This window comes from Dipodomys spectabilis, unplaced genomic scaffold, assembly GCF_019054845.1.
Source record: "Dipodomys spectabilis isolate Male_0828 unplaced genomic scaffold, ASM1905484v1 ptg000197l, whole genome shotgun sequence".
In the NCBI taxonomy this organism is placed as follows: domain Eukaryota; kingdom Metazoa; phylum Chordata; class Mammalia; order Rodentia; family Heteromyidae; genus Dipodomys; species Dipodomys spectabilis.
The window spans coordinates 7,420,914-7,493,002 of NW_024870874.1; the positions used below are offsets into that span (position 1 = coordinate 7,420,914).

General features: G+C 39.7%; 1 protein-coding gene across 1 annotated transcript; it reads right to left on the minus strand.

Annotated features, from left to right (window-relative positions):
- Positions 1–15,285: 15,285 nt before the first annotated feature.
- On the minus strand, positions 15,286–59,622 carry Wnt2 (Wnt family member 2). The gene is made up of 5 exons (XM_042696008.1): positions 59,467–59,622; positions 57,106–57,332; positions 51,592–51,869; positions 34,862–35,126; positions 15,286–16,045 (listed from the first exon to the last, which is right to left on the minus strand). The coding sequence occupies exons 1-5, from the start codon at positions 59,547–59,549 to the stop codon at positions 15,816–15,818; spliced, it is 1,083 nt and encodes a 360-aa protein (XP_042551942.1). The 5' UTR covers positions 59,550–59,622; the 3' UTR covers positions 15,286–15,815.
- Between the last annotated feature and the right edge of the window lie 12,467 nt (positions 59,623–72,089).

Here is a 72,089-nt window from a genome sequence, read left to right on the forward strand (position 1 = left end):
TATGGGATTTGAGGGAAAGTAGTGTTTCTTTGATAAATTTGGGTGCTCCATTGTTTGGCGAATAGATATTTAGAATTGTAATATCCTCCTGAAGGAGAGATCCTTTAATTAGTATGTAGCGACCTTCTTTATCTCTTCTCACGAATTTTAATTTGAAGTCTATTTTATCTGATATTAAGATTGCAACTCCCGCCTGTTTATGGGGGCCGTTTGCTTGGTAGATTTTGTTCCAGCCTTTAACATTGAAAATGTGTTTGTTTTTACGGGCAAGATGTAACTCCTGCAGGCAGCAGATAGAAGGGTCTTGTTTTTTAATCCAACTAGACAGTCTATGTCGCTTAATTGGAGAGTTCAGTCCGTTAACGTTAAGAGATAGGACTGAGAGGTATTTGGGAGTTCCTGCCATGTTATCCACCTTCTTGGGGGCTGCGAAAACTGGGTTCTTCCTATGGTTCTTGGATTCTCAGTTTGGGTGCAGTTTCTTGGCCTTTGTTGCGGTCTTGTTGGTTTTCTATGTGTAGGACATCTTTAAGAATCTTTTGTAGGGCTGGTTTGGTGGAGATGTATTGTTTCAATTTTTCTTTGCTATGGAAGGTTTTTATTTGGCCTTCAGTTATGAAGGAGAGTTTAGCTGGGTACAGTATTCTTGGTTGATAGTTGTTTGTTTTTAGGGCATGGCATACATCATTCCAGGCTCTTCTTGCTTTGATTGTCTCTGCTGAGAAATCTGAGGTGATTCTAATTGGTTTCCCTTTATAGGTGATTAACCTTTTCTCCTTGACAGCTTTAAGGATCTTTTCCTTGGTCTGAGTTGATCCTGTGTGGATTATAATATGACGGTGGGATGTCCTATTCTGGTCTGGTCTATTTGGGGTTCTAAAAGCTTCTTGTATCTGAATAGGCCTATCTTTTTGTATGTTTGGGAAGTTCTCTGCTAGGATCCTGTTAAACAAATTTCCTAGACCATTAACTTCTGTTTCTAGGTGCTCCTCTACACCCATTATCCTTAGATTAGGCCTTCTGATGGTGTCTTCCAGGTGTTGGATAGATCTATCATACTTCTTGGACTTGTCTTGGATGGTTGTATGTTCTTTCTCTATAATATCTAGGCTGTCTTCAATCCCTCAGATTCGATCTTCTGCATGGTCTAACCTGCTGTCAAGACTCTCTACTTTGTTTTTTATCTCTTTTCCTTCTAATTGGTCAGCTTTGATGGCTTCAAGTTCTTTGTTGAAGCTCTCTTTTAGGTCTTGTATGAATTTCTTTACTTCCTTAATTTGGTGTTCAGTGTTTGTTCTCAAATCACTTAATTGATTGGTTATGGTTTCTTTGGACTCCCATTCCTTCTGTTGGGTTCCATTCAGCATTCCCTTTGTGGTCTCCCTGACTTCCTTCAGCTCTTTGTTAATGGATTCCATGAATGCCTTTAGTGATCTTTGTGTGTTCTCTACCTGGTCTCTCAATTCCTGAATTACTCTTTGATTAGCTTCCTCCCGTTCGTGGGATTCCTGTAGTTCTCTTTCCTCCCGTTCGTGGGATTCCTGCAGTTCTCTTTGAGTGTTCTCAGCCTGCTCACGCCATTCCTCCCTTTCTCTTTGAGTATTCTCAAGTTGTTCACGCAAATCCTGTATCAGTTTTTGAGTAGCTTCCTCACGCTTATGATATTCCTGTATAAACTTTTGGGATGCCTCCTCTCTCTCCCTATCACGCTCATACAGAGTCCTTTATAAGTTGTCAAACTTCTCATTTATCATGTTTGCCACCAGTGTTTGTAGAGCTATTTGGGAACTCTCCTCTGGATTGTTCATTATCTGATCTGACCCCTGATTATCAAGATTGGGAATTGAGATACCCAGATTTGCCATTTTTCTTGTGTTTTTTCGGCTTACTCTGCCCATTTGAGATGAAAATAGTACCAGTTTTGTGCTAGAACACTATCTTAAGGCAACCATCAACCAATGTTTGCATTTATACAGTCAATAGTCTACAGATACAATCTAGTTCAACAGATACATCTATTCAACATCAAACAACTATATGTTAATGGGCTTTGAACCGCAGAGAAGAATTTGGAAAACCAGAAATTTTTAGGGTTAGGGAGAGATGTGGGTAAAAATTAGGAATAGATTGGTGTGGGGAGGCACAGGGAGAGTTAACTATGTCCTAATCTCAATGCAGGAAATAGGTTGGGTAGGATGCATGTAGAGATGGAGAAAAAAAGAAGAAAGGGAAAGGGAAATGAAAAGAGACCAGAAAAAAAATTAGAAACGTAAAAATTAATATAGTTATGGAGATTGAAAGACCATCTATTTAGAGAGGAATGTGAATATAATGAGAAAACAGGAGGGAGATAGAGGAGATGTGAAAAACTTAAAAAATGCTTAAAATATTATATAGGTATAAAGATGTAGTACTGCTATTAAGGAATTTAAGTCTCAGAGGTTTTGGATTGAGTAATAAATTTGTGGATTAAGTGTGTACACAATGGGGGATAGGGTCTACTAGTTAACTATGGGTTTATCTGAGGATATGCAGGACGAGAGTTAAGTCACATACAGAAGAACAAAAGAAAGGAAAAGGTGAAAAGGATAAGAAAGGGAGAAAAAAAAGATCAGAAGTTCAGTAGAGCTAGACAAAAAACAAAATTAAGAAAGAAAGAAAAAGAGAGAGAAGACAAGAAAAGAAAGGAAAACGTACATTCACGTATTCCTAAAATAAAAATTATAAGAGGGAAAAAAAAGTTACTGGAAAACAATTATTTTTTCAAAAAAGGCAAAAATTAAAGATTAATAAAAGTTTTAGAAAAGGAAAAAAATTTTTTTATATATATAAGGTACCAAAAAAAAAAAAAGAAGAAAAAAAAGTTCTTTGATTTTTTTTTTTTGATTTTTTTGGGAGGGGTGGGAAGAATCCTGTATCTCCCTTTTGTCTGTAACCAGCCTCTTGTTGGAGTCTCTGGTCAGCTTGAGGTCCTGTGGCTTGATTGGTTTCTTAAGTCAGTTTGTTCGAACAGGCAGAAAAATGCTCTGCTTTACCCAAGATTTTGAGATCCCCCTCCCAGGTTAGTTTAATGGGAGGGTGATCTGCTTTGAGAATCACAAAAGAGGGGTGATGAGGCTAGGTTCTGGTAGAGTTGAGGCCTTTCAACAAACAGTAGCTTTTCCCTGGGGCTATTTTGTGAAAAATTCACAGCACCCAGCCTGGAGCCATTCTCAGGGTTTCTGTTTTTCAATTGATTGTGGAGGCTGCTAGAGGGAGGGGCAGCCTCTGGCTCTGGTTACCCAGTGAGGAAAGCCACTCCAATGGCTGGTGCCTGGGCTGGGTGACTTTTCCCTGGATGGAGCTGAGTCTGGCAGGTCACTTCGCCGTTAAGTTCTTGTGACCTGTTAAATGACTCGTTTTATTCCAAGGCCTGAGTTGGAGCTAGCAGCTCCTCCGAGCTTTGTCGGTATCCAAGATGGAGATCACCGGTGCTGGGGGGGAGGGGTGGCCTTCCCTCCTCTGCTCCCTGAGAAGGAGTGAGGATGTCGGGCTTCTACTCACGCAGAGTCTTGGATCCTGGGTCGTCTCTGGTCTGCAAAGTGCAGGATGAAGTTGTCCGCTCCTTGTCGGTTCTTTCTGGTGTTGAGTAGAATCCTCTCGCCGGCTGCGTCTGGCTCCTTCGTCCCGGACTCTCTGTGTGAGCGCTCAGGTATGGCTGTGGCTGCGGTCGCCACTGCGACCCTGCCGCCGCCGCCGCGGCTGCTGGCAGGCGCTCAGATGTGTCTCCTTGTCTTGGCTTCCCCTCTCTTGACTAACTCTCTGTCCTGTGATGGCACACTTGGTGTGATTCTCTGGCTTAGGACTGTTCACTGGAACTCTAAAACTGCTTTCTATGCGAGAGCTTGTTCAGATTCCAGCTTCTCCTCCGCCATCTTCCCGGAACTCCCCTAAATAAAAAAAAACTGTTCCAGCATTTTTTGTGTAAATGTTTAGAATTGTCATATCCTCCTGATGGAGAGTTCCCTTTATTAGTATGTAAAGACTTCTTTGTCTCTCTTTTACTAATTATTTATTTATTTATTTATTTATTTATTTTTATTTTTTTTGGGTCTGGTCGTGGGGCCAGAACTCTGGGCCTGGGCGCTGTCCCTCAGCTCTTCAGCTCAAGGCTCCCGCTCTACCACTTGAGCCACAGCGTCACTTCCGGCTTTTTTTCTTTTTGCTTATGTGGTGCTGAGGAATCGAACCCAGGGCCTCATACATGCAAGGCAAGCGCTCTACCACTGATCCACCTTCCCAGCCCTCTTTTACTAATTTTAATTTGAAGTCTATTTTATCTGATAATCGGATTGCTATTCTGGCCTGTTTATTGAGGCCATTGCTTGAGAGATTTTATTCCAACCTCTTACTTTGAGAATGTGGCTGCTTTTGTCAGCAAGATGTGTCTCTTGTAAACAACAGTTGGATGGGTCTTGTTTATCTGATCCACTATTTACTGTCTTTTAATTGGAGACTTAAGTCCATTGATATTGAGGATAGGACTCAGAGGTATCTGGTAATGCCTGTCATGGAATTTATCTTCTTAGGGGCTGTGACTCCTCTATTCTTTCTATATTTATCTGGTTCTCTGGTAAGGAGCATTTTCTCTGCCAATATCATATTCTTGTTGATTTTCTGTATGAAGGACATCTTTAAGTATCTTCTGAAGTGCTGGTTTAGTGAGGATAAATTGTTTCAATTTTTCTTTGTTGTAGGATGATTTAATGTATCCTTCAGTTATGTAGGAGAGCTTTGTTGGGTGCAGTATTCTGAGTTGTTAATTGCTTGATTTTAGAGTTTGGGATACATCTTGCCAGGCTTTCCTTGCTTTTATGGTTTCAGTTGAGAAATATTCGGTTATTCTGACAGATTTTCCTTTATAAGTCAATCTTTTCTCTCTGGCAGCTTTAAGAATCCTTTACTTTGTCTGTTGATCCTCTGTGGATTATAATTTGGCAGTATGATGTTCTTTTCTGGTCTGGTCTGTTGGTTATCCTAAAGGCTTCTTGTATCTGAATGGGCCTTTCTTTTAGGGTATTTGGGAAATTGTCTGCTAGAATGCTGTGGAGTATGTTTCCTCTCCCCTTGGTTGTTTGCTCTTCTCTTTCTTCAATACTATCAGCCCCAATTTATGTCTTTGAATTAAACCTGAAGTTCTTGCATGTTCCTTTCTTGTCTCCTGGATTTGTTGTGTAAAATTATGTTCTCTCACTCAATTATATCAGCTCTTTCTTCTAGTCCCAAGACTGTCTTCCACATCATTTAATCTGCCAAAGAGATTTTCTGCTTTCTGTTTATTTCTGTTTGGTCATTTCTGTGGGCTTCTACCTCTTTTGAAATCTTGTTTTAGGATTTCTAAGAACCTCTTTATATCACTGATTTGTTTGTTTGTATTTTCCTTAATCTCCTTTAACTGGGTGACTGTTTTTCATTGGAGGCCTTTTCCATCTTTTGAAGTTTATTCAGGACATATTTCTTTAATTATTTTACAGCAAACTATATACCACAACATTTTAACTAACAAAGTACCATGTGTGTAACAGTGGTCATATAAGATTATATTAACTACTGACACAATAGCCATGTCAATTTGCATACACTATGTGATATTTGTATAATTACAAAATTGCCAAATGACACTTTTCTCAGGCTATATCTCTACTCTTAAGCTATTTGTTTGCACCTCTTCCTTTGATTCCTTATGCTTATATCAGATGTTTCCTTTTATGAGTCTATGGTCATTTGGAGGCACTGTTTTTAATGGGGAAAGGGATGAGATACTGTATCCTAACTCTAATTCCCAATGTCACAAAATCCACAAGTTATTTTCTACACCAACATTATCTTTAAAATCTACACTTCTGGATAGTAAATTTATCAAGTTATCACTCAGACACTAATACTTGAGTTTTGGCACCCCAGTACATACAAGGCTCTGGGCTCTAATCCTTAACCAGATAAAAGAGAATAAAATTTAATAACATCCAGGAATTCCAAAGGAAGTTTTAGAAGATAAAGTCTTAATATCAGATAGTATTGGTAAGGTGAGAATTTTAGAAACCATTAAAGACAATAAAATGACACAGGGTGAGTTGTTATTCTTCTGGGGTGTCAACACAATCTACCTGCAGGTCTGATTCTGCTTTAGTTGCTATAAGGAAAATTGCTCTGTGTCCAAGAAGTTAAACAAAATTGCTTTTGGACATCATTTCACTTTATATATTGCTCCAAAAGAATGAATCACATTCTAGGCAGGATTAAACTCCCTTGATTCTACTTACTTATTTACTTATTTAAAGGACCACCTTCTTCATGATCTCATATTGCTTAGCAGTATTCTCACAAAGTAAAATGAGTATCTGAAGGCAGGGTTTTTAAAATCATGAATAAACATGAGTATCAATCTGTTCCATATTCTTTGAGATAATTGTAATCAAAATTCTCCACTCTCTCCCTAGATCCCTCAATTAAGATTCCATGTAGATATAGAGTCTCTCTCTGGCTCTCACTAGTCTCCTCAGATATTCATGCAAGAACTGGTCCTTGGTTGTTTTACTTTCAGATGAGATTTTCTCTTTACTAATTTGGCTACCATCAGAAATAATACCAACCACAGGTTAGACTAAGTGAGGAGCCAATTGAAGGGCAATTGGAAGTCAATGCTGACTGTTTCTAGATCAGAACATAGGGGAGGAATTACCTATTGTGCCTAGAAATACTGTCCAATCATCCAAATACACATATCTTCCTAGTTTGACCATCTACATTTCATATCAAACAAGGTGAAATATTATTTCTAATGAAGGTCAGTATCATACTTATATATACTATGTACTTTTATACTATTTTAAAATATATTATTAAATCTGAATACAATTCTGACAAATATTCACTGGGCATTGTTGCTAGGAAAATTTCACCTTTTATTAGTGTAATATTCAATTAAGCAATACTCAAGAACAGTATTTTTAAAAATTACCAACATATTCATTTATGGAGTGAAGCATTAGAAAGGAGTTCAGGAAAAAGACTTAAACTATTATGACCCAGACCATGCTTAAGTTGATAACATGTTTTAGAACCATCTTCCACTGTGGGTCAAATTTCCACATGGCAGAGTAAATAGATTTCTCATATCCGGAAATGTTATATTCTTTTTTAGGAGTGTCTCAAAGCTATTTGAGTTTAAAATATGTAGCTAAAAGTCACTTCCTTATGTCATTGGAAATATAACCGTGGGGACTTGATTTCCCCTGGGCCTCTTCCTGTATTCTTCTTTCTTTGTTCTCTAGATATCATGATGTGAACTGTTATGCTCTATCACATCTTCTGTGCCATGATGGACTGAGACTCTAGCCAAATAAATAAATCTCCTCTTGCAAAGGAAAAAGTGTCACTTCTGGATTGTGCTTTGTTAAACTGCATTAACATATGATTTGCTGTCTGGATTTCCTATAAATCTAGTTTAAAATCATAGAAATCCTTTGGCAGTCACTTTTGGATTCAGTCTGTACCTTTTAGAAACATATGAACACTTTATGATTAGGGAAAATTACTAAACCTCTGAAACTAGTTTTAGGTTAAAAAAAAAAAGGATAATTACATTCATCTACACATAATTCAAAACACTATAATTACGTTCATCTACACATAATTCAAAGCACTAAGTGCAATTATATATGTGAATTTGTACAATAAACAGACAAGTGATAGGTACTAGTTCTCCCAAATGCGCCAGGCAAGGGCATGTCTACCTTGGTCCTGCTGAATCTTTTGGAGGTAGCTCAGTGTGTTGATTCATAGGGGATGCTCAGTACAGACTCTAAATGGATAATAACTGTTCTTCTCCAATGGTGAATCAGTGAGTCTTGCTTACTTCACAGTTCAAATTACAAAGTTTCTTTTGTTTTCTCATGAATAAAGCATGGAGGTTGGAATAAATGATCTTCAAATGGCTTTAAAATGTGACAATCTGTGATTCTAGGAATCCTCATTATCAGAATCCTGGAAAGGCCATGTGACCTCATTGCTCTGAAGTGTCATATCCACATGATAAAACAACATAAGGTCCTATAATAAATAATCTTCCTACACTGCTTAAACAGAGAAACCATATTGACTCAATCACCCCTGTAGTTTATAAAATAAAAGTTTAAAGAAATATGCCAATGAAGCCGGGTGCTGGTGGCTCACACCTGTAATCTTAGCTACTCAGGAGGTTGAGATCTGAGGATCACGGTACAAAGTCAGTCCTGGCAGGCAAGTCCATGAGACTCTTAGCTCCAATTAATCACCAGGAAACTGGAGGCAGTGCTGTGGCTCAAGTGGTAGAGTGCTTGCCTTGAGCTGAAGAGCTGAGGGACAGCACCCAGGCCCAGGGTTCAAGCCCCATAACCAACAAAAAAAAAAGAAAGAAAGAAAGAAAAAAAACAGGAAAAAAAGAAATATGCCAATGAGTGGTTAATAGAGGAAGAATTCAAATTCATTTGTATAGACAGTCTGCTGAGTAATTCTTATTCCAATTACTAAACCCTGTAGAAGAGGAAAATTTCTCATCTGTGAATCATGAGTCTAATAAAATCTCTAAGGGCTGGTGTAAATAGTTTTAAAACACTAGTGCTTATTATTTCATGGGAGTTGTTGAGAAGATAAGGCATTGTTTATAGTTACAGCAATATATAGGAAAATTAAACCTGCACTCCCTTCTCTCTCTCCTCATATTCTTAGTCTGGGAATATTTGTCTTGATTAAGCATGATTCCATCATGACGACTCAGAGTTCAAGGCCTTCATTACTATGGGAGAATAATGATCAAGATGCCAAAGTTTCTATGGGTGGGTGGACTTGAGGAGGCTCCAATTCAGATTTAGCTGTCTGTATTTCCTGATATTGGTTTGGCTGGTGAGCGACCTCCACCTGTAACCTGAAGCCCCTAAACACTTACAGATGGGTTTGTGAAGCTTTCTAGTGTCAGTTATTGTGAGCAATCAGCTGAATGTATACTAGAGACATCTTTGTCATTTAATTATGTGAATTGGGTTTATGGGCAGTAATGTGATTCCTCTCCTCTGTGGAACTTAAGAAAGCCTGGGATGCTATTAAAATCTGAATGGGTGGACTGCCTGGGGAATTCCAGAGCCTGTGACTCAATTATAGGGGTTTTCACAGGCCAGTCACTACTCAGAAATGACAAAATCAGGATGAGTCCAAACATAGTCCAACATATCAAGCTGGTGCACTTTGATTAGATTATAATCATGCTAGCTCTAGGGCACACCATGTTTACAAACCATTTGAGCAAATCTCATGTTATTTATTCACTCACATAGATACTGTCTGCTCTTCACTTCTTTGGGCAGAATAAAATAAAAACATCCCATGAAAATTTGTCAAGTCAAAGAAGAAAGGCTTTTGGATTCCTTTTATAAGTCAGCTGTCATCTGTCCCTAGGTCTTCAGCCATCATGGTGGGGGAGAGATTTTTATGTTATCCATCACACGCGCTACTATTCTGCTCACTCTACCACTGCTTCCCTTTCCCTATTCCTGCTATTCCTTTCCCTTGTCCTGTTGGTCTCGCTGGACTGCACTTGGATTTCTTCACTGGGCTAAAAATCACTGACATGAGGCTAGTGATGCCTGCAATAGATAGGAACAACAGACATTGTGGCCTTCTGGAACTTCTTAATGTCACTAGAAACTCAGGCTTTCTCTGTTTTTCTGTTTTGTCTCTTCTTTATTATTACTATTCTTTGTGTCAATGTTACTCAACTATCTGACACAGAATTATAACAACCTCACTCCTCCACCTTCCAGGCTATGTTTTGGGGATTTTATTGTTGTTAGTGTTTTTTCTTTCCCTCCACTGAGTGTTGTGAAACCCAGGAATTCCTAAGAATTCTGCTCCCAGTTTCTAAAACCACATTATTATTTCTCCTGTTAACATTCAATCTTTCCTTTGATTCTCTACAGTTAATGCCGTCTCAGGAACTCAGAATCTTCCTACTTTACCAGACCCCAGGGACTTACAGGGTAGACTGAGTGAGCAACAACCCTTATACTTTCTCCTCTGCCCCATGATATGGAGGGGTTCTAGAACTACACATTCTCCAAAAGATCCTTCCTAGTTAGTCTAATCAACACTGGGAATAAATCCCATTAAATGTATACACCAGTGAAAGGTTCCTACTTGAAGCTGGCTTGCATTTCAATTGATGACTTAATCCAAAGTTGAGACCTTAGTACTGGTTCTTAATCCCTAGTATTGGTTCCACACTAGAACATTAGGGACCGTTCTATTCTTAACCCATCCCCTTCTTCTCTACTGAGAACACTGGGCTATGTCTAGAGCTATTTGTCATCATTACAACTTGGGGGTTTCAGAGAGTTTCTGTGGCATCTAGTAGACAGAGACCATGTTGGCTTCCTTATTCTCTGCACTGTACAAAAAGGTAGATAATAGGGAAATTTCATGGACATTTTCTGAACAAAAATATTTGAAGGAAATGTTTTTGAAAAAACACAGGCACAGAGCCACCTCTTTTTCAGATTGTTCAAGCAGTCATGGAAGTTTCTGGAAGAGCTAGAAGCTTTCTGGAAGTTTCTGGAGTCCCAAAAAGCAGTGAACAGCCCAAATCATGAAGGCCACATTTGGATGCCCAGCTAATTCATTTCGTCACCCAAAATAAAGTTCACCAAGGAAATGGAAATGGGGTGGGTAGATTTTCTTTCTCAGGGGAGAGTTTGTTCACATTTTCAAATAAGTAGCCCACATACTCAGGATGCACAAATCTAAATAGCGTCAAGGGATCTTGCATGTTTCTAATCAAGTTGAGAAAATGTCATTTAAATCAGAGTAAATACTATAAGGAAACTGATAACTCATAGTGGTTGGCAGGAGTGGCTTAGCTGGTATGGACAGACACTGAATTTATAAACACTACCACAGCATGCTAGCAGCAAGAAGAGCAGCAAGCCTAGAGATCGTACCCACAGGAAAACAGACAGCAAAAAATCTGCCATATTTCCTCAATCCTAAATGTAAGTTTTATAAATTCACTCACAGTTACCAGGAAGGTAAGTCAGTTGGTTTCTCTGGAAATCTTTACAAACTTGAAAGATGCCTCTTGGCCACGTCATTTGAAAGTTGGGCCTGAGAAAAGATGAGAGAATAGTTCCCATAACCTGTAGAGATTTTTTCTCACCAGAGGGTTTGGCAAGATTACCATGAGTTTAAAATAACAAAGTTAACACAGAAAATTCACTTTATTATGTTTTGATTTCACAGAAAATGTAGACTTGTAAATAACAATAGTTCTTCATAATAATCTGTGTGACACTTTTATTACCTTGTAGAAGTGGGAGGTTTGGTTAAACAGGAATCCATGTGAATATCAGGGAGAAAAAAAAGTCAGGGCTGAAACAACTATGATATAGAAAAATAATGATCATGTTGGACTTTGCAAACCACCTGTCACTTTGCTGATCCTCAGAAAAATGTAAAGAGCATACTCATGGATGAGTGAAAATTTCTCGGCTTAGGTAAGAAGGTCAGAGTTAGCGCTCCATAGCTGTCAGCTCACAGCAGTAGATTGCTTTTCAGAAGTTCAGCAGGAGCCTGAGAAAAATTGTTTACCAGCTTTGGAACCGGTGAGGTCTGTTTGTTGAGCACAACTCCTGCTCTTCAAACCAGGAAACTTAGGTTGACGTACAGTAAACAGACACAAAAGAAAGTTCTGGTCCACTGGGTGTTTCTCTGAGCCTTTATTTAGAAGGCGGGCAAAAGGGAGATCAATGTTTTTAGCTGAGTGAGATTACACCAGCCCTAGGTCGGCCTCTAATAACAACATCCAGGCTTAACAATGCCATCAGGCAGAGTGCTTGCACAGTCATGTAGGCCACACTGAGACAGCCCGCAGTAGGTCTCCTTCTACAGTGGATTGTGAGGTTCCTTACTAAATTAACATGACTCAGAATAGTCCATGTCAAATGAGATCTTCTGCGTTCAAAGCATTCTCAGAAGGAGAAATGGGATACTTGACTTTTGTCAAGGTTTTATGATTCTTCAGAGAAAAGATATACTTGTGACAATTTCAAAAGCATATCTGGCTACCTCAACCCGCACTACACAATGGGTATGGAGGATCTGAGTCATGGCCTGGGGCCTGGAGCCTGAGGAAGGAGCTGTTGGGTGGCAGGGAAGCAAAGGCAGGAAGGAGGGTGGGAGTGTACAAGAAGAATGGAAAATGACACTGCCCATGATCATGGATCTTGGCCAGTCACTTGGCAAAAGCTACCTGGCTCTTCCTCTGTTTCCCCTCCCATCATCTGGCCCTACCCAGATCCAGTTGTCATTTGATAGGCCTTTCCTCTCAGGTGTCTAGTAGAACCTGGTGGCACTAGATTAGCAAGTAGTCAGTGTTCAGGGAGCCAGGCAATAAGGGGCCACAGAGCTGGAGCTAAGGGTGATCTATGCTCTGGAGGGTTTTGTGCTTAGACTTAAGCCATTTGAGGAGATAAACTGGCTTCTGAAGATAGAGCATTTACTCCTTCCTACCATAAGGGTCTAAGATGCTGTAAATCAAGATGCTGTAATTCAAGAATACAGACAAATATCATTCTCCACAAACCAAAATAGGGAAGCAAATCAGTTGAAGAAAGCAATTCATATGCTAGATCTCAAGGTCATGGGCAAATTATATCTTTAATAAGGAAAACTCCAGTGAGCTGGTCAAAATATATTATGGAAACTTATTTAGATACTGCAGAAAAGTAATAGACATTATCTTTGGCCTAGGAAACTTTGATTTATAATGACACTTTCATTGGAATGGAATGTGTAAGTGGACTTGATATAAATGGATCTTTCCATTATTTTGTTTTGAGTAATTTGTGCCTCACATCCTCTTGAAACCTCAGGTTAAGTAAGATTTAGAGTATTTGAGAATTCTGGGAATTAATTCTCTACTTACTCATAAAGAAATAGAAATTTCCTCTTTCAGAGGTAAAAGCAGATTAAAAAACAATTTCACTGTCAAGACATACTACACCTCCACAAGGATTGCCACAATATCCCTTATAGATTAAGACAATTTTTGGATCAGCATTGTCTCCTTGCTGCTTATCAGGAGGGATGCATTTCAGAATTAAACAAGAAAAAAAGCAGCTGCGAACACCCAGGAGAGATGAGAGAAACTGCTTTCACTGAGTGGATCACGTGCTGAACTTTCTCACACTTGCTGTGCAGACGTCTTTGTGACAGAGCACTGAGGTTATGGAGGGCATTTATATGGACTCCTTCACTTTTCTCAGTTTCAGTTTTCCAGTTTTCCCAAATGGAGGGGAGCTGAGATGTCCTCTAGAGTTCTTCTCCATTCTAAATTTACATATGTAAGTATATTTATATGCATACATATGCCAACATATATATGAACACATATATGCATATGTATATTTAGGGTGAGGAAGAATATCTATATGTAAATGTACATGTGTATATATATATATATATATATATATATATATGTTTTCTTTATTTTTTGTTGGTTGAGGGCTTAAACTCAGAGACTGAGTGCTGTCCCTGAGCTCTTTTGCTCAAGGCTAGTGCTTTACCACTTTGAGTCACACTGCCACTTCTGGTTTTCTGGTGGTTAACTGGGGATAAGAGTCTCATAGACTTTCTAGCCTAGGCTGGCTTTGAACTCAGCTTCCTGAATAGCTAGGATTATAGGCATGCGCCACCAGCACCTGACACATATATCATGTTATGGCTTCACATTCATGTGGTATCAGAAGAGCCCATGGATTTGGAACCCCCATGAAAGCATCCATACCAAACCCCAGTGTAACTGGAAACTTGGACTTGCTCCCTAGCCTGGCCATCCCCACACTAAGCAATGTTTCTCCAATGTTTCTACCACCTGAATCCCTAGAATAATAAGAGGACTGTGGATGTGGTTCAGTAGCAGAGGTCTTGCTTAGTAAGCGTAAGTCCCTGGGTTCTATCCCCAGCATTGCAGAAAAGGAAGAAAAGACTTAAGATAAAACAGTACAAAAAGATGAAAGAGCAACTTTGGAAAACTGATACAATGAATTTGGGACCTTGAGATCTAGGGAAAAGGAATAAATTCAGTCTATTTTAAGAAGGCTGAAGCCCTCTCAAAATATACAGACAGAGAGAAATTAGGATAAGGTACTCCAGTAGATTATTTTTCCATAAGTCCCAGTCTAAAGGATCCAAATCAAAGATAGAACAAAGTGAAAGTCTGTGTGAAAGTGAGCTAGACTCCATAATATGACACAGGTTGCATATATTGAAATACTTTGTTAGTGAATGTAGCTCTGAGAGCAAGAAAAATGAGAACCAAATTGTACATGGTGATGATAGGAAGTTTCATAGATTTCACCTTACTTTTATCTAATAAAAAAATGTGACAGGCAGTCTCTTTGTTTTCCTTGAATGTCATCTTTTGGCTGATGACAAAAAACAAACCACTATTTGCATATTGATGTTCCCATAATTACAGCTGGGTTGCTTAAACAATGTCTTCAAGTCATGATATATTTGCAATATGATATAGTATGGTTACTAAACATATAGACTAAACATATAAACATATGTGCCAAATGCTTTAGGCAACAGTATTATGCTATCTTAATTTGAAAAGACAGTTTGTAAAGGGTGAGGGTACTTGCTGATGCTCCTTAGCATATGGGACTGACTTCTCTCAAGTGTCTTGGCATGATAAAGCCTGACCCAGGCCTGGAATCCTTTCTGTTAGCATTCCACTGGTCTTGTCATCCTGAAAGTTTTCATCCTCTAAGTCTTTTCAGTTGTAAAATTCCATGAGTCACATACGTAAGCTCAGATTGGAATTGCCCTTCTTTTCCCCCTCTTTATAAGTATGGACATATTTTTCTGATATTCTACTTACTAAATCATTTTTCACCACATTCACTCAATAGTTTCAACATACCACCAGATCATCCATCTTCCTTCCAATTTGATCTCGATGCCCATCGAAGGCAGTCTCGTTTCCTGTGATTCTTTAAATGGAGGGGGCAAAGATGGAAAGCAATGACTTTCTGAAGCTTTGATTATTGGGAAAAATGAAAACACTGGATCAAAGGACACCCTTTGCTACCTTATGATATCAGAGTTCAATATGGCAATCAATGCATACCACAATCTGCATTTAAAACCTGAACTTTATTCACAACCAACCTCTCTAAGCAAGGATGACTTCTCAATAACAGTGAGCATCTCTTGGTCAGACAAAAGCCTTGCTGGGATTATTCAAGAATTAAAAGTTAATTTGGTGACAGGTGGTCTGCTTTCTTTAACTTGCTCTGCTCCCACATCCTCCGAAGGAAGCTTGGGATTTCTTAACTGTGAGCATTTGTTGGAAGACACAGAGAAAGTTGCTTTGAAATGCTTTTCTCACCCCCCGCCAGTTGCTCTAGATAGAGGAAAGCGTAGGTGACAGTGATCTGGGCTCATTGCCCTCCTCCTCAGAACAGCCTGTCTTGCCATTTCCAAAGCAAACTCAGCAGGAAGAGAGGTGACCCCAGACTGCGGAAGATGGATAGAATAGGGTATACATTATGTGCAGCTTGTGGCCTGCAGTCCTGGGCCCCCAGGGAGAGAGAAGGGGCTTCTGCTGAGACCAAGGCCACATGCCTTAGGGAAACGCCCCACCCCTCCCAACCCAACCCCAAGAACCCAGAGGTCCAGTGTCTTTGCAGATCAAAGAATGTCCTTTCGGGAGGGAAGGTGGATGAGGACCTCTGCTGGGGTCATGTAGGAGTTGTCCAGTCGGCACTCTTGGGAGCCTTGCAGGTGTGAACGTCCAGAGCCTCCAGGCAGTCCTGACAGCGCACCGCACAGCACCAGTGGAATTTACACTCACACTTGGTCATCCGGGTCACGCGAGATGTGTCATAACCTCTCCCACAGCACATGACTTCACAGCTGTCCATGCCCCGGGAAGTCAGGTTGCATACACGGCCTGCTGTACCCAAGGAGCCTGGAAAACAAGCCAGAGAAATATCATTTGAATAGTTTGAGCAGTTTATATAAGGCCTCAGGAGAAGAGTTAGGAGGCCTATCCTCCAGAACAAGGCCTGGACCCACCTCAACACAGGCAGGGGCTGTACTTTTCTTTGTGGGTTCCTGTTCTGTGTATAGCTTAGAGGTGACATATGAGCAGGATATAGGAAAGATGGACATGTAACTCTGGATTTGCCTTGGAGATTTGAATGCAAAAAGGGACTTATCCTGGTTTCTTCTTTTCCATCCTCAAACTATCAGTGATTGATCCAGGTTAGTGTTCTCAAAATTTGTAGAGCATGGAAAAGCAAGAGAATTCCCTGACCACATACCTGGCTTATAAGAAAGAGACCAGCCTTCTGGCTTCTGATGGAGAGGGTTGGGGAAGAGTTGGTGTCCTTTCTATGGGACCTGGAGGAGGGAGGAGCAACCCAACCTGGTTCACCACCGTTTAACCCTGCAGTCTCACAGGCCAGAGAGACATGTGGGAGATACTTGGTTAAAGCTAGGATTCCAGATCTTCTGAGAACAAAATTAGCATGAAAAAGTGAGGAATTACTAGTGGAATGTCATCTTAATCAGTGTTCCATTTGTGAAATATATAAATATTCAAATATTTATGCAAGCATATGCAAATGTATACTTGCATATTTTCCTTTTAAGAATTTCAAATATTGAAAGCTTCTTAATCTGCTCTCTTCCAGGAGAAATACCCAGAATTCCTATACATGAATTTCATCAGATAGCAGAACTAAGTATAGTTGACATCTTTGGAGAGTTCACTCAGCTTACAATGATGCTTTTCCAAGGACGTGTGTCCCTTGAAGCTATGTTGTAGAGCGTTACATAGTTCATGTGGCTTGGACCATATGTGAGGATCTGATTCATGTTGGGCTAATCAGGTAGAGTTTCTAGGAGTACGTGAATGTTGAGAGACAGATACTATTTCCTTTTTAACTCAGTAGCCATTGGAACTTTGCTCTGAAATGAAGGGCTATGGATAAATGAAGATCCATATAAAGAACAATGAAGCAAATGTATAGAAACACTGAAGGTCAGACCAAGAAACTGAATGCTACTTAATGCTGGATTACCTTCTGGTTCTGTTTCTACTTCTGTAAGCCAAGCTGCACTCTATCCTTTGAGTTCCTAGACACTCTATCCTTCTAAGTTCCCTCTTTTTCTATTTCTTGCAATCAACAACCCTAAATAATTGGTGGGCCTGAAAAAAAGAAATTTACTTTTTAGAAAGTCAGCACAATTCCTCCATCATATAACTAGGAATGCCTGCTTCCTCCCATCTCCTACAGAGAGGGCCTCGTGACTTTCTGTTTACCACAGTCTGTTCTGTCTTAGAATTATCTATATAAATGTCATGTTGCCCTGCCTGTCCAGAATGACCAGGAAAGCAACAAGGTTCAAGCAAGGCATGAGATCAACAAAAGCAGGGGGAGGGGGGGGTGAGAGGGAGAGAACTTTCTCTGCCTGGTCAGCCTTTAAGAGCAGGAAGACAGATCAGAGGAATTTCATGAGGACAGGAAGGATGGTAGAGGACTAGGGTCAGGGTGGAGGATGGGTCAGCCAGGGGTGGTTCAAAGCCCACACCATACTGAAGAAGCTTCAGCAGCTGGTCCTGGATTCAGAGCAACCATGAGGACAGTACTCAAAAGCTCTGATTGTGCAAAAAGTACTTACTGCCAAATGCTGTCTCTAACAGCACACCCATTATTTCATTTGATAAACATTTAGTGAACACAAACATGTGTAAGATGCTGTGTTGGCTGTTTGGGGTTTTGAGGAAGGGAAGGAATAAAATAAGGCCCAGCTCCTATTCTCAAAAAACTCACAATGTAATGAAAGGATAAATATGTGGAAAGATATTTTCAGTACTTCTGAATAATTATTTCATTTTCTCAAGACATACTGAAAACCACAGAAGAGTCATGTGCAAAGTTTCATGGCAGACAAAAAGAGTGAAGTTATTTAAAATGTGGGAAAATTAGGGTTCATTCTTAGAGTTGCAATGTGTCATCTTTGTGGTCACAGGCAAGTTAATCTTGTTAAAAAAATTGGGATTAAATAATTTCTTCCGCATAGCGTTTGCATGGGGATGAATTCAGGTTGATTTGACAAAGTGCCTGCCACAGTAAGTTCTCCGCAATTGTCAGTCATGCATCCATTCACTTAATAAGTGCTCACTGAGTACCTACAATGTGCAGTTGTGAGGGGTTATAACTGATCAGTGAACAAAGCCCTTGCCCTGAGGAAGTTCAGTACAAAGGGATATATTATAATAATGATATTTCTTAGTTTTAATCTTAATAGTAGGAAACAGGACCAAGTATAAAGCTCTCAAATATGTTGTTTTACTGAGAAGGTTGCAATAGAGACAGAACATAAAGGATGAGAACAGGTGTGCAGTGAAAGAAAGGACATAAAAGCAAGAAATCCCTAAGCAAGTTCACAAAAATGCATGCAGATTCAATATGGCAGAGAAGTAGAGAGCAGTGTTTTCAGCAGAGACTAGGAGAGGAACCAAGCACAAACAGGTTAGGGAGTCTATATGCTGTGCTAGAGTTTGGGTTTGATTCTGCAGTGGGTGCTTAGCAAGTCCAGAGTTAAATCAAGAAACAGTTCAAATGCTAAGTCAAGAAGAGTGATGGGGATCCTGGGAAGGGGAAATCAGTGGAGACAGGAAACTACATAAGTGACAGAAAGTGAACCACCCACCTTGGTGACTTATAAGATTGCCAGGCAGGAGGTAGAGACGGCACGTAGGAAGTAACTGAAAAAGTGTTCATTCTACTCCAGAGCAAAGAGACATCTGGAGCTGCATGATGTGAGAAGTTTCGGTGGATGATGGGGACAGCACAGGGGTGGAAGAATGAGTGAGAAGGGAGGGCATGTGGCTGTGGAGACAGGGCAGGGTTAAGAAACATGATGATGAAGGGATGAACAGACAGAACCGTGAAAACTAAGGAGCCCCAATCGGGGAGTTCATAGTCATTCTGGGCCACTAAACATTTTGGAGGTTCATTTTATAGATAATCTGATACAGGCTTTCATTTCAGACAAGGGTTTTCATTCATACAAAGTATAAAGAATGGGAAAACACATCAATGATTTTGAAAAATCCAGGTAACAGCTTCTCTTGGGTGTAGCAGGGAGTGTGAGGAAGGCTTCGAGAACTCTGGACCTTTTCAGGTTTTTGAACTGGACATGGGTTACATGGGTGTGTTTACTTGAGAAAATTCATTCTTCTCCCCTATCTGTGCAGTGAATGAAGCAAGTGGTATATACACTTTCTGTGTGCATTGTGTATTTCCATAAGAAGCTAAGATGGAGCCAGGTATGGTGGCTCACACCTGTAATCCTAGCCACTTAGGAGGCAGAGGTGTGAGGATTACTGTTTGAATCCAAATTGGGCAGTAAAGTCTGCGAGCCTTATCTCCAGTTAAACACCACAAAGCTGGAAGTGGAGTTGTGGCGCAGTGGTAGAGTTCCAATCTTGAGCAGAAAAAAAAGAAGGCTAAAATGATGGCATTGGTGGAGGAGGAAAGAGGGAGAAGGTCACATGGGTCAAGGTCTGAAAAGCAGCAGAGCTCTGGTCTATGAAGAACAGAAAGGTGCTACGCTACGTATGACTGGAATACCACCTTCAAATGGAGGGGCTGGAGGGGAGAGTAGAAACTGCATCCACCAATGGCTCCGTGTAATAGAATAAGAGTTTGAAACTTTCACTTAAGGGTAAAAGAATTCTGTTGAGGATCTTAATGCACATGGCTATATGATCTGATTTGTATTTCAGAAGTATCACCGGTATGCTGGAGCCAAAATGGCTTGAGCTGGTCCAGCATGGAGACAACGACAAGTTAGAACGTCATCAAGTACTGTGGACAGCACAGGAGGCAACCAGCTTTAAAACAGTGAGAATGGGACAAGTTGAACACATGGGACATGGCGACACATGTGGAGGAGAGAAAGGAATCCAGAGGGGTATCCAGTCTTGTTGGGTTATTCAGGCAGAAATATTTACTAAAAGTATTTGCTAGGATTCAGACAACAAGTTAGGATTAAGTGATGGGTCTAGAAATCTTTTTTTTTTTGGTGGGGGAGGGGGAAGGAAACTGAAGCCATGGATGTGAATGAACCACTCAGTGGGTATGAAAACTACTCTCATTTAGCATCCCAAATGAAAGTGAGTTTTTACCCAAACATTCTTCACTTCCACCAATCTACATTTATTAAACTGTGACTATAGTACAGTAGAGTGCATTGGATTCCTTATCCCTCTTAGCGCTGTGGGGCTAGTGGGCTAGGATCAGGAGGTAAAGTGGTTTATTCCTATACCAGGCAAAGTTGTCTTTTACTGATTTCTAACTTGGTGATCTTTCCACAGGGACTGGAAGCCCAATACAATTGGAGCTGGTGTTCTAACTGTGTAATGGTGGTTTTCATTCCCCATATACAGAAAGCTGGACTGGACTCTGTCTGAAGAGAAGGACTGCTCAGTGAAGTGACCTCAACACCCTCAGAACTCAGACAGAGGCTACAGTGATAATCATTGATACACATTTAAAAAGTGGTATCAGAAAAAGTAACCAGGATTGTGGCAATGAGATATCTCATAGTTGAATGCTCATTTATAAAATGATGGAAAACAAGGACTCAGAATATGTCATTCTTCACTGTCTGTGCCAACAGGGCATAATGAGGCCAACAGGAAGGAAGATGACGGGAGGTTCTTGAGTATTAAGAGTCATGTGTAAGAATACCAGCAAAGTTGCATCCTAGAGCCAAGCGGGGGCGACTCCTGAGGTATTGGAGCATAGGCAACGGTCCAACAGAGAAGGGAGAAGAGCTGTCTATGAAGAAAGAAAGGATGGATCTGCCCAGCGATGGCTACAACTTGGCCTTCTCTGAGGTTTTGATCCAAATGGATCCAGTGATAGACCACAGGATAGAAGAACAGTTTAGACATTTTTTTTTTTTTGCCATTTTAGCAAAACATAGAGCTATTTCATTAAAACTCTGCAAAGAGCCTGTGTTATGTGTAGAATCTACATGGAACTGACTGCTCGTGCTTTGCTTTAAGGGACTAATAGAGAGCTTCCTTATTATTGGTAGCAGTAGGGCTAAACTGTCTTCAGGACCTCCCATCGGTCTTTGTAAAAATGGAGAGAGCATTAACATTTTGCTTAAAATAAAAGTAAATTTAATCATACATATAGATATATGTATATGTGAGTGTTAACTGATAGGGAGCCACTGAGTTTTATCTTATGCCTTTTTGCTTACTTCTAGATGTTTGTGACACATTCATTTTAGATTTCTTTGTCCAAGTAATAAGCCAATATATTAGTTAATGAGTCATAGCCATGACCATAGCCATGGGGGACAAAAACCCAGCTGTCCCTCTCAGCCTTAAGCCCATGAGGGAGAGCTTTCACATTTTCAACACTGAAGAATAGAAATGTATTCATTTTTTCCTTTATCCTTTTTAACTTTTTATTCACTTTTTTCTTTGTCTTTTATTGCCCTTTTAACTTGCTTTTGGTTCGTAATTAGAGACTCCAAACTTATAGAGGACATTGAAGGACTAAACACTGCAGTAATATTTGACTCTATTATATCATTTAATTGCCATAAGCTATACAGCAGGTACTGTGATAATCACCATTCTGGAAATGAGGAGATGGAAGTCCAAGACATTTAGTAACTTGCCCAAGGTCATTTCAATAGCAAGTAACAGGGATCACTGCCAAGTGCTCCCATGGAGCAGTGCAGGCCCAGTGTCTCAACATCTTTTCTGTTTCTTCTAATTCAAATAAAGAATTTGTGAAAGGTCTGACATAATTTTTTTTTTTTAGCAGAGGACCTTTGTCTGAAGTTCACAATATCCCACAATTAAACTATTTAACGTAGCTTACATGAAAAATGCTGGCTAACACGGTTCTAATAGTTTATAATGGGCTCAGACTCCAATCCTCTTATCATCTTTACCTCCAAACAACTGCTGACATTTGCTGCCTAAATTTGGTGTGCATTAATGAGGCCTCTGCTGTAAGAAGATGCTCCTTCTCGCTGCACAGATCTTACCTTCCCTACATGGTATATCCTTACCCCAACTCACACAAGAGCTCCTGTATGCACTTGAAATTTAGAGTTCCTAAATAAGAGTTGCTAAAGCATGTATGTTTGGGACCACATATCAAACTTTGATAGGACAATGGTGAGGGAACTTATGGCATTAAGAATCCCATCCCCAGAGCTATAAAATTAATAATGGAGTCAGGGTTCCCAGTGTAAAAACATTTCTGTCTCCACCAACATGCATCTTTCTGACAGCAGAGGAGAAATAGAGGGCTTTGGCTAATAGTTCCCAGACCCATACCTCTGGGAACTGGAGGAAGGGCTCTTACTTGCTCGCTCTCTCTCTCTCTCTCTCTCCCTCTCTCTCTCTCTCTCTCACACACACACACACACACACAGAGTCTCATTCTCTTATCCTCTTTCACTCTCTCTCCCCCTTTCTCCTCTTCTTCTCGCTCTGCTCTTGCCCCCCTACTCTCTCCCATCCTGCATCTTTGGAAATTCTTGCCACACCAGCTGACAAAGGCCCATATGTTGACCATTAGGACATAAAGCAAGATTCACTTAAGCCTGTCATCCAATAAGCTGTTTCTCCTCTGGTTGACTTACATGTTGTCATTAATGACACAGATTTATTGAGGGAACAAAAGACTGTTATGGAGCAAATGTTAGAGACTTCACATTCATCTAAACCCTACCTCACATTAACAACTGCAAAGTTAATGTTACTTAGGAAAGACAAGATCTGCACTTATCTCAAATCATGTTATTTGTTTTCCTAGCTTAGAAAAGTTTGGTACAAGAAAGCTGTATCCTATTAAGTTAATAAACTCTTTAACAGAATTAACATTGTCCCAATCAGACTCTGGAAGGCCTTCCTTACCTGGTCTATGTAGCCTGCCCAAAGTTATTTCCTACCCCCACTCCACTTGGACCCTTTGCATAGGCCATCTCCTCACTCCCTGCCTGGCCCACTGAGGTAACCTTCTGATATCATAGTCATGTAGATTGCTGTCCTTAAGAGTTACCTTCTTCTGCAGCACTGACTTTCCTTACCCCTTTTTTCTATGGAAAATCTTTCCATCCTTCAAGATTCTAGCCTATAAGAACATATTCTACACAGCACCCCCTGTCTGGGGCAAACCTCTATTGCCTAGTTGTGTGGCCCTTAAATGTACAGCAAGCCAAAGGGCTTGTGTATGGATTTGGATCTTGTCTCCTCAAGGACAAAGTTTAGGTGTATATAGTGCTCAGCTGGTCAGCGTATATTTGCCAATTTATGAGATAGTAAAGTAGAAACAGCTTCTTAAAACCTAACAGCAGCACCGCCCCTGCCCCCACTTCTCCCACAAGGGCACTTTCTCCAAGTGCACATGGGAGCAAAGTGTAGAAACCTTGTCTCTCTTCAGATGATTTCAGATGAATGATACCAAAATATATTCCAACCATGTAAGAAGATGGTATTAAAAATCTCACTTAAAGCTGTCAATCAACAGGATGTTGGGATGGGAAAAAGATAATCATAGAGAGGGTTATTATAAGCAAATGTAATACATGCGTGTTAGAAATGCCAGAGTAAAAACTCTTGGTATAAGAATGAAAGGAAACAGATTCTGTTGAAGGGTAAGTGTGTGTATCAGTGGGGATGGCAGGCAGCAAGTGAAGATGAATATGGTTGAAATGCTTAATTAAAATATATGAAAATAGAACATAAGATGGGGAGGGATGCCAGAGTGATAGAAGGCTGTGTTTGACCAGGACACACCCCTGGGTGGGACTGGCATATTGAAGACCCTTTGTGCAACTAATAAATGAAATATCAAAGACTGGAAAAAAATGCAGGAAGAAGGTAGGGATGAAAGAAATTACTAGACTACTTAAAGATAATGCAAATGTTAAAAAAGAAATTACTAGATTAAAGTACTATGTCTTAAGAGACAAAGAAAAACTTCTTTATTCATGGCTATCCAATTAGTAACTATTAGAAATAGTAATGAGTAGCAATTTATAGCACCAACATCTCCTAATTACAGTGCAGGGCTCTTTCCTTAATAATTTGAAATGTGTGTAAGTTTAAAGAAAGTATTTACTTTTATACCTGGGTTTCATAGGGAAATCTTAAATGAAGTATTCAAATACAATGTTTTAAAGTACATGAACATGATAGTTTGAAATAAAAATTTCCTATTTTACACACATCTCTAAAGGAAGTCACCATATGTATTTGGTAAATTCTTGTCAGAGTTAGAAATAAGAAAAATGTAGTACATTTATTCCATTATTTTCTTTGTTGCCGATCCTGGGTCTTGAACTTTGTGCCTAGGTGCTGTCCCTGAACTTCTGTATTCAAGGCTAGTGCTCTACCACTTAGCTATAGCTCCAATTCTAGCTCTTTTTTGTAGTTTATTAGACATAAGAGTCTCAAAGATATTCCTGCCTGGACTGTCTTCAAACTGTGATCCTCAGCCTCCTGAGTAGCTAGGATTTCAGGTGTGAGCCACTAGTGCCTAGCGAATTTTTTCTCTTTCTAAAACAAAATGATTTTTTTCTCAATTTTCAAAATTTTAACCTCATTGTCACTGTTAATTCAAATCAAGATGTTTTATTAAAATACAATAATCTCACTAAATTTATATTTTGAAAGATAACATAAAATTACACTTCATATTTATAAACTAGTATTAAATATAAAAATACTATTGCTTACATTAACAATGGCATTGGCTAACCTACCTTGTGATCCCAATGCTAGTAGTATAAATGAAAAGTCAAAGGACTGTCTGGTGGCAGCTCAAATAATAGGTTCATTTGTTTGAGCATCTATTTGATCACATCCATGGAGATGGCCAGCAAGCAACATCTGAAACTGTCAATGCCCTACTGATGTACTTGAATGCGAAGGAAAATTCTATTTAACACCTAAGCTTAAATGGGGTTTCCACAGGTTGTGCGTTCTATGAGAGTAATGAGAGGATGAGTTTATTAAATCCTTGTAAAGAAACCAAGCTGCCTTTGTTAGGAAGCTATACTATACTAAGAAAAATCAGTTTATCTACTATACGTATTTTAAGTTGTTTTCGATTTGCCATCAATTCAGTTCGACACATATTCTAGATACTGAGGGTTCAGTGAAGAAGACAGATATGGCTCCTGCCATCATAGAGTTCCCAGTGGAGTCCAGCAGGAAGGACAGGTGACAAATTATACATTGTGACATGCTACAAATGAATAAGTAGAGCCCTCCTTTGCCCAAAGAGAGCACCTTGTCCCAGTCCATGGTGGGAGTAATGGGAAGACATGTTGTCTCTCTTTACATGATTTTCACACAGACTTAGGGGATGGCAGAGAAGACACAGAAGCCAGTTAGAGGAAAAAAGGGAAGAATGTATGGGGCTGGGAAGGTGGCTCAGTGGTAGAGCGCTTGCCTCGCATGCATGAGGCCCTGGGTTTGATTCCTCAGCACCACATAAGCAAAAAGAAAAATGCCAGAAGTGGCGCTGTGGCTCAAGTGGTAGAATGCTAACCTTGAGCTGAAGATCTGAGGGACAGTACCCAGGCCCAGAGTTCAGACCCCACAACCGGACACCCCAAAAAAGGGAAGAATGCAACAAATGACCTTCAGTTTTGTTTGATCACCAGAGTGGGTGGTAAAGCCATTTTCTTAGCAGGGAAAGACTGGGGGAAAACTTTTCTTTTTTTTAGATTAGGGACAATTGAGAGGTTCAGCTCTGAACAGAAGCCAGTGGTAAAAAATTTAGAAATCTGAGCAAAGATGTTAAGCAGGGAATTGGACACAGGAAGAAGCTGGAGGACACAAATGAGGATAAAGACAACATTTAAAACTCTGGAAATGACAAAGACCAAATCAGGAAGAAAGGCCAGAGAACAAAAAGAGGTTTAGACTGTAGAAATGATAAGAGAAGAAATGGAGGAAAACTAGCTAGTGGGGCAGGAGTAAATACAAGACTGCACGTGTTGTAAGGGTCAAGAAAATGAAATATTTAGCTCCGTGTGGTGGCACAGACCTGCACGCTCCACAATGAGGAGGCTGAGGTAGGAGAATTAAGAGTTTGAAGCCAGCCAAGGCTACCAGCTACAAATAAGCTAAAAAGTAGAGTGTTTTAAGGAAGGAAAGGGAATTATATGATATGCCACTTGAAGATCCAGAAAGGAGGCTTACTGGAGAGCAATTAGTGCTAAGTATATGACATAATAATTATCTGCGAAAATGGTGACATCAGCTTTGCCAAAACATTTTTTTTACTCCACTCTCTTCTGGCTTAGCTCTCTCAGCACCTTTTCTACATCAATTCCTTAATTTTTATAAGTTTCAAAACAGAAAGAGATGCATATCTTATTGCTTATGTTATCAAAATAATACAAGTTTGAGAACTTCACAGAAAATGGATCAAGTGAGTTCCCTGACACCCAGATTGTCCTATAACCTGGCCTTTAGTTTTGGTTGTTTTTGTTCTATTTTGAAATTTAATGTTATTGTCAAGGTGATGTACAAAGAAGTTACAGTTGCATATGTAAGGTAATGAGTACATTTCTTGTCGAACATTGTTACCCCCTCCCTCATTTTTCCCCTCATCTCTCCCCCCGCCACCCAAGTTGTAAAGTTCATTTGCAATGTATTGTCTTGTATCACTGTTGCTTTGGTTCAGCCTCTTGAACAAATAGTGTTGGCACAACTGGCTAAACACGTATAGAAAACTAAAGTTAGACCCTTATATATCACCCTGCACCAGAATCAATTCCAAATGGATCCAAGACCTCAAAGTAAAAGCGGATACCCTGAAAACATTAAGGGAAGGAGTAGGAGAAAGACCAGGCTCATTGGCACAGGTGGAAACTTTCTTAATAAAGACCCAGAAGCCCAACAAATCAAAGAAAGGTTGGATAAATAGGATCACATTAAACTGCAGAGCTTCTGCATGGCAAAGGATATAACTATGATCAATAGAAGGCTCACAGATTGGAAGAAAATCTTCACTAGCCATACAACAGATAAAATTAAATCCCCTCAAAACAAATCCTAAAAGAAACAACCACTGCATTAACAAGGGGCTAGAGACTTAAAGAGATTTCTCTGAAGAGGAAACAAGAATGGCCAATAGACCCATGCTCCTGGATTGGAAAGATCAACAAAGTGAAAATGGCAATACTTCCCAAGGCTATCTACAAATTCAATGCAATACCTATCAATATTCCAACCTCATTCTTCAAGGAAATAGAAGAAGCAATCCAAATATTCATATGGAACAATAAAAGACCCTGAATAGTAAAAATGATCCTCAACAGAAAGAACAGTGCTGGAGGAATATCAATACCAAATTTCAAACTCTACTACAAAGCCATAGTAATCAAAACAGCTTGGTACTGGCACAAGAAGAGACCTCAGGACCAATGGAATAGAATTGAAAACCCAGAAATGAACCTACAGACCTATAGCCATCTAATCTTCCATTAGGGAGCTAAAAGAATAGAATGAAAGAAAGTAAATGGTGCTGGCAAAATTGGTTAACTACTTGTAGAAAACTAAAGCTAGATCCTCATATATCACCCTGCACCAGAATCAACTCCAAATGGATCAAAGACCTCAGAGTCAAAGCAGACACTCTGAAAACATTACAGGATGGAATAGAAGAAACCCTAAGTCTCCTTGGCACAGGCCGAAATTTTCTTAATAGAGACCCAAAACACAACAAATCAAAGAAAGGTTGGACAAATGGGATTGCATGAAACTGCAGAGCTTCTGCAGGGCAAAGGACATAGCTAGCAAGATCAATAGAAAGCCCACGGATTGGGAGAAGATCTTCACTAGCCATACAACGGATAAGGGTCTCATTTCTAATATATACCTGGCACTCAAAAAATTAAATCTCCCAACAACAAATCTTCAAAGAAACAACTGCCCAATAAATAAGTGGGCTAAAGACTTAAAAAGAAACTTCTCTGAAGAGGGAAGAATAGCCAAGAGACACATGAAGAAATGCTCAACCTCCCTAGACATAAAAGAAATGCAAGTCAAAACAACATTGAGATACCACCTCACCCGTTAGAATGGCTATAATCCAGAACTCTAACAACAACAGATGCCGGAGGGGATGTCAACAGAAGGGAACCTTACTGCATTGTTGGTGGGAGTGTAAACTTTTTCAACCACTTTGGAAAGTAGTATGGAGATTCCTCAAAAGACTCCACATAGAGCTCCCCTATGACCCAGCAATTCCACTTTTAGGCATTTACCCAAATGATCACAAACAAGATCACACTAAAGCTACCTACCAGCATGACTATGTTTATCACAGCATTATTTACCAAAGCTAAGATATGGAACCAACCCAGATGCCCCTCAGTAGATGAATGGATCAAGAAAATGTGGTATATATACACAATGGAATTCTATGCCTCCATCAGAAAGAATGACATTGCCCCATTTGTTAGGAAATGGAAAGACTTGGAAAAAATTATATTAAGTGAAGTAAGTCAGGCCCAAAGAAACATAGGTCCCATGGTTTCCCTTATTTGCAATAACTACTATATGTCTGAGTCAAGCAGAAAAGGTCAGATAAGTTGATGTTAGGGAAATGAACCCTAAGATATGTATTCAAATGCTTTTTTCTTTTATGCGATTGTTTCTAACACATTTATAAGATGATTTCTTTGTTGTTTTGTATGTCCCTCCCTCACAGTATAACCCCTGCTTTCACTGTATTTGATGGTGGTATAATTTGTGGAGGGGAAGGGAAAAAACAAATCGTTTAAATAGGGATACATGTGGACCCATTGCAACAATGAGATGTACAAGACGTTATGTCGAAAACTAACTTTACTACTTTCGTGGGGGGAGGGGAGGAGGATTGGGTGGGGGGTGGAGGGAGGATGGGAAGGGATGGGAAGGGGAAACAAAGGAGGAGGCTACAATGCTTGATAAGAAATGTACTCATTATCCTGCCCAGGTAATTGTAACCCTTCTGTACAGTATTTTCACAATGAAAAGAAAAAAGAAAAAAGAAAAAGAATGGCCAATAGAGACATGAAGAAATGCTCAACATCTCTGGCCATAAAAGAAATGAAAATCAAAAGCACATTGAGATTCCACCTCATCCCAGTTAGAATGGCTATAATCAAGAAATCTAATAACAACAGATGCTGGTGGCAATGTGGCCAAAAGAGAACACTACTACACTGTTTGTGGGAGTGTAAACTTCTTCAAGTACTCTGTAAAGCAGTATGGAGGGTTTTGGTTTTTTCTTACCATTTCTTAGGAACAATGAATAACACATTCGCTTATTTGCTAGGACTAGTGGCCCATGAATCCATGAGGGCAAGAAGCAAGTCTATCTTCTTCATCTTTCCATTCTCAGGGCTTATGTGCCTTGCACATAAAGGATCTAATGAAATATTTGTTTAGTGAAGAAATGATCATCCTACAACTGTACTGATTAGCTAACATGTTCTTTTATTTCTAACAGCTTCATGGAACACAAGCAGCATTCATGAATTTCTGCAAACTAGACCATATCACAAGGCATATTTAGATCACCAATCTCTGAATACCAGGATTGCTAAATACATAATGTATGTAGAGAAAAAGTGACATTTGAGAGTTGATGCCATACACAGCTTATAAGAAGTCAGCTAGGTATTCAGCTTTTAGCAACCTGTTACGCAACTGGTAAGCTCCATTTGTGTTTTTTAAATTCGACTGGAGAAGAGGTGAAGTGTTGTTCATTTCCTACATTTGTTCACCTTAGAGTGACCTCTGGCCCAAGTCAGGGTTTTATATTAAAACCAGTGAAAGTGGCCTGTGATTAGGTGCAGACACCTCTGCAGAGGACAGCAGAATTCCTCAGATGCACCTATCTCTAACTGAAGGGCTTCTTTGATTTACAGATGCCTGGGGCAATAAGTAAAGTAGATTATCTACAGAGCCACCGGAGTGCTCCTCCAGAAGGGCCAGCCTTCAAGATGTGGTCTCCAACTTGGCCTGCAATATGTCACATACACAGCATCACATGGTTGTTCCTACTCTTTCAAACCTGAATACCTGAAGGTATTTATAGGTGGCCACCAGAATAATCTTTTTTTTTTTCATTAAAGGCCAAGGAAGAATGACTTGTTATTGCCATAATACTACGCCCTTTAATTGCTTTTCTTACCATTTCTTAGGAACAATGGACAATTCACTCCTAAAATCTTAAAGGGATTGCAAACGAAAAGGGTCAAGACAACTTGAGGTAAATAAGCACCTATTTCTGATCCCTTTTGACCTCCCTGCCTTTGACCTCACTGCATTAAAGTTTCATGTTTTCACTATTGCCTTTTTATTACACAGATCGATTCCTCTCCTCATCTAAATTCCATGAGGGAAGTAATATACTGAAAAAGGTATGGATTCTTGGGTTGTTTTTTTAATTTAGTTATTTTGTTTTGCTTACTACTCCAAGGCATGTAATTTTTGGGGCAAGTTAAATTACTTTTTAGGTTCTTATTTTCCCGGAGATTTTGCCAAGAATGAGGAAGGCGCGAAGCACAGACCTGGCTCTGAGCAAGAACTCAAATGGTGCTCTCAGCATCCGTCCCCAGAGTTCTATCTTCGCCAGAAACATCCCAGAATCTCCATCTTGTGACTCTTCTCACGATCATTTCCTAGCCCTCCTATCACTGTTTTAGGATTTCATTTGATGGCTCACCTTGTAACCTATGATGCTAATTCCAGTGAAAGCCTTCAGGGGCTGAAGTCATTTTAATTAGTTCCTTGAAGTCAAAGAGGGTTCCTGGAGATGGAAAGCCCAATGCAAAAAAAAATCACTCTTTTACACTAGGCCCATGAGGTCAGGGGATATTTGGGTGACATGTATTTAGAAATCTTCAAAAAAGAAAAAAAAATACCTTTGTAAGGGATCAGGGGCTCCAAGAAGAATGAATAGCCCACTAGATATTTTCTTGTTCATGGATTCTTTTCCAACTTTGATGTGCTTAAGTTTGAAAAGCATATAGAAACTCAGGAACAGTGTCCCTAAGATGTTACTCACCAGATGTCTGAGGAGGCACCTATGATCTAAACCCATAGCCTTTATACACAGTACAAACCTAATTGACATAAAAAGCCTACTTGTTTCTGTCCATGAGTTGCTTTGAACAGGAAGCACTTGCTGACTAGCAGTTCCAATACTGATTACTTGTCAATATTCTACCCATAAGAGTAAACCATTTTGAATATGTGAGAGTTCCATTGACCAGAAAACAGATCTTGACTGAGGCCATGTGACTCTCAAATACAGGGGAGAAGGTCTTTTAGTATGTGACTTAAGTTACAGGCTCATTTTTGGAGGTTCCTTAGCATGGCAGTGATCCAATATATCCACTGAGATTTAGAGGCAAAAAGCCTCCCCTCTTGCAGGTCTCAGAATTCTGTTACATTTCTCTGCTTCTGCAAAGAGATTATAGGACTACGGGATGATTCCATGCCTAGAAATTTCTATAACTGGGCCAGTTAGTATAACACATACCACAGAAGTTTATCCCAGCTAGGGGGGAGTTTCATCTTTAGCAATCCATTACCCTCACAACCAAAAGCAAGGGCCGTGGCATGGGCTGAAACAGTATCTGTGGCTACTTATACATGACTCCAAATAGGAACAATCAAAATATATTCTTTCACCAAGCTGGACTTTTGCCTACAGTGTATCAAGCATGCTGAATCACATTTTCATGAAAATAATCATCCCCGGACACCAGAATTAAAAGGAAATATTGTAAGGTTTGCATGGCTCTGCTAAAAGAGGATCAATTATCTATACCTCAGATAATTGGCAAATATTCTTGGAATCTTACTGGAAACATGATCCAATATATTGAAACTAGCTAGGAGAAGGAGGAAGAAAAGGAAGAAGAGGAAGAAAACACACACACACAAACAGAGAGAGAGAGAGAAAAGAGAGAGAGAGAGAGGAACAGGAAGAGGAAGAGGAGAAGAAGAAAGAAAAGGAGGAAAAGGAGGAGGCAGCTCCTGGTTCATCAACTCCAATCAAGAACTAAATGAAAAAAAATCTTATTTTGAGGTTGGATAAGCTAAACTGTATTTAAGATAGTATAGAAATAAAAGAGTAAATAAATAGCATAGCTTCTTCAGAAATCCCACTCTTCTGTGTGTTCTTTGCCTAGAGGTGCTGTGCAGAATGGTTGAAAGGGCAGAGAGCCTTTTTCTACCTCTTACCAACTATGAGTCCATGGACAAAATTCTCCACCTCTCCAAGCTGCAGTCTCCTCTCTTATGAAATGGGATATTAACACTCATCTCTTCTTGTTAGAACTAGGGAGGGAAGGTAGAGCAAGCTCTGGCATATGGTTGGTACTAAGATATGTTTGCTACTTCAGAGTCAAGAAACAAAATTTCATTTTAATACAGAGATCAAGAAGAAAAAAGTATGCAGGAATAATTTAGTAGCTTAAAGAAGTGGTAGGGATTTTACTCAGAATTAGCTCTGTGAGGGAAATTTTAAAAAAGGAAAGTATGATTCTTATTTCACTGAATATTCATGAGAGAATCTAATAGTTTGCTTTTCTGTGTAAACTGACTTCAACCCAAAGAATCAGGCAGAAGTAGATCTTCTGATACTGGATGTGCAGCTTCTGCTTCACACTCATAGGTGGGGCAAATGTATGGCTTCAGGGTCACAACAAAGGTCATGAGGCCAAACATCTGTCTCCCCTACCCATGAGATTATGAGCAGGTCACTCACTTCTCTTACCTGTGAAAAGTGGATAGAGTAATATCTAGAGCTGCTTTTCTGACTTCCAAAATTAAGATGTGAATTTGGTTTTTGGTTTTTGTTGATCACGTAGGAGCATCCCTCTTCTTCTTTTTTTAAATTTTTATATATTTATTTATTTATTTATTGTGAAAATACCATACAGAGGAGTTACAACTACATGGACAAGGTAATGAGTGCATTTTTTGTTTTCTCCAGGAACTAGTTCCAATGCACAGATGTCATAGGGTTGGCACCACAAGTCAATAGCATGTGCAGAATCCCAGCCTAGCAATCAGCATGCAAGTGTTAATATAAAAGATCTAAAATGATCAAGGTGATATCATCCCCATTCCCTGTTTGAGGAGGCTCAGGTTAAGCAGCTAGATAATAGCATCAGGGCAGCCAGATAACTGAGAAAATTCTAAACCAAAGCACAGGTTTCACAGTGATTTGGTTGAAACTTTGGCGTGACAGGTAGGATGACTTGTTAGCAGTCCCAATGGCATGTGAGGAATGCAGCGGGGCACAGCATCTGGTCCTTTTGCTCAGCAGTCATTAATCCATAGCCTACATGTACAAACTTGCTCACATGCCACTGAAAGCCAGCTCATCAAACCACGAAGGAAATCCAACTACTCAAAGGCAAGAAAGAGGCCTGGGCCTTCTAGTGATGTCCCTGGTAATCATGGGTAGTCTAAGATTAGCAGCTGTCTGCATGTGTCTTATTTTATTTGTCCTTTTGCAATTATTGTGGAATAAAAATAAAACTCAGAATTTAAATTTCAGGAATTTTTTCCTAGTAGTAAATTTCTTTGCTTTTTACTATGAAAGTGAGAGGAATCAAAGTGGACTGTGGACTTCTATCACCTCTCTTTGACTAAGACTTGTTCAATTCATTCTTTCGGTTTGGTTTTGTTTTTGTGTGTGTGTGTTTTAGTGCTCGTACTGGCACCTGAACTCAAGGCCTCATACTCTTGCTTATCGATTGTGCTCAAGGACAAGGCTCTAGTTCTTGAATCATACATCCACTTCTGGCTTTTTGCTGATTAATTAGAGACTAACTTTCCTGCCCACACTGGGTTTGAACTGTGATTCTCAGATCTCAGCCTTCTCAATAGCCAGGATTACAGGCATGAGTCCCTGGGATTAGCTCCAATGCATCACTATTCTGCACCAAGGTCTTTGCAAAGAAGGAGATATGTCTGGAGTTCAGTGCTGAGCAGGAGAGGTGAGAGATGGAAAACATACATCTATAAAATCAGCCTGGTAAGAACAACTGCTATATTAGAGCTGAGGGGAGTCGCCCTTCTCATGTGTTCAAGATGGAAAAGGTGCCATCAAACTGTGAGGGTGGGTGGCTTTAATAAATGAGGTGTCTCTTCGACACACTCCTTACATCCTGACCACCTATAGCCAAGAGACTGAGGAGAAATTCTTGCTCGTTAGTATTTGGCAACTTGTAAGCATATTGAAAAGAGTAAGGGAATGTAAAGTAGGGTAGGTATCAGAAAGGCTAACTTTCAAGCCCAAGCTGCCTTTAGTAGTTGAGGCGGGGGGTGGGGGGGTGGGGGGGGTGGGGGAGAGATTCAGGGCCAAGTTTTCCCCTGTCTTTGTCAGGCTCACAGGAAGGACACAGGGTGAGGTGCTGCACACATACATTCACTAGGTAGAATTTTGCTCAGAAGAAACAATTTGGCTAATGTGCATATTGTGACTTTTTTGCTATGTACCTTCTTACTGGCTTCTCAGTTCTGCACATTATCAACCTAGTTCTCCATCTGCTCAGGAGAGCTTTCTGTGTGGTTTCAATATGACAAAGAGCATCAGTCTAAAGGCGGCAGCAGCAGGCTGCACTTATGAATAACACCAGCTGAAAATACAGCTCATGTGAAGTCATGGTGTACAGATGATTGAAGAAAGTCTTTTGCACTTACCTGCCTCTCGGTCCCTGATACAGTAGTCTGGAGAATTCTCAAAATACACGAGGTCATTTTTCGTTGGCTTCTTAAACCTCTTGTTTGCCACAGTGAAGCCAGTGCCATCCTGATTCATGACCACCTGGATGGCCCCGTTGTACTTCCTCCAGAGATAGTCACCCGTCTTTCTGAAGTCGGCCATAGCCAGCCAGCACGTCCTCAGTGTACACGAGCCACTCACACCATGACACTTGCATTCTTGCTTCAAGAACCGCTTGACAGCCTGCCAGAAGAGACAGGAGTAGGGGAGATGCGACACAGGTTCTGTGAGGAGGGGGACTCAAGCATGTGACTCCTGCTATGACTCTCCTTACCTCTAAGACTTCACGGTGCTGTGGAGGCTGGTCCCTGACGCTGAGGATGATGAGAGTGTTACTTTGCCACTTGTTAGTCGCTTTAGACGCGCCAACTGATTGTAAAGTTAGGGACAATGGGTGTAGTATCAGGGAGCCCTACCTGCAAACCTCATTGGCTGTCAATGTAACAAAAGATTGCTATTTGAAAAGGTACATGGTCGATTTAAAGCGTGCTGAAATGAGCCGGGCACTGGTGGCTCACTCCTGTAATCCTAGCTATGCAGGAGGCTGAGAACTGAGGATCTCAGTTTGAAGTCAGCCCTAGCCAGAAAAATCCTTGAGACTCTTGTTTCCAATTTATCAGCAAGAAGTGACAAGTTGGATATGTGACAAGTGGTAGAGCACCAGCCTTGAAAAATGTTAAGCGAAAGCAAAAGGCCCCGAGTTCAATGCCTAGTACTTGCATTAAAAAAAAGTGAGGGAATGAACTAAAGTACTTGCTAATAAGTATAGCTTCACTATTTTAAAATTATACACTATTACAGACTGAGAATCTATTCTTTAAGATGCTTGGGACCAGATGCTTGGGTCTTGGATTTTTCTTAAAAATTTGGAATGTTTGCATTATGAAATATCTTACGGATGATACCCAAGTCTAAATGCAAATTTCAGTTATGCATCATATGTACTTTGTGCATATAACCCCAAGGTAATTTCATGTAGTATTTTAGCATGTCTGCTCTGACTGCACAGGTCACATGTAGCTAGATGGAGAACTTTCCACTCGTAGGCTACTGTTTTGCCTTTGCAGATGAAGAGCAAATCTTAGAAACGGTAAAGCTCTTGCCCATAGTTGCTCAGACAGTTAGGGCCAGGGCCAGGCTACCCTGAAGCTAACAGTAAACTAGGGTGATTAATCTTCAACTCTGGCTAAGTGATACAGCTGTAGATGACATGAATTTACTCAGTATTTTCTTAGAGAGGCAGCAAAGAAAATTGAGGCAAGCCCACCTTGGCTAGTTCTAACATAAAGGTTACTCTTCCATAGTTGTGAGAGCTGTGGATAGGGGACGAGACAGGTAGACCCCAGAACAATCTAGACAAGTTTGTGCTCTGATCTTAGGATGAACCACTAGAGCTGCATCAGACCTAGATGACTCAGTGAGCATTATCCTCTCCTTGGCTCACCTAAGACAGTAAACAGATAGCTCTCAAGGCCCTTTCCATAGCCCTAAGCTACTTTCTTCCCATGTGACAGATACAAAATCAGGGATAAAATGCCATATGCCAGGGCCAGTATGTGGAAGGGCTGGATTTGAACTCAGATTAAAATGTCTCCCTAACACACTATACATAGCTAGATTTCTTCTGTTTTCTCCCAGCAGGCTTTTTGACCGAAAAACCTCTCCTTGTTCCCTTTTTCTCCTTTTTTTTTAAATGTTAAGTAGGATTCACTACTTAATATAATTGTCATATTTTTCCTTCAGCACTTCTCAGTACTAACCTCTTGTTTAATTCATGTTTCTAAAGTTATCGTAATATTAAAAGAACTTCTAGTGATGATTGAGAGCTATGATCCTGGACAACAAAAGCCATGAGATGCAAAGAAGGGTTATGGAGTGGTTCACCAGTTGTGAGACCTCTCTGGACCCTGGCTGTGGTCATGGCTCAGTAATGGCACCAAGGAAGAACTACCTGCCCATCATCTTGTATCCTTAAATCGAAGGGTGTCTGGAGTGAAGGCACAGGAAAATGGAGCAGTAAATCCTCTTGAGTACATTCTCCAAAGTGCTACTCTGCACAACAACAACAACAACAAACAACAAGCCTTTTCAAAGAACTTGGAAGTTTCCCCCCTGCCCTGCCCTCTCCCTGAGCTTCTGATCTAATTACTGAGTATGTAGGTGGGGGGTTCTGGTATGCTGCCTATGTAAAATTCTCTGCAGGTTATTCATCATGCTTACCCCCATATGCACACATAGGCTCAGTACTCCAGTCTGCCTCTCCCGACTGGCCTCATCCGGGGCAATTGTTCCCTAGTGCTTGACCTGGTTTTGTCCCTTCAACAAAAACTTGCTTTCTGATGAAGGCTACAATAGTCAGGTGTGCAAAGATGTTTTTCATTCCAGAAAGTCATTCTGAGTTTATTCACTGGCCTGGAAATGTGCCAGAAGCATTCACTAGCTGAAGAAGCAACGAGGCAAAAACATTGTAGTAGCCCCAGATTGCTTGGTTATGTGAACTCACTCACTCTCTTCCCAGGTACGTGGGGCACTGACAGTCAAATGGTAGTCTACTCTTTGCCTTTTATAACAGGCTGTGTTCATGGTGATACTATTTAGTGCTTTCAAAGTGTCTGAGGAAAGAGATACGTTAGCAAACTATTGATGGAGAGTATATTAACATGCCACTCAAATGGAGAGTATTTTTGCATTTCTTGTCCAAATGTTTAATGTACATATGCTTTGGATTGGTGATTCTAATCTAGAAGTTCTTGTGCATATATTGGGTGTTTCTGGGATTTGAACTCAGGGCCTTGTACTTGCTAGGCAGAGACTCTACCACTTGACCTATATCCTCAGTCCTTACTTGAGGACACCACATTTCCATGGAAATTCACTGCAGTGCTAATTAGCAACAGCAAAATGAGAAGTCCAAATGATACCAGTAGGAAATGGTTAAGCAAATTATGGTCCATGCGTCCTAAGGTGTACTATGCATTATTAAATAATGTGGTAGCTCAGTCTTCTACGCAGGAAAGGAAGTCAGTGGTGAAAGCAAAGTACAGGACAACCCCTATGGCAGAAACCACTCTTTGATCTGCACAGAGGAGGAAGGGAAATGGTCTTTTACCATCTGGCAGCAGGCAGAGGGATTACATGGTCTGGCCAAAGGGAGGAGAACAAAAAGAGTCACACTATACTGCATAGTGAAGTCACAGCGTTTGAGGATTGTTCCTTGGCAACTGAAAGAGCAGTGTAGTGGTTCTCAATTCTAGCTGCACACCAAAGACATCTTGGGATCATGTCCAGCCCTCCCAGACTGCATAAAGCAGAACCTTGGGGCAGGTGGGTGGGCCTTAGCAGTACTAGCAGTTCCTCAGGTGATTCTAATACCTAGTTTGGACTGAGCATGGCATCTGAACCAGGACTGTCATGGCAAGAAATCCGTGCTCCGTGGCAGGAATCTGGAACCTGTAGAGGGCTCCAGCTGAGTATAATATCTATGGCAGTGCCTGGCATTGCATTTCTAATACAGAGAGAGCTGGGTATTGAATTAGAATTGTTTCCTACCCCATGGCTCCAAAATGTCTGAGTCTCTAAGAAAAATTTGCCACAAGTAACAATCTGCTAGTAGTATATGGGGAGAATTAAAGAGGGGTAGATGTATGGGGAATAAAAGAGGGGTAGCGACTGACTGGTAGGGAGAAATCTTAAGTGCTAACAAACCGATAGGTCAGTGGGTCATGGCAGAGAAGTAGAATGAGTGGAAGGATGTTCTCAAGGTTTCCCGATGCACTGGGTAAGGGGATGGGGGCTTCCTACGCATGGCTGCTGGTAGAAAGGCTGGAGACATATCTGAATCCAAAAGACTGAGTAGCCAAAGTGAAGACCTGTATTCTGTAATTATAGTGAAGTCTTCCATAGCACATGCAGATGTTGATTATAAAAACCTGAAAACAATATTATACGGGTGAAGTACATTATACACACGTACGAATATAGAACAATGAAACCTGCTGAAATTGGTTGAAGAATGGAGCTGAGGGATGAAAGAGAGAGATAGAAGAGTGAGTTTGATAAGGTACACTGTATGAGTGTATGCATCTATGCAGGTATATAAATGCCAAAATGACACCACTCTGTAAAACTATGATCTGTGAAATTTGAAAAGAAATATAGAAAATGATAGCTTTGTAATATGATAGGCCCTCCATACTTAGGGGTTCCAGCAGTTGTAGACTGAAAGTATTCTGGAAAAAAAATCTAGAAAATATTCCAAAGCAAAACTTTAGTTTGCAAATATGAGCGCTCTGCTGAATTCACTCAGATGAAGTGAGGTATAAACACACATTGCTGCCTACCTCATGTCTCATACACCTTCAGTCCTCTCCGAACTTCTGTATGAGCATTATTCACGCACATCTTGTTCATGCATTATGTATGTGATAGCTGCATCTTTACTAAATAGACTCTCATCATTACTCCCTAATCAATATGGGATAGAACTATTTACATGTCATTTATATTCTAGTAGGTACTATAAGTAATCTAGAGATGATTTTAGGAATATAGGACATCGTGTAGAATATGCAAATACTATTTTACATAAGAGGTTGAATTTGGGTATTTGTGGGGGGTTCTGAAACCCATCCTCCAGAGATATTGAGGGATGACTATGATTAATCTTGCAGCTGAGTATAGTTAGTACTATGCTGTGATTGCACCTTGTTATCTTTGATCCAACTTTATAATCTCTCTGGCAAGGAAGAATGTTGTCGGAGTGGTGTGGAAATTTTCTCAAGTTACTTGCTACCAATTGCAATCGTGATCACTTAGTGTTTTCTGTCTTTACAATCATTTTACCTAGGTTTCATCCTCTTGTTCCAACCTGGGCTGTCCAGTATCACCTCCTATACTGAGTACATTATTTCTTGCATGTCATGTTTTTTTTTTTTTGGTTTATTCTTTCCATTTGTGGCAGTGCATTCTTGAGTAACTCCTTCAAGGTGCATGGAGGATACATTTTCTGAATTCTTGCATGTCAAAGAAGTCTTCCTCCAGCCTTCACCCTTGATTAATAGCTTGGCTGGGTATAGAATTCTGCATTGAAATAATTTTCTCTCAAAACTTTGAAGGTACGTCCTGCAGGGTTTTAGCTTCTAGTTCTGTAGATGGGAAATGTAACATTTGTCTGATTCTTTGAAAATGTATGTTTTTGCTTTCATCTCACTTCCTATTTTTTTCTTCCTTGAAAGCTTCTAGACTCTCCCTTGTTGTTGGTGTTCTGAAGTAACACACTTTAGGATTTTTTTCCCTCATGAATCCTGCCTGACACTGGTAGATTTTTCAGTTTGGACTCTCAGATTCTTTAGCACTGAGATACTTTCCCTCTCTCCTTCCCACCCTCCCTTCCTCCCTCCCTCCCCCTCCCTCCATCCCTCCTGTTCTCCCTCTATTCCTCCCTTCCTCCTTCCCTTCCTCTTCTCTCTCCCCTCTCTCTTTCTCATGCCAATCTTAGGGCTTGAACTCAGGGGCTGAGTACTGCCCCTGAGCTTTTTGCTTAAGGCTAGTGCTCTAACACTTGAGCCATAGCTCCACTTTTAGCTTTTTTGGGGATAAGAGTGGCATGGAATTTCCTGCCTGGGCTGGCTTCAAACCAAGATCCTCAGATCTCAGCTTTCTGAGTAGCTAGGATTACAGACGTGAGACAAGGGCACCTGGCTTGAAATATTCTTTTTAATATTTGCCTCCCTTCATAGCATTCTAATTAGTTAGGCGTCAAACCTTCTGAATTGATCCTCCATATATTTTATAGTTCATCTCATATTTTCTCAGTACTTTCTTCCTAGCTTCATGAGGAAGACATTACATCAGAGTAACATTTCTGGCTCCCCTAACTCCCTTACTTATTTCTCCTTAGAGAAATGACTTGACCACCTGGTAAGTTTAAAAGAAGGAGTAGCACTTGTCAGCTTGAGTTCCTTCTTTATGGGGATTTGCCAGCCTGTGGGGATGCTCAGTTCTCACCAACCAGCCAAGGGCTTCCCTGTATTGTCTCCCATGGCCAGGCTGTGACAGGCACATGAACTACTCCCAGAAATCCCTGTGCTTCATAGCTCCATTCTCTGAGGCAGCCTCTTTCCAGCAGCAAAACTGACATGTTTACTCCAGTTGTCTGCCCATTTGATACTGGTTTCAAACTGGCTGAGAAAAGAGGTGGTTGTTTGTGGACCTCTTTAAATTGCATTTCTCTGTAAGATTTTTTGGTTTATCTTCAGGAGGTTTCTTTCCTTTTCCATCCTAAATTCTTTCATGTTCTCTAGCTATTACTATTTCAAAGCACCTCTTTCTTACTTATGGAAGCTAATATTGTCTTTAATCTCAGTAAGAGACTAGTTAGTATCTTATTAAAATCCTCATTTTAGCCAGGTGTCAAGCCTAGCTACTTAGGAAGCTGAGATCTGAGGATCTTGGATCAAAGCCATTCTGGGCAGTAAAGTCTGTAAGATCAACTACCAGAAAATTGGAAGTGGCACTGTGTCTTAAAGTGGTAGAGCCCTAGCCTTGAGAAAAAAAGATCAGGGACAATATCCAGATCTTGAGTTCAAGTCCTATGGCTGACAAAAAAAAAATTGTTTATCTATTGTTTTCTGACTTGCCCATAAGTTCCTTAAGGATAATAACCATTATCTCTCTATGTCCAACACCTAATCCCCATAGTAATTACTATAATGGACTACTTGTAACTTCTGTTAAATTTACATTAAATTTTAGTAGAGTTTTCTCTTTCATTACATCAATACAGATGTGTTAGTTACATCATTCAATACATCAATATTCTTCATCTCATCTCTAAATTATTTTTCTTTGGTGGTCATTTTTCTTTAATTTCTCATCTTTTTCATCTATGCCACTAAGTTAAATGACAGAATTTCCTAGACAGTCTTTATGTATTTAGGGATGAAGTGGTGGAGGGTGATGGGGTGCATGGTATACATGTATGTATGATGTATAAATATATATATATATATAGGTATGCTGTATGTACATATGTGTGTATATGTGTCTCAGTGAAACTCCCTTGTACAACTAATGTATGCTAATCAAACAGATCTAAGAAAGAAAACAGCAACAACAAAGCTGTAGAAAGGAATTAGGCACTCAGGTTATAAAGATGGGGAGAGCAGACTTTTTTGTTTCTGGTGAGTGAACAGAGCATTGCTTATAATGTTGAGGAATTTTTAAACCCAGAAAACCCAGGGGAATGCCAGAAATCTGGGCATTATGCTTAGGGATAGAAGAGACAAGTAGAGGTTTGGGATTTTATCTGCAGATTTCTTTGTTGGTCCCAATTTTCTCATGGTATTTTTGTTTTTACTTTTGACTGTTGCCCCATCTGATCTTGCCACCCCAATCTGCTACCCCTTACCCTTACACTTCTAGACTGCTTCTTCTCTCTGTTTCTTTACCCATTACCATACTTTCATTTGCTTCCCATTTTCAGTACTCAGTGAACTCAGAGCATTGTGTTTGGTGGGCAATTGTCTTACTCCTTGAGCCACATTCTTGGTTGCTTTTACTGTCCAGGAGTTTGTTAAGTTCTTTTATTTCTTTGGCTGTTCTTATTGTTCACTTAAAACAATTTTTGTCCCACATGTACCATTTAAAAGATGTTTGGAAAGAAAGGATGTGGCTAGATATCTAGATATATTTTCCCCACAGCCTTAGTTTGCACTTTGAAATGTGCTAGAAGAAGAGGAAGATTTTCCAGAGGAGAAAAATTTTCCCATTTTAACATGCACTGCTTAATGTGTTGCCTGTGGTGCTATATACAAATACTGTTTTTGTTTGTTTGTTTGTTTTCCAGAGCTAAGGACAGAACTGAGGGTCTTGCACTTGCCAAGCAAGTGCTCTTCCACTGAGCTAAACCTCCAACCTCAGCAAGTACTGCTTTTACAAAAGAATGAGAAAGAATTCAAAAGAGAATCAATTATGCTCAAAAGAGAATCAAATGCTTTCTCTATCTAGTGTGTGACCCTGAAAGCTTCATTCAGAACCTGTAGTTGCCAGGCAACTTCTGCCTGTAATCCTAAAGACTCAAGAGGCTGAGATCTGAAGATCTTGCCCTGGCAAGAAAGTCTATGAGACTCTTATTTCCAAAAAACTAGTAAAACCAGTGGCACTCTAACACTTTCCAGGCTCTACCTCCTGTCTCAAGTGGTAGAGTGTCAGCCTTAAGTGGAGAAAACTAAGGGAGAGCACAAGTCCCTGAGTTCAAGTTCAGGTACCAGTACAAACAACAACAGCAAAACAAACAACAACAACAAATGACCTGAAGGTCATGCCCACTATACAGAAGATCTGCTTTCTCCTTTGAGTCTTACTACAGGTGGTTGTTAGGATCTCATTCTTTTCTGAGTGCCTTCCTGGCTTTTTATCACTAAGCTGGCCCACACAGTTCTTAATCAACCCCTCACCCCTTGTCTGAATCCCCTCTAATATTTTACCTTGTAGCATCCTGGAAATATGCACTTGTTCACTTGCCATGAAATCCTTTAGAATAAGAAGTGCCCTTTTCATGTTTAGCTATGGAGAAACCATCCTTATCTTCACGTATTACTTTTCACAACAAAAATAGGATTGTAATTATTTCTGTGTTAAAATCTAACCAGTATTTTTATGTAGCCCTTAAATCTTTGAGCATTGTAAACTTCTAATGTGCAAAGGCTTTTTTCTACTTAATAATTTAGAAAAATTTGTGTGTGTGTGTGTGTGTGTGTGTGCACACGTGCTCATGCGCGTGCATGCACACATGTACCTATACTGGGACTGGGGCTTGAACCCAGGACCTGGGCACTGTCCCTTAGCTTTTTCATTTTAGGTTTGTGTTCTACCACTTGAGCCATAGCTCCATTTCTAGCTTTTTGGTGGTTAATTGGAGATGAGTCTCACTGAGTTTCCATCTAGGGCTATGACCCTCAGCCTTCTTAGTAGCTAGGATTACAGGCATGAGCCACTGGCACCCAGCTTAATTTAGCGAACTTCAAAAGCATTAAAAAACAAAGAAATACTAGACACTGGAATTCTATACCACAGAATTGTGAATGTTTTCAGTGGATGAGTAGAGAGCTATGGAAGAAGAAAATGCATGTGTTATGTAGAACAATTTTATTTTGTATTTCTCTGCCCCAATGTACTGTCAGAGTGTAATAATGAGGTAAAAAATTAAGTTCTATATGCTTGTGTTCAGAATTTGTTTAATTTTTACAAACATAGAAGGCATATTAGTATCTCCATTTCTTATTGACCTGTTTAGTAGATGAGGATGTTGAATCACCTAGCAATGGTAGTTCTGAGACCCTGAGATAACCCTGGCAGGAAGCGTACAATCCAAGCCTGTTCAACAGCAACTATACACTAAATGCTTACTAGTATTTCTCATACTGAGGTTTGCCAATCTTCAGGGTTTATGCTCCACAAATTCAGTGAGTCTCACAAGGTTTTTTTTGTAATGTTTACATCTCTAATTATAGTTTGAAAAGAATTATTTTGATAGTTATAAAGACAAGTTTCCCCAAAAGAAATAAAATTATTCTTAAATCAGCTTTTTTGAAAACTGATCCCAAGGGACTCCTAGGATTTCTTTGATAGACTTTTTCATGGAATAAGGGGAATTTTTTTTTCTTATGGGTACCTACACATTTTAAGTTTAAACCTTGAAATGTATCTATAGTCTAATCCTTTTTCAATCAAAACAAAGGCTATCCACTCTGAATTCTGTAAAATATTTGTCAATATAACAATTGACTTTGCCTTTAAATCCTATTTAGAATTTAAGATTTTTACATGCTGTATTTAAACTACATTATTTAAAGTGTTTTAAAAAATATTAGTACTCTCGGATTGAGGTTCAAAGTGCAGACAAAAAAGTTCCTGAGAGTTCTTATCTCCAATTAAGCACCAAAAAAGCTAGAAGAGTCCCAGAACAAGTGGTATAGTGCTAGCCTTGAGCAAAAAAGTCCCAGGACTGGTGCGTGGCGTGTGCATACTCTCTCTCTCTCTCTCTCTCACACACACACACACACACACACACACACAGACACACACACATGTTAGTACCTCACTTTTTTAGTACAGGTATTCTACAAAATAGCTAACCCATTTCTGGCCCTATATCCATTTTCCTGAGGAAAACACACATTAAAAACGTATTATTTAACTTTTACATGCTGGCTAAGAGCCAAGTACATTTATTAATAATTAAATCCTTTGAAAGGTCCACATCTCCAAGATGGGGATTACTGAAAGCTAGACTAATTTATACATTTCACTCATACATACTGTGGAACTAGAGAAACAAGGAATATTTATTATCAAACTACACAGTTGATTTGCCTATGCAAACATTTATTAACTTCAATAAGGCATTGTGATATCTTGAGCTCCGTCATCCTTTAAAAACAGTGATTGTGGGTGGGCTTGCTTACCTAGAAAATATAAGGGGTGGAATTTATATTTGTGGAACTCAAGAACTTTACTTTCGACTAACCATATATATATAGTAATTCCAATTGACTAATGAGGCAAGTCTGAGAAACATTTCACTCTAATAGTAGATCCTGACATGGAGCTATAACAGTTTTGTTAAGAGTTATTTCTTGTTCAGAGACTTTAATTCTGTTTTTTTTATTCATGTGATATATACCATCTATACTAGTTTTGGGTCCAGCAAGACAGGAATGACTGGCAGAATTGATCTATTTTTTTTAAATATATTTAATTTTATCAATTAAAAAATCAGAAAATAAACACCTGCTAAACAAATTTTGTATCCCATAAAGATGCTCAAGATTATTGGAGACTGGGGTGAAGAAAAGGTGAATAGAAAATGTAACTCTTCAGTGAAGCTTGTTTTCACTATTTTCTTTCCTATTGATTCTGTGTATGTGTGTGTGCCATCACTGGAGCCTGAACCCAAGGCCTTGTACTCTCTCTTGGCTTATTCACTCAAAGAGGACACTCTGTCACGTGAGCCATAGCTTCACTTCTGGGATTTTGCTGATTAATTGGAGATAAGGCTATCCTAGTCTTTTCGGCTTGGGTTAGCTTTGAACTTTGATCCTCAGATTTCAACTTCCTGAGTAGGATTATAGGCTCAAGCCCCACTGCCTGGCTCATTTTAAAAGAGTGATTTCTTTTACATTGTAGTTTTCTGAGGCCAGACCCATGATTTGTTTATTGCTTATTCAAGTAGTACCAAGAGATCTATTCTTTGAAGTCTTTATTAGAACTTAAGTGTCCTTGTCTGTAAGATTGTGGTTACATCTAGTATAATATTTATTTTTTGTTTCCTTTGGGAGCATTTCCTGTGGATGGAATTTACAAGTATCTGCTTTATCCCAGTGCTATAAGTGTGTCACACTCAGTGACCCTGGTACTCACCAGTAGTGACCTAGTACAGTACTTGTTTGGGCACAGCATGCAACCAGACACTCAGGCTCTTCACCTTAGGAACTCATCTCATATAAAATAAAAGGCACCCAGTGAAGTTGGATTTCAGATTATTTCAATTAGCCAGTACATTCTAACCTATCATAATATGCAAAATGTGGATGATAATTATATCTTAGGCTTGCTTAAAGTATGTTGTACATTTGTATACATTTTATTTTATACTTAGACTCTAGCTAGGTAACTGTCCAAGGCTGCACTCAAATGATCAAGCCAGTTTTCAGATCTCGGAGCCCCTGTCTTCCATATTAGCTCAGTCAAGATGAGACCTGTAACTAAGAACTCTTTATGGGTACAGTAGCCAATAATAACTTTTAAAAAATACCAGTATCAACACAGTTGTCACATGCTATTATTTTAACTATTAGTAAACACGAAGATGCATACTCTATCAGTATAATTATATATAATATATTTATATATAGTTTATATTTATGTTTAAGCTACAATGAAATTCAGAGAGATAGAAATCTAACAATTTCCTAGGAAAAGAATCTAATTTATAACTCAGCAATTCAAATAGACCACAGAAGGTTTGAACTTTGCTATCTATACTCTTTCATAGGAGACTCAAGAGAAATTAACAAATGCATAAAAACTGAATGTTAAATATTTATTTTTCTCCCCCATTTTTCAGCACTTTCCTCTTGCCTTCCCCAGGGTATCCAAATGTCTCTACATGGTATTTGAAACTCTCCAGAAGTTGCCTGAGACCAATTTCCAGCCTCAGTGCCCTTTAACATTGAGTCTCCAGCTCTCCCGAAGGACCTGGTCACTCTACTTCCTGAGGTGCTTTCTGCTCCAGTATCATTCTTGTCTGAGATTCCCTAGATTCTGGAAAACATTTCCCTATCTCAGCCCTGCAAAATCTTTATCTGCAGTTCAACCACTCAATTCTTTTGTGACACAAACCTTTATCTCTTCAGCTGACTTTTCCTGACTTTGCTAATCTGTCAATTAGCATAGTTTGCCTGACAATTGCATTGTACTTGTCTCTTTTGACTAAAGATTCCTTTCTTATAGCCAGGATATTTTTCCTCTCATTCATTTTCACATATGACTCAGTACTTTAAGTGTACATTTTCCTAAGTAAGTCCTTAATAAATTATCTGCTGACCCAAATTTAGCCCAACAATGTACAGTGCTCTCAAATTGGGAGTGGCATCAGTTTTATGAATTCCCCAAAGATGGTCAAGTCGACTAAATATATGTCACATGCCTCTAATTCCAGCTGGTTGGGTGGTTGAAACAGGAGGATCACAAGACTGAGGCCAGCCAAGTCAAAACTAGTGTGACCCTATCTCAAAATCAAGATATAAACAAAAGGGATTGAGGTATATCAGGTGATAGCAGCTGGGTTTTTAATCCCCAGTGGAGGGAGGGAGAAGAGATGGGCAATCATAGTAAGGTCAAGTTTGTAAAGTGTATTCACAAGGTGGAGTCTGGTTAACAACATGTAAATCAAGTTGTTGTTTTTTTTCCTGTTGTGTGTTCACTGTAGAAAATTTGTAAGGTATAGATAAAGTTCTAGCAGTAGAACTCCTTTCACAGTCAGCAATAACTATTGCTTATTATTATTTCTTAGGAAAAATAATATAGAAATACTGCTTGTTTTTCTTAGACATTCCAAAGCCAAGACAACAGGGATATAGAAATGCATGCCTACAGACAAACATGACTGGGTTTGAACCTCCATGTGCTGTGTGTGTCATGATTCCATCCCTGACCCTAAGGGAATTATTTTATACCTCCTGGCCTAGCTTCATTAGAAATATTAATCATAGTTTTATTCCTATAGGTTTAGGAACAGTGCTATTGTAGAAACAGTTGGTAGTACTTTATAAGTCAGATGACAGTATCTACCAGTTTTTATTTCTTTGTTAGGCCGCATAGAAGCTAGGTCTGTGGATAATGGAGCATCAAGTTGAATCCAATGACAGTCAACACTGGTTTGTACTTCTCTCACCTGAGTAACAAATAACCTTTACTTCACTGGTGGGAGAGGACCTGGCGTTTACTGAGTACTTATGACATGCAGAGTTCTGGGCTCTGAGCTATTTGCTTCACTCTTGTTTTCCCATCGTACTACATACTACCTTTTTAAAAAACAAACAAACTACAAAACAAAAACAGTAAGCAAATTCATTGGTGGTGTCAGATTAACACTAAGGCAATCTCACATGCCATGTTCTTTCTGTTCTACAGACAAGAGAAGAAAGTATTTTTCTAGAATTCTCTTACTTTTAGGAAAATGTTTACTCCTATGGAAACTTGCAGAGTGATTGGAGGGGTAGAGTTTGGCTACAAGAGTCACTCTGATGCCCATTCTCTCAGGAAACTTTGTAGTTGTGATAATTTCTTCTTATAGGAAAGAGTGAATAAATTTACTGGCTTGTGAAAAGGAACAGATAGTAGATACTAACCAGGTACCTTTCACTTGTAATTTACCTAAACCTATCTTAATATAATTACCAAGTTTTCATAGCCGGGCTTTTTCAGATCTAAAGTGAGTAACTGGGGTAAGTTGTGGAATTTCCTCCTTAAAAGAATATTCTTAAACTAGGTAAACTTATCTTTTTTCGTTTAGACTCAGTCCAAGAGTGATTCATCTTTGTTACAGTGTTATGCATTATATTGTTATTAAGACTACTGAAACTGTGATGAAAAGAAATGAAATCACAGAGTATTTAAATGATATTACAGTATAGAGACACATGAGGGTGCTCTAACCAGCTGCTATAAGACATGAATTAAACAGTTCAAATATTGAGGGAAAATTAAGACTCAGTAGAATGACAGTGTTGAATTCTGACTTTTAGCTTTGAGTATACAAAACAACCTTGGGAACGATGGCTTTGCTTTTAAGTAAAATGGATCTGTTTCCCCTCCCCATCTCACCATGACTCTTCCCAGTTTCCAAAGTAGAAGATAGTCAAATTCAACACTGGAAAACACTATAAAAAGTACAAAGAAGAAAAAAGTAGACTGATGTTGCAGTCAGCCCTGGGAAGCTGAGGTGTTCTAGAGCCAGGCCAGTGCAAGGCTTAGCTCAAGAGACTTGCCTTCAAACACAGGCCCAGCCTGTTCTCATTTTTATTCCACTGGCCTTCTGCTGCTGGTACAAAGGGGAGTAAGGACTGGAAATCTAATGACCGCAAGGAGAGAATTAGAGACGCATGTTTATCTCAATACATTTACTCTCATTAAAGTTCATATTCACTGACATCATGCATCTCCTTGAAAAAGTCTGCCCACCCACCATTAATTAAAGCCACATTTTAAAAAGTCAGTGTGTGCACTTTTATTCCAATCAAAAGTAGCCTCCTAAGTTTTGCAGAGTAGGCAGGAGGATATCTGAGGCCTGACAGCTGTTCACCTCGACACAGTGAACTATCACATGATTTACATTCGAAGTTGTGTTTATACAGGGCCTAGGATATAATAGCTAGGATCTATTGTCTTGAAGAGTTGAAAAATCCAATACCAAATGATCTATTTTGCTAAATTAACATGTATTTCGATAAGTCAACATTCTTTTGGATGCTGTGTAAGATCATATGCTTTCATCTAACTCTATATCCTGTCTAAGTAATTAAGCAGCACACTCCTATCAAAGACACCACACTTTATAACTTATATGTGTGCTATCAAGGTCAAAACAAAGGTCAATGTAAAATTCTTTTATCTAACTCACTACACAAACAACAGTTACCAACAGTTGTCAGATTGCACAACCACAGTCTATATTCTTGGCAATAGTCATTATAAGTTAATAAATTTACATAAAAAGAAGGAATGTTGGTTTTTAAAGTTCAGAAAAGGTACTATTTGTAAACAGTTCAGGTCACACTCATCTTACTGCATGTGCTATGCAAGCCTTGCTTTCTCCCAGTTTCCTTTCAATGAGATTTGGTCTCTCCAGGAGCCTAGTCAGAGGATTGCATCAAAACAGATTTGCATTTTTTTCTATTCTTTTTCTCATTCAAGACACCCCTCTTCTGACTTTCAATTTTATCTTAATCTTTCTTTATATATGAATAGCAAGCAAATTTTTATGTGTGCCAATAAAAGATCAATCCTAGTTATATTTTAGGTTAGTCTATAAGGGTTCCAATCCAATATTTCTTTGGCTTTGTCAGCTTATGTTTTCTACAAAAAGACACACACAGCTGCATTCAGAGTCTCTTGTTATTCTTTCTCCATATTATTCTGGTCAGGCCTCCATCTAGAAAGGCTGGGATTGTCATTAGATGGGAACATTGGCATTCAAATGGTTTAATCCCAGGTAGAAGCACACTTGGACTAGAAGTTGAAACCTGAGCTCTACTAACTCACCTTGAGCACTTTGGGCCTCAGTTTTCTCAAGTAACAAGTGGGTGTTTGAGAGGGTCTACTGGCTGACCAGTTGTCAGCAGCTCAGGAGGTTCAAGAAGATGGAGGTTCAAGAAGATAAAATGAACAAGGCCCATGTCTTCCCCAGTCCCCTCACTCATACAGTATCAGAAACCACAGCTAAGGCTTTATGGTTAGGGCTGGTGTGGCTCCAAAAGAAAACATCCTGGAATCTAGAGACCAACAAACCATGGCTGGTGACTGGCTTTAAGAAAAACTTGAAGAGAAATTGCTTTATGTCTCAAGGTGCCCTACATGTAAGTAGTCAATATATACCATTGGTGTCCTAAGCAACAGATTTGTGTGTGTGTGTGTGTGTGTGTGTGTGTGTGTGTGTGTGTGTATGATATTAAGTGAAGATAAGAGTTCATGGACTCTCCTGCCTAGGCTGGCTTCAAACCTCCATCCTCAGATCTCATCCTCTTTTGTAGCTAGGGTTACAGTCTGGCTCTAAACCACAGATTGTATCTCCTGCCCAGACAATACAGTATCCAAAGGGACCATAAACCACTGGCTGCTCACCACCAAGCCAAAAGCAATGGGTGGACTCATTGAGCTCAGCTGTGGGAAGGAAGGTGGAGCACGGGTGTGGATCTTTCAACCCAATTGGTGGTATTCTTTAGAACAAACAGCTCTGGGCTGAGGGGCAGTGGGAAGTTGTGACTACACAGTATTTTATCAACTTTAGGAAAGCTGAAGATAAGCTCTGCCTGAATGAGTCAAAGGCCACGTAGTCTTCAAAATGAGCACGGTTGCATTTCCATACCTTCCTGCCGGCTCTGTTGTTGTGAAGATTCATCAGGGCTCTGGCATCCTTCCCCTTCCGCTCTTTGGCATCCACAAATGCGCGGGCGAATTTGATCCCATAGTCAATGTTATCACTGCAGCCACCCCAGTCGAAGGTGCCCTTGCTGTCCTTGGCTGTTCCTTTCTTCTTTGGGTCACAGGAACAGGATTTCAATTCTCCTTGGCTACAGGCCCTAGTGATGGCAAATACAACTCCAGCTGAGGAGATGGCGTAAACAAAGGCAGATTCCCGACTACCTGAAACAAAAATGCTTTGCTTAAAAGTGGTCTGGGATGGGTAATTCAGAGTAAGTCTTACACAATGACTGTTTTAATACTTGATCTCTCTCTGGGCATACTTTGCCTCTGACAAAGGCATTGGACATTATTCTGGAAGGGTCTTTTCTAGAGTCAAGAATTTTCCTTGAATATGATTCCTTCCCCCCTGATGTCAATTTCTGTCAGTTTAGGTATCTGTTGGGCAAGTCTTCTTACATACCGAGTATAAAAAGGCAAAGATGGCCTTGTCTGGCTCCTCGGTCCCATGAGTCTCACACAAGTCCACTCACCTAGAACCCTAGGTTATCCTATGAGGTGGGAGCATGGTATCTGGCGTCTTAGTTTCTTCTCCCACAAAATACAGTTTGGATTCTACTATTCTGTCATTTGTTCCAAAAAATGTGGTCAGTGTTCGTGATAGCACAGCTTCCTTTGTGGGGAAAAATTCTTTCAAGGTGGGCACAGTAGTGTTGCTTGTAGTTTTAAGCTATTCAGAAGGCTGAGGTGGGAAGATTGTTTGTTGGAGACCAACAAGGGAAAGACAAATCCAAACCAAACCTCACGAACATCCACAAATTACTGAGTGCATTCGTGTGCACTCAGCTGATTAACACTGAAATACTGAATTCCAAGAAATCTAGCGGCAGAGGTGAGAAGAGGATTGAGGCAGTATCCAGCCTGTGGCATTAACACTGGAGAGCTTTGGCTTGGCATCAACTTTCACAAGTAATTGAGAGATTGTTGAAGGCAATATGCAATATCCTTGAGTTACATACTATGTCTAACTATTAAGGGTGAATTTACTTTCTTCTGGAACACCTGCACTAATCACTGGTATTGGGTAAAAGACAGTGAAAAGCTTTTCTTTGGTTTTTCTGGAAGGAAACAAATTTACCGCCTATAATTAGACTTGGGCAAGAACCCTTTGGGGTGCTTTCTTAGAATTGTTCTTTATTAGAGAGCAGGCTACTTTCACTTACAGGCTGAAAGGTACATATTTCAGTGCAATAACTACATTAAATTATTTTAATAATCTGTAGTAACTCATAACACGGTGTTGTAGTATAGTGACAGATATAAGGCTCTTTAGGGTCCTTGTGCACCTCGTTTTTCAAGTGGAGCTGTATTTCATTGTTATTAGCATGCCTTTTTATTAATGGTTGCTGCAGCAAATATATTAATAATCCCCAAAAAAAGGCTGGACTACCTAATGCCAATGCAAGGCTGAAAGCAGAGAAATATTCGGTGATTCAGTATGTCAAGAGGAGTGTGACATTTTGAACCACACATCTGGGAGAATGAACCACATTTTCACATCGAAGCCCTGCTTGTTTCCGTTTGTCATTCAGGGCTACAATTTATTATACGTCCCTTACAATATTTGTTCTGCTAGTCCCATTATTAAAAAATCAGGAAAACATATCTACACCATATTAAATGGCACTTACCTCAGCCTTCACAAAATATCTCCCTCAAAAACCTCTATTTGGAAAAAAAAAAGAACCTAGTCATGCACTCATAGTCCAGTAAAAATCAAGGAGATGAATATTTGCCACCAGTAGCAGGGCAGTGCTCTCTCTCCTCTGAGAAGAATGTGTGGTCCTGGGAGTTGTTTTAAAGAGTCCCAGTTTATGTTATAAACATTCTAGACATTCTAATAGGACTTGAGATGCTGTGTAAACAGATATGACCAAGAGATGCAAATGTGGCTTAATTTCTGGTAGCAGCCTTTAGAAAAATAAAATTTATTCCCTTCTTAAAGTTTATAGCTGCCTTGTTTATCTTATAATGCCTAGTTTGGGATTTGGAGTTTAGTGCCCATATTTAGAGATGCCACATAGGGAGAATCTTCTCAAATGCTTGAAGTACGTGTTACTATGTTTAGTTTTTAAGAGGGGAAAAAGAAATCTGATGAAGTAGTCTTTAAAAGACGTGGAGGAGAGTAAATCAATGATCAGATAATAATAAATTTTTAGATACAGAATTCATTCTGTGTAACTTGCAAACCATTACATTAACTTGCTGGCTCAAAGGGGAAAAGTCACAATTTGCTACAATTCAGAAATAATTTCCAAAGAAAAAAAATTACCTCTGTAAATATGTGTCATTTGTCATTAAAATATATTACTAAATAGCTAGATTTTTGTTTATTTGGATAAAAACTTAGCACATTGATTGACTTTTCATTTTACCTCCATATATGTTTTAGTATTATGTAGATATTGCCTAAAGATATTTCCAGTTAAGTGTTTTACATGAATCACTAAAACACTATGTGTGAAATAGTAGCACATTTCAAGAGTTGGCTTTGTAACAAAACAAATTTTGATCTTGGGCCTCTTCTTAGAAAAACTGAATCTTCCTAAGACCATCCCAAAATGAAACAGAATACAAACCTAAATGGTGATAAGTACACTTCCTGAGGCATTATTATTGATGTTTCTCTCAGTTTTGGACTAAGATTAATCAAGTCTATGAACTACACAGACATAGTTTTGTGTTGGGAGATGGTTGCCTGGGAAGTCAAAAATTGCAGGAGGTAGAGTTTCTGGAAGGTCATGGATTATTCAACTCTTAAAAAAAATACTTTCTTGGGGCTGGGAAGGTAGCTCAGTGGTAGAGTGCTTGCCTTGAGCTGAAGAGCTGAGGCACAGTGCCCAGGCCCAGAGTTCAGGCCCCACAACCAACAACAACAAAAAAAACCAAAAAAACTTTCTTTGCTTTTTTTTGACATTTATAATGATGATATCTTTTGGGTAAGAAGCCATTTTTTAGAATTCTAAAGATGTAATTTTTAAAATTGTGTGTGTGTGTATGTGCGTGCATGCATGTGCACTGTGCACATGTATGTGTGTGCTGGCAAGGGGAATTGAACTCACGGCCTCAGGTTCTTACTTGGCTTTTGTGCCCAAGGCTGCCACTCCACAGCTGGAGCCACCCTTCCATTTCTGTTTGTGTTTTTTGCTGGTTCAGTGGAGAATTAAAATTTGTGCCCTACAAATATGTGTGCAGTCCGAGATCTCAGCCTGCTGAGTAGCTAGAGTTATAAGTATGAGACATTGGCACTCAGCCTTTAAAAGAATATTTGTAGGTTTTCTCTGAAAGAGTAAAATGCAAATATTCCTAAAAATGTTTCTCTAAAGCAAAACACGTAGTCTCCATTTTTCTATGGCTATGGGATATTTCAGCAACATGTTCTTCATACAACAGTGTTTGCCCTTTGCCTTTCCTACTCACCTACAAGCTTATTTGGGTTTCCAAATGAAATTTTTCACAAGTCTACTATGTAAATTTCCCGCCAAGCAATTAATTGTAAAAATCTTTGGATAGCTTTCATGGGAATGTCATGATTATTTCCAGGATAAGCTGCTCTTGGCCAAATTCAGCCTTCCCATAACCAACACAAAAATCATCGCTGACAGTCACAGGAGTTTGCATAAATGACTGAGAAAGAATTGATTTTCTGACAAGAATAGAAAGCAATTGTATAGTTCTGAGCATTTGGACAAAGCACTCAGATCTGCCTAAACTAAACCTGAAGGAAGTACAAGTTGTAGTTTCTAATTTACCTCAGGCTTCAGACTACATCAAGACAGTTCCGGTTCTAGTTCTAACCTCTTCCTTTCCTCTCAGCAACTCCACAAAAATTTCTATTAATGAATCCCTCCTCAGGCTCACTAATCAAAATTGCTTCCTTTGATTTGTGAGCTAAATGGCTTTCCTTCCCACAAATGGAAACAACTAAATGTATCTAGAAGTGATCTTTCCATAGGTGAAAAGTATATCCAATTTGAAATCACTAGAAAAGTGATTTGCACCCTTGGAAATAGAAGAAAAATCTTGTTCTGCCTAGCAGTGGAGAGCCTGTAAATAACATATCCAAAGATTACTTGTGATAGATATTTGCAAACTCTCTTTGACAAGCGAAGTTCAGCACTTTATTTGAATCACAGAGCTATTTAGGTGAAATCTTAAAATTCCATGAGGCTGAAGTTTACTATTATCCTTTCAAAAATCTGCAATGTCATATCGAAACTCCAAAAGGAATGCAGAAGACTATAGTCCTTAAACTGGAGAATAAAACACAAAATATTGCAATAAATTAACTTTAGGGATACTCAGAGTGAGAGTACTGCACCCTTGGGGGATGTTAGAGACATTCAGTTATGCATTTGGCCTCATAAAACCCTAGGGCTGTGATGATTACATGATAGAAACACCCTCTGTTAAGCATTACCAAGTGAACTGCTTGGATGATTTTCTTGGGAATGGGGGAAAGGGGTGGGCAAAAATGAGTGAAAAGTTCCCTGTTACTGGGGTTTTCACATGAATGGTTGTAGCAAAGGACCAGTATTATTTTTTTGAAGCATGCTAAAAGTGCCAGTTTAGTAGGTGGTGATTATTCAAAAATACAACCTGACTTTCAATTAACTTTCTCCGATGAGCTAATGAAGTCCTTTGAATATGCAGAACTTTAAAGAAGCTTATTAGAAAATTAGATTATGCTTAAGTGTCCTAAGGCAAAATAAATATGCATTTCAGGTTTCTAATCTTCTCTTTTATGAATAATCTTACAGTGTAAAATGCGGCTGGGAAAATAATAGGTGGGCATTGCTAGTGTGTACAGTAATTGAAATGATGCTAAGCAAGAAAAACACAAGACACACACTAATCTCTGCCCTTCTGAAATTTATAATCTATTGTAAATAATGTCTAGTTTAGATACAGAATGACCCAAGGCTAGATAGCTAAATAAGAGGTGAAGGTATTCAGCTCCTTAATAACATATTTAGGGTTTTTTTTTTTTTTTGTAATAATAATGAGCTTTGACTGATAAGTGGTCTGAGGATTTGTAATCTGATCTTCTGTGAGGTTCAAGCACCAGAAAGATAAGTCAAAAAAAGGTTGTTTTCTGCTTTGGCTGCTTCTTCCTTTCTAGAAACAAAACCCTGAACCTAACGGGATAAACAGGACTGAAATGATGGACAGAGCAAAGAACACTAAGATTTCAGCCTGAGGCCCATCTCCCTACGTTATGCCCATCTTCTATAAGGCTTTAGACAAGTTCCTTGATTATTATAGTCTTCATCTGTGCAGTGAGAACATGCCACCTCACAGCGCAAACCCGCTGAACACAATATACAGTACAAGGGCTTTGAAGACCGTACACCCAGGGAAGGGGGCCTGTGGATTTAGGTGAAGGCAGGACACTCACTTCGGAGCAGGACCCTGCCGAAGAGGCTGTGATCCCTGTCCAGGGTGTTGCAGTTCCAGCGATGCTGGCGGAACTGGTGCTGACACTCTGCTGTCCACTCGGCCACACCCAGTCCAATGGCACGCATCACATCTGGATGGCGGTGGCACAGCTGTCGCTGGCGGCTCACCAGGCCTGGCACATTGTCACACATCACCCTGGAGGAGTCACCGGTAGCTCTCATGTACCTGTGAGAAACCAACACACAGGTGAGCAGGAAGCGAATAGCCAGGTAGAATTCAGTGATCTCGGGGGACACCTGAGTTGAAAACACTCTTCACGGAGGAATTCCTCATCATTTTGGTGCAATGAAACCGTAGAGGTTATTGTGTTTTGATTCAGCAGAGAAGTAGGCAGGGGAGGCACGATGAGTTATCTAATAGAAGCCACCTCCAAATCGAGTGATGACTGTCTCCTGGCTACCAGACAAGGCTCTGGCAGGGCAGTAGAGGAAACTCTGCAGACAGGACTGGAGAGGGTGGGGGTTGCAGCGTGTGCTGGGGAGAAGGCATAAAGATTTGTCCAGAGAAGCCTGAGCTCTCAGTGACACCATGTGTCTGGACTTGGCTTTGGAGGCAGCTGACTTTTAGAGGCTGCTCACTCCCTTTTATTTGACCTCATGTCTTGAAAACTGTCTACATCTATCTAATCAACACCTGCTGGTATCCGATGTTACATTCTGTCCGCAGACACACCGTTCTTTCCACACTAAAGAATCCTTTAAATATTTCCATTTTCTAGCTCCGTTTGGCTTTTATAGAAAACCTTTGGGAAGAAATTCTTTCTATTGTTATTAAGGACGCTAAATGTTTGGAAGAATCAGTGTTATAGCTCCATAAAGTACTTTTTGAAAAGAAACTTTAACAAAAAAAAAGTTACATCATCATCCTTACCCAGATGTTCTCTATTAGTTGTGAAATGTTTAGAAAGGTACCTTTTATATAACCCTAGCTGCCATAGGTGTCTTTTGAAATGCTCAAACAAGGAGAATGCCTTTTTCTAGTATTTTCATTATTTTATATTATCATAAAATCGTTACAGCTGTGAATTCCAAAAAATATATTTAAGTGGCAGCTGAGAGACAATGTAACAAAATGCCCGAGTAATAAATAATGTTTATATATCCAGGGAAACAGAAATAGTCATTTTATTGAAAAATGGTCAGTCTGATAAATCAATCTTTGATCCGATGTCAGCAATGTCAAGGTTAAACGCCTTCCTGTTCAAAGCTGGCTTAGGAAGGAACTGAACCCTAGTTCCCAACAGCACTTTGTTCCTTTGAACTCCGGTGTCCTCTTTGAAAGTCCCCTGCTTCATTTGTCTGAGATTCCTTATTGTTGCCAGATTCTTTTTTTAATCTACTTATCTATCTATCTTATCTCTATCAAACAATCATCTGCCAACCTATCAAGCTTTTATCTAAATCCCACCAAAGCCAATCTTTTCTAAGTATGGCACTGCTCTGAAACTTCCAGGTACAAGGAACCTACAAGTCTTTCTATCCGGTCTCTTTTCAAGGTCAGAAAGTTGTGAGATGAGAAAGAATGTCTGGATAGGTAGAATCTGCCTTTGGATCTTTTAAGGATGCTAAGGCTTCATCACTATGCAAAATAAATAAACTACAAGTCAACCTACAAAGGACAGCAGCAAAGCTTACTTTTTGGGGGGAGATGGTTTTGAGCAGGGTAGTGACTTGGACTCTTTAGTGTCAGTGGCTTCACATCAAGGCTCTAGTCTCTACCTGGAGGCAGCGACATGTTCTTCTGCCTCACTGGGGGTGAAGCATTAGGAATGTGGAAAGACGAGAAATAATACAAAAATCACACGCTTTAGGCTGTACAATTCCTGACTGCCTGAATTCGTTTATCTCCAGACAGTTTTTTGAGGGCACAAGGGTGGGGGAGTTGGTTGTAGTTTTCAAGGTGGATTTACACACACGTCTCTGCTACAACCAGAGGACATGCTAGGAAATCTCTCCATGGAATAAGAAATCAGCTTATTATTATTATTATTTTGCCATCGCTCAAATGGGCTCCAAAAAAAAAAAAAACCCCAACCGTCAGAGCTCTGACTTGAGAGTGGCTGTGAATGTGAGCATGTGAGTAGATTTTTGTTGTTGTTTTAGATTGTGTGTGTGTGTGTGTGTGTGTGTGTTTAGTTGTCAAAGCTGGAATGGGTTTTGAGAAAAGCCAAGGGACTCAGCTCGGAATGTGAAATAAAATTGGAGATGGGGGGTTCACAAACCCCACGTCTCCCCCAAACCCACCGCCCGCGTTGTCCTTGCCCCCTCCAGCCCGCACGCGCCCCTGTGCGTGGACTTACCACCATGAAGAGCCCACCTCCGGGGCTAGCCAGGTCAAGAGCAGAGGGAGCCAGAGCCAGATTCCACCGGGAGGGACGTTCATAGTAACCCCCTTGCGTCCGCATCAGGTCAGACTCCGTGTGCGGGCGCCATGCGTGTCCCGAGCAGAAGCGCTCAGCGCGGCGAGCGCCTCGTCACGGCTGCCGGCGCCTCGCCGCGCCCCCGCCCCCCTCTCGCGTCGGCAGCGAGTGGCGAGACTCGCTGATAAAGTTTCAGAAGAGCGAGCGAGCGAGCGAGCGAGCGGGGACGAGCGATAAAGGCAGCGGGGGCCGCCTCGCCCAACGCCCAATTCCCCAGGCGCTGGGGGCACAGGAAAGCCCCCCAGAGCCCCGCGCGCCTCCCGCGCACGCCCGGGCCCTTCCTGATGTGCCCCCCGCCACACACACACACACACACACACACACACACACACACACACACACACACACACACACACACTCTGGGCTCAGCGGGGTGGGGGCGCCGTGCCGCGTGGGGAGGCGGCGCGGGGGTTTGATTGTTCTTTTTTACAGGGAGTGGTGGACGAAACGATGACACGAGATGGTTGCGGGTGAGGTGGCGCAGGGCAGGAGGAACACCTTTGCGGGCACCTTTCGGGGATCTGCCCCCCACCCCCTTCCCCCGCCAACGAGCATCACCGGGGAACCGGAGCCATAGGAACGCGCGCCCAGGTCCCCCGCCGTGCCAAAGGTCCGTGCACACGATGCACGGAGCGGGGAGGAATTTCAAGTCCTTGCTTCCCTCTGTCCCCGGGAGGAGAGGAGAGGGAGAGCGAGCACTTGTACATTTGGAGCTGCCCGTTATCTTTGGGGGGCGCCGAGGTTGAGGAAGGGAGGGGCTAGGCCTCAGGGAAATGTAGATCTATGGCCTTGATCCCCTGAGCCCTGCGTATCGAGAGCGGAGCCCGAGGGTGCCTGACCCTTGGGATCTCACTCACGCTTCGCCACCAGATCCAGATCCTCACCCCCTCCCGCCCACCCCCCCCCCCCCCCCAAAAAAAAGGTGCGGCGTTTACGCACAGCCAGATCTTCCCCAAGTGCTGGCGGAGCCAGGGTGGATCCCAGGCAGCCCAGGCACCCGCCCGGGGTCTGAGCCCAGCTCGGGGTGCACCTCCCACTGCCTGGGTGGTTAGCCTGTGCTGCGCTCCGGGCGAAGGTAAAGGGACCCTTAATCCTGGACCTGGGACGTGCAGAGCCGAGATAGGAGCTTGGGCCGGCCGCGCGGGTGGAGCATCTTGAGCAGCGACTGGCCTGCAGCCCCGCCGTTTATCACCGGAAAGGAAGGAAGACCAGGAACTCAAGGCGACCGTGAACTGTTCCATTGCTCTTTTCCCGGGGCGGGGACCCACCACCAACCCCGGAGCATGCTCTGGGGGAACGCGCGCGCGCGCGAGTGTGTGTGTGTGTGTGCGCGCGCGCGCGTGTGCACCAGTGGCGCGTCCACATAGGAAGGATCGCTCCCCTCACCCCCACCCCGCCCACCTCTTGGGGCTGGGACCCGCCAGAACGTCAGCTCCAGCTCGGTGAAAGGCTGGACGAAGCGAAGCTCAGAGATGCCAAAAAACCTGAAAGATGCTGTCATCGCCACCCCCTTCCCCCACTCCGGTCCGTGGCAGGTCCAGCCCCTCCCAAGCTGACCCAGATACATCCCCATTTGGGTCCGGAAAGGGAGGGGAGGGAAACAAGCACCAAGCCACCCACGACTCGGGAAGAGCGGGGCTCCGCGCCAGGGCTGCTCCCCGTATCGCTAGGCTGCGACCCAGGGGGAAGTTCGGCTTGCTTGGTGTCAGTGATGAGCCAGGGGAGAGGAGAGGAGGGGAGGGAAGAGGAGGGGAGGAGAGAGGGGGGAATGCAATTCTGCTCCTTGTACCGGTGCACGCTGGTTGAGGAGGGGCGCAATAGCCAAGAACAGAGCTGCCCAATGCACCTCTTGTGTGTGGGCCCAAAGGGTCCTTCTTGGATGAAGCTGAAGAATGGGGTAACCTATACCTCCTCTGGCTTGGCTCACAGTTTTTGTTTGTTTGTTTGTTTTGAAGTAAGGCCAGCCCCTTGGGACAGAAAGAGAGAGAGAGATGGCTGACCTGGAGAAATCATATCTTCCATGCCAAAGTTTCTTATTTAATGGTAAATGAATAGGGGTGTGGATGAATACCTAGGGAAAGTAGGCATTTGTATGATTCCTTTATGGAGAATGATAACTTGGAGGATTCTAAAATCCCCAATACAAAGTCCCGCCCATGTCAGCACCGTGTCCTTACAACACAGGGGTATTAGAAGTGTATGGATTGTAACCATCAGCTTAGAAACCCTTCCTGTCTGACCTGGGAATTGTTGAGTGGCCAGGAGACCTGCCCTTCAGTTGATAGCGAGGCCAGTAGAATGACCTAAACCTAAAACAGAACTCCTGGAAAAAGAATGGACCATCCTCAAAGCTAATTAAATCTGCCCCTGAGAACTTCATTCTGAAGAACACGAGGAAGCCCACATGCCTTGCAGAACAGAAATCAGCTTTGCTGAAAGGCAGAGGCTGAGAAAGTTCAAAAGAGGCTAAATCCAGATGTGAGAAAAGGTCCACCCAAACACCCCTGCTGACCTGTCTAGAGGCAGTCTGGACCAAATGACTTGTCTCTTCCAGATCTGAGATTCCATTTCCCTCCCTACTCCACCCTTATTCACTTGTGACCATTACTGAGCTCCATAGTCTCCTACTACCCAGGAGGTCTTTAGTCCCTTCTCATCTGCACCGAATTCTCTTATGTAGTCTTCACTTGTAAGATGAGGTGTTAAGTAGGAAAGGATTTTAAGAAATGCTTGAGAAAAGTAGACATGAAGGTTTACAGGGCAAAAAAATCTTTTAGCATAACTTACATCTTAATGAAGATAATGAAGTAATTGCACATGACTATGGACTAGCTGTAGCAGATGTCAGGGAAGGAAAAGCGCCTTTAGATCTATTAATTTAATATTGGAGTGTTTATTCCTTCAGTGACAAATCTCAGAAATGACTGTAAAGTTCATATACAGTACTCAAAAGTCAAGTCTCTTTTTGGAGATTAATATTGGTTTGCTTGTAACTCCAGTATAATATTGTAGCCAAATGAGTCAGTCTATTTTCTTAGTTAGATCCATTGTTTGTCTAATCTCCCAGGGCAGAGAAAAGAACCAATTTACTACTAAACCATCTCCACCCTTTAAAAATGGAGTTACTTCTTCAACCACATAGTCATTTGTCTCTCCGTCTGAATTAACTTCTTAAGGTGGTGATTTGGTCAGCCACTCACTGACCAAAAGAAAAGTTTGAGTATCAGTTATTCTGTGCACTTAGGTTAATGTGCATCAAAGACTTTTGTTTCTATTCCTGAGAAAGTAACAGGTACCTGACTTTTTTTTTTTTTTTTTACAAAAAAAACCCATGACATTGGACAAAACCACAAGGCATATCTTTTCAAGTATTGGAAAGTAGGCAACATACAGCTATGATCTTGGAGAGAAGGAAAACACATCAGGTGAGCTCCACCAGAGAAATGAGAAATGTCCTTTTTATGTTAGGCTTAAGAGTTGTAATCGCCATAGTTAAAGTTTAGTAGAAAAGAAAAATAGAAAAAAATAGAAAAGAGTTTGGGACTCTTGAAATTGGCAAGGTAGTAGTCCTGAAAATAGTTAACTGTGAATGTTCTCATAAGCCTACCTGAAGGCGATGAGTCTTTGGACAAGAAGCTGGGTTGAATATTACACAAGACTGGAAGAAGGCCTAGAAGAGATCGCTTTCTGTATGTCATGCAGTTGTGAACACTGAAATTTAGCTCAACAAGGTAGAGAAACCTCACTGAGCACTTTAGATCTTCAGGTGAGGTGGTAGAAAGGCCAACTCTTAAAAGTAACAATCATGCCTTAGTATAAAAAATATGCCTTAGGACAAAATTAAAAATCCTGTTTCTTTATATTATAAATTCTAACAAAGAACAGAAACAAACCAGACAGAATCAGAGGGATAGCTAAAACAAAACAACCAATAAGACAACATACTGGGCTGGTTATAGCTTAGTGGTAGAACACTTATCTAATATGCCTGAGACCTAGAGTTTAATCCTTGGCATCAAACAACACCTAACTAACAAACAAAACATAATGTAGACTCCTTATCATGTATTATTAACAATAGAACATTAATAGGCAAGTAAAAAATTAAAAATAACCCATACTCAAGAAAAAGCAGACAATAGAAATGGACTCTGAGATGTTCCATAATATGTCTTGAACATGAAAAATTTCTTCACAGGCCCAGTTGATGAATGCTTGCTGCCTAGCTGGTGTATCCATCATATGGTGAGGCGCTTCCTCCACACACTATTTAAAATAAACCTCCATTTCTGGCTTTTTGGTAGTTAACTGGAGATAAAAAGTTTCAGGGTCTTTACTGCTCTGGCTGGCTTCAAACTTCGATTCTCAGATCTCAGCCTCCTGAATAGCTAGGATTACAGGCATGAGTTACTAGAACCCACTTTAAATCTTCACTTCTTTAAGTTGCTTACATCAGGTATTTAGTCACAGTGATAACAAAACTAACATAGTCCAGATGTAGGGACTGTCAGGAAACAAATTTTAAAATAACTATTATAAATATGTTCAATGGTTTGAAGGAAAATATTGTCACTATAAACAAATAGAGGAAAATCTCAGTGGAGAAATGAAAGCCATAGGAAACAAATAAAAATTTTAGAATCAAAATGCAATTATTTAACTTATAAAATTTGTACTTGTAATTATTTTAGTTATAAAATTTGAAGAGTAGATATTGACAATTAATGTAAATACTATTTCCAAAAAAGGAAAGAAAAATGGAGTAAAATAATTCTTGAAATAGTGTGCCAAATTTATTCAGTATCACATAAAATAGATTTATATATCCAAGGTCGGAAGACTATAAAAATATAAAGCATATCACACACACAAATACACACTTGCAGAAATAAAACTTCATAAATTGTGCCAAAGGCATAAACTAGAAATTCCAAAGCTCAGAATATCTCAAATAATAGGATGCCTCAAATCAATACCATCACATGAGCTAAAGAGAATCTTCTCAGAAGTAAAAAAGACCAATAGACACATGAAAAAATGCTCAACATCTCTGACCATAAAAGAAATACAAATCAAATATTGAAATACCACCTCACTTCAGTTAGAATGCCATTATCAAGAAAACAAACAATAACAGATGTTGGCAAAGGTACAGCCAAAAGGGAACACTAATGTATTGTTGGTAGGAACATAAACTTGTCCAACCACTCTGGAAAGCAGTGTGGAAATTCCTCAAAAAGTCAATATAGAACTACCCTATGATCCAGCAGTTCCACTCCTGGACATTTACCCCAAACATTATTGAAGCACTATTTACCCCATAGCCAGGATATGGAATCAACCCAGATGGCCCTCAATGGATGAATGGAGCAAGAAGATCAAGTAGACACACACAATGGAATTTTACTCATCTATTAAAAAGAATGATATTGTACTTTTTTTTTAGCTTGTCCTGGGGCTTGCACTTTGGGCCTGGGCACTGTCCTTGTGTTTTTATGCTCAAGGATAGCACGCTACCACTTGAGCCATAGCTTCACATCTGGGTTTTTGTGGTTAACTGGAGATCAGAGTCTCATAGACTTTCCTCCCTGGGCTGTCTTTGAACCATGATCCTCAGATCTCAGCTTCCTGAGTAGCTAGGATACAGTTATGAGCCACCAATGCTCAAATATTGTACCATTTGTAAAGAAATGGAATGAACTGGAAGAAAATTATGTTAAGTGAAGTAAGTCAGGCCCAGAGAAACAAAGGATCCATGTGTCCCTTACAAGTGGAAGCTGGATTTAGCTTACAAACTTATAAGTAAATTAACTGTGTGGTATACAAGAATATACAAATGTATCAACTGAAATACACTACAGTCAAGTGAGGTCTCAAATAGTGTATTCCCTTAGAAATCCAAAATCAAAAGTTCCCCAAAAGAAAGCACCAGGAAGCAGGTACTAGAAAGGGGTGGAGTAGGATCAAGGAGAAAAGGGTAGACAAATGAAAAAGAGGAGGGGGGGAAGGCAGACAGGAATCCAATATATAATAAAATTAAGAAAAATGAGGGAAGGGGTGGATAAGGGAAAGATGGGTGAAAATGTTGAATGGGGTGACAATGATCAAGATGTATTGAATTCATAAACTGCATTGTTAAATGTCAATGCCTTTGCACAAGTATGTAGGAGAAAACAGAAAGAGGAAACTTACAGAAGTGAGAAAAAAGGGGAGGGAAGGGATGTTAGGGGAAAAACAAAGGATGGGGTAATAATGCTTGATGCCAAATGTACTCATTACCTTACTCATGTAACTGTAACCCCTCTCTACAGTATTTTTACAATTAAAAAAATAAAAATATTCTAAAAGTAAAAAAAAAGAAGTGAGAAAAAAGACAGAACTTTGTACAATAAACTGTGTAAATTTAAAAAAAAGAATTGGAAAAAATAGAGAGGGAGAAGGGACTTATATGATGGCTAACTTTCTACATACCACTTAAAGTGCTACAATAATAGCTCTGAGTACATTGTAAAAAATATGTATATATAACACTGATCCTTCAGAAACAACATAAAACCAATACAAATAGGATGGGAATACAATTAGGTTAGTGTTAGGAAATAGGATGGAAAATTCTAATGAATTAAAATAAAAAAGTTCAAATTAAAAAAATACATGGGGAAACAAAGGGATTAAAAATCCCAAGGCAGCAAAGGACTACATTTCGAAAATAGTATACTTGATTCCCAGTATAATTTTTTATATATATATATATACACACACACACACATACATATACATATGTTTTACACACACACACACATACACAGAGTTAAAGAGCAATAGTTTGAAAAGATGATATGTATGGCTAAAACACAAGGCACAATTATATATTCCCTATAGATAAATTTTCTTCAAATATAATAATACAGGTAGGTAAAACAAAGCTAGAAAAAATAATATAGATGAATATGATACTGAAATAGATATCAATATCTAAGTAGGTATCTAAGCAAAAAAAAGATTGCACAAAATGAAAGAAATAAGTCATAAAATGATCAGCTTACCAACAAGACACATTCCTCAGCATGCGTATACCAAAACCAGAATTTTAAGTAAGCAAAACTTGACAGAACTAAAATGTACAATTATAACTGAAGAAGTCAACTGTCCTATCTTAAACTGTTACAATACTAAAAATATCAACAACTTATACTATTAACCCATTGAATTTATTTGTTATTGACCAAACATTTCTCTCTACAACATCAGAGTATACATTCTTTTCAAATGCACATGAAATTGTTACTAAGATAGAACATATTCTGGGTAATGAAGACTTAACAAATTAAAAATCAAAGTCACTCAAAATGTATTCCATGAGTGTAAAGGAATTAAATGAGAACTCAATTAGTAGGAAAACGAGAAATCTCAGAACTCTTGAAAAATGAAATAACACTCGTAATCTACATGTCACAGGAGAAGCCTTAGCTATATTAGAAAGTATTTGAATGGAAAATAGATCCATTATTATGAAACTGGATCTAATATAGATTCTAATAAGTGAGAAATACATATTGTGCCCTAGATAAGCAATACAAATATTCAGCTTTCAGTTATCTATTGGTATGTAACAAAAGTCCCTAAAACCTAGTGTTTTAAAACATAAATATATTGTTATTCATGGTTCTGTGAACTACACTTAGGTTGGGGATTTATGCCTCAAACCTTCATATAGCATGGTGGTTTCAGTTGGGATTGGACTCACCTGACAGTTTAACTGGGCTGAAGAGCCAATATGGATGGCTGTTATATCTGGCACCTCTGTAATCTGCATTGCATGGACTTCTTATAGGTTGGCTTAGAACTTCTGGTCAGAGGAAATACAAGTTACCAATGTAGTTAAGAACTATTATTTGAATCTCATCCAAGCAGCCATTGGATCTGTCTAGGTTGAAAAATGCAGGAAATATACTGTGCTTCTTGACATCAAAATAAAGGTAACACTGTAGAAGAGCAGTGACAAGAGGAGACATTGTGGTTCCCATCTCTGTAAGGTACAATTTTCCATAGTCTTCCCTTTGGACACAATAATTCATATTCTCTCCAAATAGAAAAAAAGAACTTTCTCTGTCTCTGTCTCTGTCTCTCTCTCTTGTCTTATTTCAAATGCCATTTTCTTGAAATTGAAGTTCTTGTCATCTAAACAGTTTTCAGGTGGAGATACATTCCTCGTGTGCTGATCAAAAATGTATATAGAAATGTCATTGACTTGGAACAGTCATGACAATTAAGGAAAAAAAATCAAGTTGGAAGATTCATATTATGGATATCAACATTGCATGGTTTAAGAGTTGTTATAAATAGGGTAAGATGGTTTGGTATAAAAATACTCAAACAGATAAAACATAATAATGATCCCCAAAGTAGAAACTTACAAAAAGGTCCAACTGAATTTTTAGCAAAAATGCAAACATGTTTTAATAAGGAGACTATTTCAATATTTGGTGATACTGCAACTGGATATATAATGGACAAAATTAATCTTGAGTCCTATCTCCTACAATTAAAACATAAGTCGATAGCTTACAAACCTGTATGTGAAAGCTAAAATGATTAAGCTTTAAGAATAAAACCCAGGAGAAAATCAGTGACCTTCATATAAGCAAAATCTTAAAAAGAACATAAAAACTACTGTGAAGAAGTGAAATATATTCATCTTAGCCAAAATTAAGAAATATTGCTCATGAAGACACCCTTAAGGAAATGAAATAGCAAGCCCGAGACTAGGAGAACACATTTGCAACACAGTATTCAATAGAGGACTTTTAACCTTAAACTTAAAAAGCTACCAGCTTAAAAGACACTGATTGTAACTGACACTTTACAAAAGGGGTTATTCAAATGTCTGAAAAGTACAGAATCAAGTGCACAAGGCCAAGTAAAGCAAAAGGAAAATGATCAGAGGTAAGATTTCCTGGATTGTAGTTTTACACTACAAACTACTGCTTCACTTTATGCTTTCCAGCTGGTGTTGGATAGGTGAAATATAAAATGTCATATAGAGCCTTATGTATTGAGGCTTATTTGCCTGAAGATGGGATTTTGGGAAGTTATTAGACCTGGAAGGGTCTGACCTAATCATTAGGTTATTCCTTTGATTTAAGATATGATGGTATTATTGGGAAGTAAGGAAAAGTAGAAGGTGGGGCCTTGTTGAAGGAAGTAGGTCACTGGGACATGAGTTTGAAGGTTATATCTGGTCCCCATTTATTTCCTTTGTTTCCTTCCTGTCCACCATGAGGTGAAGAATTTTCTTTGTGACATACAGGCTTCCTCTGCCGTAAATACTTTATCTAACTGCATGGAGCTAAGTGATCACGGACTAAGCTTTCTGAAACTATGAGAAAAATGAATAATTCCTCCCTTTAAGTTGTTCTGTTAATTTTTGTTATAGTGATAAAAAATAACTCATATAAATATCACTGTAAGTTTAAGGATAATTACTAAAAATAATAAAAATATTTCATGCAAAAGGAAAAGGAGAATAAAAGTAACTTCATAATTTTAGAGGAAATAAAGCAGAAAAGGAGAAAAATCTTTAGGAAATGGAGTAAAAGACATAGTAGAAATAAGTGCAAATATACCAATAATGATAATATATGTAAATGGACTGGAGAGTATACTTTCTTTTTTTTTTCAACAGTGATCCCATTTTTATTATCTTTAAATAGTAACACAAAGGAGTTGCCATTGAACAAGCAGTTTATGAATACAACATATCTTTTTTTAATTTTTTTTATTGTGAACATACTGTAGAGAGGGGTTACAATTACATGGGCAAGATAGTGAGTACATTTCTTATCAAGCATTGTAGCCTCCTCCTTTGTTTACCCTTCATATCCCTTCCCAGCCTCCCCCCACCCCCCACCCAATCCTCACCCGCCCCCCCCCAACCAAAGTTGTAAAGTTCATTTTCGACATGACAACTTGTACTTCTCATTGGTGCACCTGTATCCTTAAACGACTTGTTTTTCCCCTTCTCCTCCACAAATTATACCGACATCAAATATAGTGAAAGCAGGGGTTATACTGTGGGGGAGGGACATACAAAGCAACAAAGAGATAATCTTATAAATGCGTTAGAAACAAATGCATGAAAGAAAAAAAAACCATTTAAATGCATATCTAATGATTCATTTTCCTAACAACACATTATCTGACCTTTTCTGCTTGACTCATACATATAGTAGATATTGCAAATAAGGGAAACCATGGGACCTATGTTTCTTTGGGCTTGGCTTACTTCACTTAATATAATTTTTTCCAAGCCTTTCCATTTCCTAACAAATGGGGCAATACTATTCTTTCTGATGGAGGCATAGAATTCCATTGTGTATATATACCACATTTTCTTGATCCATTCATCTACTGAGGGGCATCTGGGTTGGTTCCATATCTTAGCTATAGTAAATAAGGCTGCAATAAACATAGTTGTGCTGGTAGCTTTAGTGTGGCCTTGTTTGTGTTCATTTGAGTAAATGCCCAAAAGTGGGATTGCTGGGTCATAGGGGAGCTCTATGTGGAGTCTTTTGAGGAATCTCCATACTACTTTCCAAAGTGGTTGAACAAGTTTACACTCCCACCAACAATGCAGTAAGGTTCCCTTCTGTCAACATCCCCTCCAGCAACTGTTGTTATTAGAGTTCTTGATTTTAGCCATTCTAACTGGGGTGAAGTGGTATCTTAATGTTGTTTTGATTTTCATTTCTTTTATGGCTAGAGAGGTTGAGCATTTCTTCATGTGTCTATTGGCCATCCTTCTGGAAAGTATACTTTCTTTAAAAAAAGCAGTGATATGTTTTAAAAAAAATATTACATGAGGAAGCAGAATGGTGTAAAGCATTAACTATTAAAATCAGACACATTAAGTGTTAAGGCAAAAATATTAGAGATAAATAGGTTTATCATAAGATAGAAGATACATACTCTCATTGCAAGAAAAAATTTAAATTCTTAACAAAGCTGTCTTGAATTTTCATAACCAAGTTTAATACTAGGTTATAACAACTGATAAATGGATAATCTTAGTTCAACCCATCTGTCCTAACAATTATTTTTGTTCTATAACATACCATGACAAGCTTTAGATGCTTTAAACAGAAATCATTTATTAGCTCATTAGCTGTGGGTCAGAAATTTAAACAGCACATCCACAGGCAATTTTCTACTGATAATAGCTGAGTTTTCTGTTGTGATAACTGGGCCATAATTATCTCATTATTTGTTAAGTTACGGAAAGGTCATGTGATAAAAGATCAGGAAAACCAATAAGAGAACAAATCCTAATGCAAAAGCACTTTTGAGCCAATATCTAAATTATATGATCATATTTGTAAGTGTCCCAATGGCAAAAATAAACCAAGAAAAAATCTTTTGGCCTACTTAGACATAAGGAGTAGAGACAAAGATTCCGGTTCTTTAATGAATCTGTTATCTTATTGCAAGGGCATGAGTTTATGAGGGAGGCCTTTGTGACTTTTTTTTTTTAATCATCAACATATTGAAAGAAGAGGAAAAGGGGCTGGGAAGGTGGCTCAGTGGTAGAGCGCTTGCCTTGCATGCATGAGGCCCTGGGTTTGATTCCTCAGCACCACATAAGCAGAAAAAAAAAAACCAGAAGTGGTGCTGTGGCTCAAGTGGTAGAGCGCTAGCCTGGAGCTGAATTGCTGAGGGACAGCGCCCAGGCCCAGAGTTCAGGCCCCACAACTGGACCCCCCCCCCAAAAAAAGCATGTATAAAAATTTAATTGTATATGTGAAGCTAGACTTATCAAAAATCATTTTATAAACACAATTTTAAGCTATGAATTAGTTACAAGATAAATTTTAAGAACAGCATGCTTGGAAATTTAAAAATGTTTCTAAATAATCCCTGATCAAAACAGAAGTCATAATAGAAATTATAAAATGTTTTAAATGGAAAAAGAATCGAAATACTATGACATAATTTATGAGATATAACTAAAAGTAACATGATTACATTAGAAAAGAGGAATAATATGATAAGCTATACACATACCTTCACAATTAGAAAAATAGCAGAATAACATCAGAAAAACAAAAAATGATAAAGAACAAATTAATGAACTAGAAAACAAATTTATTAGAAAGTTCAACAAAAACATGCAAACTCTTTGAAATGCTTAATAGATAAGTTTCTAATTTTATTATACCTACTGCTGAAACAAGTTTCTTATAAAATAGAATGAAAAAGAAGACCAAAGCAAGTAATATAAGTGAAAAGGAGAAAAACTACAAGTTCAGGAAGATTTATAAAATGGGCCTTCAACTTATTTTTATGAAGTAAACATTATCTTGACAATAAAACTAAACAAGGATAACCCCCCAAAAGGAAATACTTTAGTAATATTTATGGTTAAAATGTAAATGTCAGAAATACATTAAACCATGTATATGTAAATTATAATTTAGAAATTCAAGAATACTTCAATGTTTAAAAGA

Bases quoted from the DNA above. Each gene is read 5' to 3' on its own strand.
- Wnt2 (XM_042696008.1), bottom strand. From the start codon at position 59,549: ATGAACGTCCCTCCCGGTGGAATCTGGCTCTGGCTCCCTCTGCTCTTG. The intron at 57,333-59,466 runs GTAAGTCCACGC...GGTTTCTCACAG, and splicing joins GAGGTGGGCTCTTCATGGTG to GTACATGAGAGCTACCGGTG. The intron at 16,046-34,861 runs GTAAGTGCAAAA...CTTGTTTTCCAG, and splicing joins TATCAGGGACCGAGAGGCAG to GCTCCTTGGGTACAGCAGGC.